Source organism: Pinus tabuliformis, chromosome X (genome assembly GCF_031772625.1).
Source record: "Pinus tabuliformis cultivar Carrire ecotype Pingquan chromosome X, CPIR1, whole genome shotgun sequence".
NCBI lineage: Eukaryota > Viridiplantae > Streptophyta > Pinopsida > Pinales > Pinaceae > Pinus > Pinus tabuliformis.
In genome coordinates, this window is record NC_142308.1 from 72,449,586 (window position 1) to 72,521,674 (window position 72,089).

General features: G+C 36.5%; 1 pseudogene; it reads right to left on the reverse strand.

Moving 5' to 3' along the window:
- Positions 1-17,561: 17,561 nt before the first annotated feature.
- LOC149138398 (UDP-glucuronic acid decarboxylase 2-like) lies at positions 17,562-35,199 on the reverse strand (annotated as a pseudogene).
- Positions 35,200-72,089: the final 36,890 nt, after the last annotated feature.

Below are 72,089 nucleotides of genomic sequence, written 5' to 3' on the forward strand. Positions count from 1 at the left end.
CTTTATCGTTGGGAATGCTCCTCACTGTTTCCTCAACTTCTTCCAGAGAGATTACTCTCCGGAGGGCCCAGTTTTGATCATCTGTGATAGATTTAGGAATGGCATTAGTAATTTCCTTTATAGCTTCCTCTCTATTGGTTTCTGGTTCTTGTGCTATGGAGCAGAAGTGGTCCGATAACAGAGCTAATATTTCAGTGTGATTCTTAAGGACCTCCCCTTCATTGTTTTTTAGTTCTAAGATCTTGTTTGCGCTTCTATAATCCATGGCCGACCTATGAAAGAACTTAGTGTTCTGCTCCCCTTCTTTCAGCCATTGGATTCTCGATTTCTGTTTCCACAAAGTCTCTTCTTGCTTGCATCTGCTGTGCCACTGTTGAGTGAGCATTTTTTCTTGCTCAGAAGTTTCCTCGCTTCTGTTTCCTACTGTACCTTCCCTTTGAATTTGTTCCAGCTTGTTTTCTATGATACTTTTCTCCTGAAAGATGTTTCCAAACACTGTTTTGTTCCACTCTTTTATTCTATTTTTAATGGTTTTTAGATTTTTTTGGAGGTTGAACATTTTGGAACCTGTTTCTTCCGCCGGTTTCGACCACCACTGCTCAACCATCGATAGAAAATTGGGGTGGTCTAACCAAAATTTTTCGAATCTAAAGGGCTTATTCCTGGGGGTGCCCTGAAGTTCGACAATGAGTGAAATAGGCCAGTGATCCGAACCTCCACTTGGGAGGATGTCCGATTCGACTATTATTCCATCCAATAATATGCTTTCTGAAATTAAAAAGCGATCAAGTCTGGAGGCTATTAATCTTTCGCCCCCCCTTCTGTTGTTCCAAGTGAATTTACCACTCTTAGGGTGAACATCCACCATCTTGGCACTATCAATAAAACTTATGAAGGCATCTGCATCCCTGTTAAGTTTCCTTAGGCCTCCTTTCTTTTCCAGAAGGGTGGTAATCATGTTGAAATCCCCCCCCAGAATACATTTGGAGTTGGGGTGTCTTTCAATGAGTCCAGAGATCGAAGATAGGAAACTTATTTTGTCTTCTAATAACTGAGGGCTGTAAATGTTAATACATAAGAAAGATCTAGAATTACCTGTGGGTTGAACCTCCACCGCAATGAAATGTTTACTTGCCTGCGCTGATAAAATCTGGATTACCCTTGTGTCCCAAAATGTTGCCAGGCCTCCTTCACGACCTTGACTCTCGATCTCCAGAACTTCAAAATTTCTCCCCAGCTTGATGCGAATGCGTTCAATGCTGTCTCTGTTACATTTAGTCTCTTGTAGGAACAGTATTTCCGGTTTGTATTCCTGCATTTTCCTCTTTAGAACTCTCTGCTTAGCCTGGCTGTTAAGCCCCCTTGCATTCCATGATACAATCTTCATGATAAAAAAATTTATTGGAAGGACGGGAAGGCGCTTAGCACCTTTATCTTTCCTGCGTTACATAGCATCTCATCCAGCTCCTGCAATACTTCTCCACTTGTTTTGCGGCCCCTGCGTCGTTTCTGCTTCGAACCTGAGGTTCTTCCCAGAAGGCTCTTGGTGTAGAGGCTACTGCCTTTTACTATTCCTAACTTCCTATTTTGTTTTTCTAGTTCAGCTTTTTGCCGTGCTATGAATAAATCATTAACCTTCTTGATTTCCTCATCCGGCGCTGTTTCAATTCCTTGAGTCCTCCAGCTTTCAGCAATAGCAGGGAGGTTTAGTCCTTCATAAGTTAGGGCCTCTTCCAGCTCTAGATCCTCACTCCCTCCTTCACTGGTTAGCATATCTGTTTCTTCTTCCGTTTCTTCAGTTCTCTCTTACATTTGGATTTCATTGTTGAGATCTCCTTCCTCAGATTCTTTCCTGGTTGGTTCTTCCTTTCCTTCATGCCCTGCGTCCTCAGTCGATGTGTTGTGCTTAACCTCTGAATCCGTTTCAAGGTCTAGGACACCGAAAGAGTTGTTGAAGTTGTTTCTGTTTGTGTTGCCTTTGTAAGCTCTTCTTCTATTGGCTCTTTGTCTGTTCTTTGGTTTAATGAATGAGTCTTTGTTTTTGTTGTCTTGCACTGTTTCAGTTTCTGCCTCCTTCTTGTTCATCGGGCAGTCTCTCATTAGATGCCCATGCTCGTGGCATTTGCGACAACGAAAGGGTATCTGCTCATAGTCTATGGCCTAAAAGTATTCCTCATCCCTGTATTCTAGCCATAATCCTTCGTGCAACGCGCCAGAGACATCCATTTCAACACAGATTCTGGCATAGGAGGTATATCTTTTCTGTAGTGTTGCCTCTGATGCCTTAATGAAGGTTCCCAGTTTGTCAACAATTTGTTTTAACGCATTCAAGCCCTAGTAGTCAATCGGGAGGGAGAACAGTCTGATCCAGACTGGAACTCGAGTGAAAGATTCCTTTTCTGGGACGAAGTTTGGCTTCCATGATCTCATGTACAGACCCACTGAAGCCAGAAAGTATGGACCACCATCGAATACTCGGTCTTTATCTTCTAGATTAGAAAACACTACCGTGAAAAAACCTTTTGCACCCAAATGAAGCTAAACATCCCCTCTCGGCTTCCATTGCTGTCTTATCCATTGGCACAGAGTTCTTTCTGAAGGCCAAACTCCCATAAATTTACAGATAATGGCATGTTCCACCATATGTTCCCTATAAGCCTGGATCTCTGGTTCATTGATTATTACCCTCAGATTATCATTCTTTTTGGGCTTGCAAGCTTTGTTAGTTGTGGGATTCTTGTTGGGGTTTGCGCTGGTTTCCCCCTCCTTCTCCGGTTGTCCCTCATCATTGTATTTTTGCTATTTGTCTTCTTCTAATTGTTCTCCCTTGTTCTTTGAAGAGTTGGGTGTTGTGGCGGTTTTGTCTTTAGTATTTGTCCGGTCCTGCACCTCTTTGTTTCTGATTCCTGAGGTGTTATCTGCTTTGTCAGATTCTACTGGTTTTTTCTCCTTGTTCCTGTTGCCAGTCTGCTTATTGTTGTCCCTTCTTGATATTCTGACTCCTTCTTTCAGGTTTTGTCTCTGATTCTGCATGATGATCTCCTTGAAAGTTGGGGTCCCACTGGACCTCTTTGCTTCCATCCAAACCGACAGCGCTTGCCCCTTTCGAAACAGTGCAGCCAATCTGGATCTGTGCAGTTCCAGCTCTGAGTCAAGATCTGTCCAGCCTGAACCCTAGTTCCACAAGATCAACTTCGCTGCCTCCATGTTTTTCATTAGCATGTCGCGGAAGTCCCTAAACCCTACTCTTCGACCATACCCAAACAGTTGCTACCAACTCCATCTCCATTATTTCAGTAAAACTCAACCAAAATAAGTAGAGATGTAATATTTCATGAGCATGTAGATAAACAAATAAAAGAAGATGAACATAATATGTGGCAGTCTCCTTATGAAAGCTTTAAGGAAGAAGAAGAAGTTGTGGAATAAACTCAAGTTTAAGAAATCATGGATATTCCAAAATACACATCAAGGAATCAAAGTCCACAAAGAAGTGATGAAGGCACTCCACAGAGAAGAAAAGGAGAAGGTACTCTACAAAGTAATGAACCTCTAAGAAGGTCAACATGACCAATTCAAGCCCCCATCAGGTATAGATATTATGCTTTAATGTCTCAAGTAATGACTTTTTTTGAGCCCTTAAATTATGAACAAGCCAAAAATCATAAAGAATGGATGGAAGCTATGCATGAAGAATATGACTCTATAGTGAAAAATGAAACTTGGGAATTAACAGAATTACCTGAAAATAAAGTCCTTAGAGGATCAAAATGGTTGTACAAGACAAAATTTAATGCAGATGGTAGCATAGACAAGTATAAAGAAAGATTGGTTGCAAAAGGCTATTCACAAAAAGAAGGTATAGATTATGAAGATACCTTTGCTCCGGTTGCAAAAATGAATACAATCAAAATAATGATAGCATTGGAAACTAAATATGATTGGAAGATACATCAATTAGATGTAAAGTCAGCTTTTCTAAATGTTTACTTAAAATAATATATTTATCTTGTTCAACCAGAAGGATTTGTAAAGAAGGGTCAAGAACATCTTGTATGCAATTTAAAAAATGCGTTATATGGACTAAAACAGGCCCCCAGATATTGGTATGAGAAAATCAACAAATTCTTCTTTCAACAAAGATTTAAAAAAAGTAAAAATGATCCTAATTTGTATGTCAAGACAGATAGAAATGGGGATATAGTATTACTTTCTATATATGTTGATGATCTAATAATAACAGGTAGCGCTGATAAATTGATTACAGATATAAAAATAAAGTTATCATAGGAATTTGAGATGAAGGATCTTGGTGAGATGCACTATTGTCTAGGTCCGGAACTATGGAGAGAGGATGGAAGAACCTTAATCACACAAAGAAAATATACAAATGAAGTACTAAAGAGATTTCATATGAATGGATGTAAAGCAGGCAGTACTCCATTGGAACAAAATATCAAATTAAGAAGTGATGATGGAATAAAAGAGGTGAATGGAACATTGTATCGACAATTAGTGGGAAGTCTGAATTATCTCACTACCACTAGACCAAACATTTCTTATGCAGTAAGCATACTTAGTCAATTCATGGCTAAGCCTCACGAAAGCCATTGGATAGCTACAAAAAGGGTCCTTCGATATTTAAAAGGAACTATCAATTTCGGTATTGAATATACTAATGATTGTAATGTTGAATTGACAGGTCATTCTGATTCTGATTGGGCTAGAAATCTAGATGATAGGAAATCCACCACTGGATATGTCTCCAATATAGGATTGGGAGCTATATCATGGAGCAGTAAGAAACAGGAAACAGTTTCATTGTCATCAACTGTAGCAGAATATAAATTATTATGTAGTGGCACCTGTGAAGCCATATGGGTCAGAAGAATACTTGAAGATGTTCGTGAAGGTCAAAAAAACCTACAGTGATTAGATGTGATAATCAAAGCACCATCAAACTGGGGAACAATCCTGTATGTCATGCAAGGTCAAAACATATAGACACACAATATCATTTTGTAAGAGAAAAGGTCCAATCAAAGGAAATTTCTCTAATATACTGTAATACAAATGAGAATGTAGCTGACATATTCACTAAACCTCTTTGGAAGGCAAAATTTGAGTTTTGTAGAAGTATGTTATGTGTTGTAGAAAATCAAGATTATATTGTAAGCCTAGCTGAGACTTAGACCAGCAGGCATGACAATTAAGAGTATGTTTACAATGTCTTATATATTGTGCTATAGTTGTCATATGGTTGGAATTAAGGGGGAGTGTTGGAAAACATTAATAATTCCAACCACCTACATTAAATGCAGAGACTAGCTTCTTCTGGAGAATTCAGCGGAAGTTTTGAGAGCTAGATAGCTTCTTGAAGAAGCCACCAACTCTAGAAACTTCTCCACTGTATATAAAAGCCCTCTTTGGCAATCGAATGAGCAAGTGTTCTGTGTGATTGTGCTTGTGCTATGTTCAATCAGCTGTGTCAGCTATGTCTTGTGTTCTCTGATTTTAGAAACCAACTCACTATGGTCAGATTGTAGCCATAGCGTTGCAACCTCATCGAAAAGTAATTCATTAACCTATATTACTATTCTCTACATGTTGTTGGGTTCATAACAAAGAACTCAATTGATAATTCTCTATAAATACTTCTTTCAGTTCATGACATATATTTATTCCAAAATGTATTCTAAATGTGCTATTAATTAGGTGTGAATAATGTTTTTAAATGTTGATTATTTTACCATTTTTCAAGTTGTTTTATTCGCCTTCTTGTTTTTCGTCCTAAGATTTTTATTTTTTAAGGGTTTCAAACATGTGTGTTTTTGTTTTTCTTTGCAATGTTTTTTTATAAAGAAAGTTCTAATTTGTTTCGAAAAGTTAAAAAAAAATAATAACATTAATATTTTGAAGTTAATATTTTTTATATATTTATATATCGTTAGTTAATACTTCAATACACATAAAATAATTGTCACTAAAAAATAACAATTTTAAACACAAGACAAAAAATACACATTTTGAATATAGATATAATTAGAAAAAATATGCACTTATATGCCTTTTAGCTAAAAAATGACATGTTAAATAAAATATTATTATGAAAAATTTGAATAAAAATTTCAAAAAAAAAACAAATTTTATGAAATTTTTATGAATTTTATATTCAAAGATGATGACATTTTAATTTTTTTTTCCAAAAAAATAATTCAAATGAGATATTAAAAAAAATGAAACATAAAAAGAAATACAGCTAAATTAAAAAAAATGAAAATGAAAATAACAAAAACTAAAAGAAAAGATAAAAAAAAAAGAATATTAAAAAAAAAACTATAATTTAAAATATAATAATTAAACACTATTGGAAACCAACAAAAAAAATAATAATAATTATAATTATAAAAAAAGAAAGAAGAAACATGCACATGCAACATCAAGCGAACATCAAGAAGCAATGCGCAGAGCGTTCAATCTGCACTGCACTCAAAAATTGCATAGAGGTGTCCTCCTAGGACCCCTGTCCCAAAGCGGTGCCCTAAGCCCCAAAATTGCACAGTGTTTTCCAAGTTGTCTTATTTGTCTTGCATACAGAAACTGTGTAGAAGGGTCTCCCAAGGCTTCATTCTAGCAGCAGTCACTGTCCGCTGAAATTGCGCAAATCTACCTCTCAGTGACTATAGGAAAAAGTGATATGTTGAAATCGCTTCCAAGGAGTTAAGGAGAAGGAACAAGGAACCAGGTAATGGAAAAGATCAAGACCACATTCGAACTCCGCCAGATGCATGATAATCTTTAGGGTAAGTATGCTAAGTAAAGAATATCTTCCAAAGTGCGCCTCTTAGTTGAGTTTGCAGGACTACTTGTCATTTTCATATCATCATGTCCTCAGTAACATGCACGTGTGCAAATGTGAAAGGTCATCTCATGTTTTTCTTCTACATGTCTTTCTTCTTCTTCAATTGTTCGACCAATTGTTGTCTTCCGCATGTTGATTTCTATTTCATGCTTGTGACCTCGTTCTGGTGATGTTGAAGGTTGTGCTTGAGTTGTGTTCGCTATGTAAACATCTATCGCACTCACACATGATGTTGTATGCACTGTTGTGCAAGCGTCGTCGTGGTCATTCAACGATCTATCATAAGTGTCACGCTTGTCGCTCACACCGCCAGTTAGTCACACTGAGTATATGTTGTCTTGATGGTTTCAGGTTTCTTGTCGTCGAGTCATGTTGAGTGTGTCTGCATGGTTGTGTATGCAAAAGTTTAGTCACGCAAAAACTTAGTCATTTTTCTGAAATTCTGACGACCGGATCAACATCCAACAGCCAGACCTTTGCTAAGCTGCATTGTGGAGTTTCAGCCCTCAGTGAACATGTACTATTTCCCATAATTACGCAGAGTTTGAGGTTGTCTCTGAGGCAAAAGCAACATAAAAAAATTAAAATAAAATAAATAAAAACAATAATTAAGATTAAAAAATTAAAATTAAAAAACATTTAAAAAAAATAAAAAAACATTAAAAAATTTAAATCTATACAAAAAAAAAATCAAAATAGGGCGGGCTTGGGCGGTTGGGGAGTCGCGGGGAGCTCCTCGACAGTGCAAGCCCCAACCCAGCGGTCCCATGGGTGGCAGGCCAATTTCCACTATGGTGGGGCCTGGGCAGGTGAGGAAGGTTGCATGAAACACTCCACTACCCACCCAGGCCCCAACCCAACATCCCTTGGGGGGTAGGCTGATTCTGGGAATTAGCCTGTGACCTGGGCGGGCGAGAGAGGGTTTCGTGTAGCCTCCCGTGCCCACCCAGGCCCTATGCCAACAACCCTGGAATAGGCATGCGACCCAAGGGCCGCTGACCTAGGGCTTGGGCGGTCTATAGATACCAATTTACGAGAGTACGTAAATATAAAATACACAAGAAATATTGTACTAGACAGAGAGGCTATTTTTTTTTATAGAAACTCTCAGAAAATTATAAGTGATTTGTGAAGAGGCCCTTCTCTCCTTATATAGAGAAGTTAACGAAAACTTTGGATTTCATCTATCATTATCAGATCTTAAAATCCAGATCCGATATCTATACTTTTGTACTTGGAATATTTTGCACAAAAGCATGCATGATTATACTTAAAGTTTTGTACAAAGAGAATTCTCATTCACGGAGAACCCTCGAAAGTCAGAAAGGGTTTTGAATTATTGTCCTGAGGATTTAATCAATAAGATACTTTAGGACTCCTATTAGAATCATAATCTGAATCATTAAAACTTTCATCGTGATCTAAAGCATGCGAGTCCAAATCGATGACATGTTTGATTTTATTTAACCAAGGAGGTTCATGACCAAAACGGGCAAAGAAAGGTGAAAATGACATGTGAGGGTCTAGCTTCTCTAGAGGAATTCCAACTTCTCGAAAATACTCAATACTGATTGTCAAGCTATGGTGAAATGGAGAACTATTATCATGATCGGTTTCTATTGTTGTGCCTCTATACAGAAGATTGAATTCAAAAATATCATATTTGAGAGCTCCTTCCTCCATTTCTTTCTGTAAGACAGATAATGTTCTGTATGGAATTTTGCTATCAAAATCTTATTTTCTTGGGACATATGAAACCATTAGTACATCCATCCATTTGCTTCAGTGTCAAAATGAAGACATCATATCCTCATAATGCATAATGACAGATTCTACCAAATGCTTTGGCATACTCGTGAATACCATAATATTCAATCCAGCTAAAATTTCGATCGAATATATAAACCAACCTAAAATATTGAGCTCTTGGCTGAAAAAAGTAAACATGATCATTATGTATAAGATTACAGTTAATATTGTAATTGGGTCTGCCTTCTAATGAATTAAACCATTTTTCCAATATGAGTCTCTGAATTTCAACTCGTAGAGACTTAATTCTTTCTAAAAAAATCCCAACAGAAATTGTAATGGCATGATGAACATAATGCCACTTGGAATTTTCTTTTGGAGTTATCTCCCTTTTCAAATTTCTTAATTGAAATGATCCTTGTTTCTTAAGTCCCCTCTCTAGTTAACATATCAACAAGGTAGTTTTCGTTGCCAACTTTAAAGATGATATCAAATTCAAGCCCTTCTAACCAGAGTGCCCTTCTAAGAATTCTAGATTTTCCTTGTTCTAACAATATTTTGTTCCACAACACGCCTTTCGTATGTTTGAGTTTTGTTTTGACTGTAAAGTGCACAATTTTTAGATACAAAAAAAATCTTTGATCCCAATTTTTACAACTAAAATCTTTGTATGAGATTAAGGATATTTGAGCTTTGTATCTATAAAAGTTCATGATGCATAAACATATATTCCTTCTTTCTTATGATTCTTTTGTAATATAATAAAAGCCTAATAGGAATCAAAAGCATCAATTTCTAATATGAAAGGCAGGTTCTAATCTAGGAGAGTTAAGGATGGAAAACCTTGTATTTTCTGCTTGATTCATTGTACAACTTCTGTCATTTTTTATGTCTATTTTGAAACTTTCTTCAATCTTAGTTGTATAATCCTAGTATCTTTAGCTTGCTCTGAATAGAATTGTCTAACATAGTGTTATCGGGAAATCTAGTGTCTATTCAGAATTGCTAGTCCCACTAAGACGGGTAGCTATATTAGAAACAAACAGATCAAAGTCACTTGTTTTTTCCTTTATGAGAGAGAGATGAGAAAGAAGCAGAGAGTACCAACCTCAGTGTTTCACTTGGCGCCTTGCTTGTTTCCTTTCCCCTTTGATAGAATCCTGCCACTGCTTCTTACTTGTCCCACTTCAAAGAACACCTGTAGAGTCACAGCAACATAATACCATCAAAGCATAGAGATCTATCACTATAAACAATATAGGATTAGATATATATTGACCATACAAATGCATTTATCAACACAATATTCAGAGATACACAAGAATATGGAGGAAAACTCAAATAGCTTTATTGATAAAAGTAGTAGAAGAGAGGATTACAACCACTTGGTCTGACCCAACGCCATCCTCCCAGCTTGAAAGCCCTCTTCACCTCATACAAAGCAAGATCACCTAACAATGTCTTCAAAGAGAAACCAGCAGTACCTCTTCGCAGATTACCAAATTCCAACCCTTGGATCTCTGGGATGAGGGATCCATATATAGATATTTGTAGGGGGTGGGTCAGCTTCTGGGATTTTGATTAGTGTCATCTCTCTCGTAGTTCTGGGTTCCACTTGGAGATTTCATGATCTCTTACTCATCCTTGGGTGAACTCAAGGAGGCAAGTGTCAAATGAGAAGCTTCTAGAAGATTCTCAGGGTCTCTACCTGGCAAACTACTTGTGCCATTTGTCTGCTCTCGCTCATCGCACCCTACACAAGGGCTTTCCAATATGCGTCGCACTTTTTGAATGTGGTAGGTGAGATGCATCGCACCCTTTGCACTAGGTAGTCTGTATGGTCCTGCTTTGACTAGTTCTGAGTGGTTTTTCATGGAAAACTTCTGGGAGATGATGTAATCAGATGACCTTGCTCCTTTAGGGTATGAAACAACACTTTTAGGGACTTAGAAGCCCTTGGTTTATGGACATATGTGATTGGGGTTTCAGTTCCCAAATATGTATATAACACATAGTTTATACATCCCAAAAATATTTGGACAGATTTCATATCAGGAAGCTAATCAGGAGATTTCAATAGTGACTATAAACCATGAGGTTGCAATTCTATCTTTCCTTGAGATATGATCAATCCAAGATACTCGATCTTGGTTTGGGAAATAATGAATTTGTCTAGTGAAGAAGATAATTCCAAACCATGCCTGAAAACAACTTGATAAAATAATTCTAAATGTTTTTTGTGTTCCTCTACATCTCTAGTGAAAACCAACAAATCATCAATATATACAATAACAAAATCAAGGCTATGAAAAATGTCTTCCGTATGATTCTGAAACTCAGAGGGTGCATTGATACTAACCAAAGGGCATAGTAGTCCATTGATACTAGCGACCTGGAACAACAAAGGCTCATTTGTATCTGTCTTCTAGGTTTATACCTATCTATCAGAATCCACTCTTTAAATCAAATTGACTAAAAACATTAGCACTAGAAATATTTTCCAAGAACACCAAAAGGGTAAGTTCCTCAGAAAGAACACCAAAAGGACACCGCTCACAACCAGATCATAGATCAATACACCAGTATTTTTGACGTGGTTAAAACCCTCAAAGAGGGAAACAGTCCACGGATCAAGTGTCGGTAATACCGAGGAGAGAGTGAACCGTCGGATCACTACATATCGTGACCGTCGGATTGTAAGTTACAAAATGTACAAAGGTAAAGAAACACACTTTACCTAACTCTATACCTAACTCTACACTAGACCAAGTTGAACTTAACTATATCCTATGTGTCGGAATATCCTAACATCCCCCCTTAAGAACAACTTGGGATAGGATTGAAGGATTTACAAATATGACACAATAGGAGAAGGAAGGAGGCACTAGAGCCTAATGTACGAATTTACAGGGTAAGTTCCTCAGAAAGAACACCAAAAGGACACCGCTCACAACTAGATCACAGATCAATACACCAGTATTTTTGACGTGGTTAAAACCCTCAAAGATGGAAACAGTCCACGGCCTGTGCCAACGTGGCTACTACAGGCAATTTATTAATCAAAGAATGAAAATTTACATAAGCTTCTCTCATGCACGGATTACCCGAACAATGACCCTCCATACGCTTTAAATAGAACTCATGGACCAATCGGGTGTCAAGCCATGGATCAAGTGTCGGTAATACCGAGGAGAGAGTGAACCGTCGGATCACTACATATCGTGACCGTCGGATTGTAAGTTACAAAATGTACAACGGTAAAGAAACACACTTTACCTAACTCTATACCTAACTCTACACTAGACCAAGTTGAACTTAACTATATCCTATGTGTCGGAATATCCTAACATCCCCCCTTAAGAACAACTTGGGATAGGATTGAAGGATTTACAAATATGACACAATAGGAGAAGGAAGGAGGGACTAGAGCCTATCCCCCCTTAGTGACAACTTCCTGAACTCCAAGCATATATCGAATTTTAGTGAACTTTGCCTCTGTGAGAGCCTTTGTGAAGATGTCTGCAACCTGATCATCTATTGAACAATATTGCACTTCAAGAACATGGTCATGAATGAGCTTTCTGATGAGGTGCATGTGTAGTTCAATGTGTTTGCTGCGCTGATGCTGGACTGGATCTTTGCATAGCTGAATGGCACTTTGATTATGACACCAAAGTGTGGTTGGATGCTGCTGCTCAAAGCCAAACTCTGATAGGATCTGACGAAGCCACAAGGCTTGCTTACTGGCTTCCACGGCACCACGATACTCTGCTTCTGCTGACGAAAGAGAAATGGCAGCCTGTTTCTTACAAGCCCATGTAATAGGTCTTGAACCAAGAGTGAAGACATAACCGACAGTAGACTTCCGATCATCAGGGTCACCAGCCCAATCAGAATCAGTGAAACCAACTAATAGAGGAGCTGCTTTGGCACTGTAATGAATCCCAAACTGTACTGTACCTCGAACATAATGAAGTATTCTTTTGGCTGCTTTCCAATGACTTTCACAGGGGTTTTTCATAAAACGAGCAACAAGGCCAACAGCAAAGGAAAGGTCAGGACGAGTATGGGTTAAATACAAGAGTTTTCCTACAAGTTGACGGTATAAGGTAGCATCAACTTCAGGAGAAGTACAAGAGACTGAAAGTAAGTGTTCCAATGGATAGATCTCGAAAAATTAGGCTGTTTTAAAAAAAACGGCTCTGAAAAAGGCTTCTGGATGAAGAAGTTATGGCTTTTTGAAAAAATTTGTTGAAGTTGCCGGCAAAGTGCGCGAATGTGCGGAAATGAAAAAATCCGCCCCCACAAAATGGAGACTTGAACCCAAGACCTCTACTCTCTTAAAATAGCTTTGAACCAATTGATCTATACAAAAAATTTGAGAGAGAGAGAGAGAGAGAGAGAGAGAGGGGGGGGGGGCCTTGGTTTGCGTGCTTGCCTTGAGAAAGCTCTTTTCCCCTACAAAACACAAAACAGAAAACCTAACACGGACATGCAAAGAAAACGAACCTTATGGCTCGAAGTTAGCTTTAGCCAAAAAACTAGATATTTTAAAAAAGGACCTTGCGGCTCAAAGTTAGCTTTAGCCGAAAAACTAAATATTTTTCTCAATGTTTCTGATTTTCCGAGATCACACTAAGGTGCAGGGAAAAGATCATACGCATGAGAAAAATCCTTCCTTTATGTTTCTGATTTGCCCAGATCGCACACAGTCGCAGGGCAAAGAGCATACGCAGAAATGAAAGGTATAGATCCGGTTAAAGAAAAGCTAAATAAACCGAAACCGAAATAAGCAGAGAGAAAATAACAATAAACTGCAAATAAACACTGTATACCTCCAGATCTTAAAAAATACGCAGCTAGGGCTACCGGAAACCTTTTCGCGTGAAACGAAAGGGGCTCCTCACTGGAATAGATGCTCCGAACACAACAGAGCAGTCCTCTCGGCCCGAAAGCAGTCAGAAACAACAGATCTAGGAAACAACAGTCGGATGCAGTTCTACCGGCTTCAGATTTGGATCACCAACGGACGCGGCCCTCAAATAGCTTTGATACCATGTAGGAATTTACAGGGTAAGTTCCTCAAAAAGAACACAAAAAGGACACCGCTCACAACCAGATCACAGATCAATACACCAGTATTTTTGACGTGGTTAAAACCCTCAAAGAGGGAAACAGTCCACGGCCTGTGCCAACGTGGCTACTACATGCAATTTATTAATCAAAGAATGAAAATTTACATAAGCTTCTCTCATGCACGGATTACCCGAACAATGACCCTCCATGCGCTTTAAATAGAACTCATGGACCAATCGGGTGTCAAGCCACGGATCAAGTGTCGGTAATACCGAGGAGAGAGTGAACCGTCGGATCACTACATATCGTGACCGTCGGATTGTAAGTTACAAAATGTACAACGGTAAAGAAACACACTTTACCTAACTCTATACCTAACACTACACTAGACCAAGTTGAACTTAACTATATCCTATGTGTCGGAATATCCTAACAAAGATCATATCTTTGTCAGGCATTGGATACTTGATAGGTTCCAAAGCTTCATTCAATGCTTTGTAATTTATCACCAACCTCTTTTTTCCTTGTTTCTTCTCTGAATGTTTGTTGACATAGAAGGTTGGGCAAGCCCATGAACTTTTACAAGGTTCTATCAATTTTCTGTCCAGGAGCTACTTAATCTCTTCTTTACATAACTTCTACTCTGTTGGGCTCATATGATTGGCATAAGATTTTTGAGCTCTGTGGTTATACCCTTCCTTAAAAGGAAGTGAGACAAAGTATTTTTCTCTGAACCAAAAGGCATCAGGGTGCTCGACTGTACAATTTGTCTTGAGTTTATTTACAATATCTTTCAAAACTTCTTGTCCATGAAGATTTGCATGCTTGATGATCTTCTTGATCTTAGATAGGTCTTCAATTGATTCATTAAAAATTTCCACTTTATTAGGTTGAATCCTAATAGTATATGTAGTTTTAGTAGGAATGACTACCTTTTCATTTTGAACGTTGAATGTTATCAGATGCTTATCAACGACCATAGGCATATCCTTCTTAACAAAATCTTGTCCAAGAAGTATGTCAGATCCAGTATCATAGTTATACAAAGTAACATAAACCAAAGTTGAATCTAGCAATAATGGGAAATCAGGTGCAACATAAGAAATTTGGATAAGTTGCTTATTAATAGCTTTAAAACATATCTTTGTTGGTTTTGAGTAATAAGACAGAATAGATTTATACTTACAGCAAGTCCTCATGGCTCTTGTATCTGTTTTGGCATTTAAATGATACCTTTTATATCCTGAAACTTTAATGGCAATTGGAATTACCATTCTGTCTCCAATACCACCTGCCCAGGCCCGAACCCAGCGGCCCACTGGGTGGCAGGCCAATTCACGAAATCGGCCTACTACCCAAGGCACTGCTAGTTTGGGGCTTGGGCGGGAAGGAAGCTTCCCGCAACTCCCCAACTGCCCAGGCCTAGGCCAACCCTGGTTTTTTTTTTTTATAATTATTTTTTAAATGTTTCATTTTAAATTTTTTTAAATTATTTTACTTTGTGTGTGTGTGTGTGTGTGTATTACTTTGAATAGTTTTTAATTTAATTTTTTTAACGTTTTACATTTTATTTTATTTTTTGTAATTTTTCATTTCTTTATTTTTAAATTTAATTGTATTTTTAATTTATTTTTAACTTTTAATGTTTCTATTTTTTTGTTTGGTTGTTAAAATTGTATATCATTAGAACAATTGGGAGGATATACTGACAATAATTAGAAATTGGAAAATAAACTGCTATAAGAACTTGATTGCCAACAAAGCTCAATGTTTGGTTCTTGGTTTTATTTTCTGGAATATATGGAAAGAAAGGAAACGTGCTATATTCCAAGACCATCCCCCTTTCAGTGTCTCCATTTGGAGTACAGTTAAATAGAATATGCAGGAGACTATATTGTCAAAGAAATGGAATCCTGATGTCTCGTACATTGATCCTATGGTAACAACAATCCTTCTATCACTTAATTTATCTCAGGATATGATCCTGCTTCAGTCAACATCATGTTTGGAAATTACAATATCCTCCCCCATTGTTTTACAATTACCTCCAATGGCCTTTTTTCAAATTAATTTTGATGGATCCTCCAAAGGCAACCCCAAGCCCACAGGCTATGGTGGTTTGCTTCGAAATTCACTAGGCACTCCAGTTTGTATTTATGCAGGTTATTGTGGTATAAAAAATAATAATGTTACCGAACTCACCACTGTGAAGAAAGGTCTCACTCTAGATATTAACCAGGGTTGCTCGAATATTCACATTGTGGGGGATTCTAAACTGGTAGTTTAGATGACCCAGAAGATCATTGATGGTTGTCCCTTTTCCGAAATAGATAGAAGTTGGCATTTAGAGTCCCAGGTGGAAAGAATAAAAATACTCCTGGAAATATTTGCTTATTATACCACTGGCCACGTCTTGCGAGCTAGTAATAAAGTGACAAACTAGTTGGCCAATCGGTGCTCAATGGATCAGCATAAGGATTTCGCCACTCCATTGCATGACATCTTGAGTGTAGCTGACTTGGACCCTAGGGAAGTTCAGGCCCTTCATAACCTCCTTGAAGACGACTCCCCTCCCCCTGATGGGGGTGACCACATGTTACAACGACGGTTCTCGAGGCTCTCCCCCTCCACCATGTGGCAGTCATGCTCATATTAATGAGTTGTTTAATAATTCTGTATGCCCACTGGAAGAACTCTATAAACAATGCAAGTGTTATGTTAAGACGAAATGGAGCAGTTAGGTCAAGGTTGGAAGTTCGGGTGATGAATTTGGATGGAAAGAGCACTATAGAGTGTGTGACAGGGACCATGGAAGCTCACTGTGGTTTTGGCTCTAGATGAGATGTGCAGTGGTAGACCGGTCTACATTACCTTGGTATGAATTCAACTCTCAAACAAGTATTTGGGATCCTAGAAAACCCTAGTGCCAAGAATTGGGTTTTGGCTTAGCCTTAGGCTACAAGTTTCGATACCCATGCTCAATTCCGCTTTGTTGGATCCAAGTGGTCTTCTCTGCTGTTGTTGAGTAGGTAACTTTATTTTATTATTTCTTTCTAGCTAGGTGGTCTATTTTCTACCACTGGAGTCATCACTAGGGTTCTTGGGAAGGGGATTATTATGAATTCTTTTTATTGCGTCTGCAAGTCTCCAAAGTGTCACATTGTGTCTTTGTTGTTAGTTATAGTCATTGATCTAGGGATATTTTTCTTATAAATGTATGAAAAGAATCACATGTAAAAATTGCAGCTTAACACAGGAATTTAATGTGCACACAAGAAAGAAGAAAGAAACACATAAAGGCATGAAAATAAGACAACAAGACTTGAAAACGGAGTTCGTCCAACTCAGACTACATCTCCGTGCCCTGCACGATCAATGGGGAGGCCTTCATTCATTAAATGGCATGAAAAGAAGAGAGTACAATCATCAGGTACATAAAAAGGAGTATTATACCTCCACTGTGGAAAATGGCTGAGAAATGGAGAATTCAGATGGAGAAATGGATAGCACCACTGTGTCTGTGGCATCGAGAAGGGCAAAAACCATATAAAATTCTCCCAATTCAGACAAACTGACCAATTGCCCCTCCTACAAGCTGCTGCCTCGAACTACATGAAAAATTCCTCCCTCCTGCACTTTTCCCAATCATTGGGCTTTTATAACGTCTCATTTGTGACAAAGGTCGCTGAAATTGGGAGTTGTTTTTTTGATAATAAAGGTCGTTTAGATGGAAGGGTCGATGGGCACAACAAAAACCCAAAGATATATTTTTATTGTTTAAAGCGATAATACACAAAACATTGGAAAAACACTAAAAATTCCGCCCAACACCTTAAAATCTGAACCTCAAATATATCAAATTCGCCCTATTTGCCTATCGAGTCCGCACTGATCGCAAATCCCTATCGTTGATTTTAATGGCCCTATATATCGGGGGATCGCCGATCCATCGATCACTGATATCGCTGATATCGGCATATCGCATCGGCACGGCCCAAGGGTCCTGCCTTTGGCATCCGCCGACGCTGATCGCCGACACCAATCGCCAATATTGCTATATCACACACAGCATGCCCCCGACTCCGATTGATCAGAGATTGCTGATTGGGGGTTCTCATCCGCCTGCCTTAAGTCTGCCCCTTTGGACCCTCTGATTGCGATTTTCCTTATCAGGCTTAAAAAGCCATTTTTTAAGGAAAAAGCCTCATTTTTCAAAGGAACAAGGTGTCCTTCCTTCTGCCATAACTTCATCATCCAGACTTGGATTGGAGCGTCGTTCACACCGTTGGAATCAGGGTGATGAGAATTTCAATCTGATGTTAGGATACTTGTTTTTCTGCCACTTTGAATTTTGAGCTTTTCCATGCCATTGTATCTCAAGATCCACCTGGATCAATCCTCCCCATTGAGGAGCTTTTGGACCGCCAAAAGATTTCATTAGTCAATTTGCAAGTGAGAGAATTGGTCCCTCACCCTTTCCTTCTCCAGCCATTTTGCCTTGCTGGGGTGCATTTCCTTGAAACCAACTCGAAGGTATTCCACATCTCCTTGCCATGAAGTCCTGATTCTTCTGTCAAGGATGATGTCTTCAGGTAACTCATCGAGATATTCTGGTGCAAAATCATCAAGTGTAAGAACTGTGCCCACATCATCCGTGTCCATGATCAATGGTGGTTCATATAGCTTTAAGTTCTCCACATTTACTACTGAGTACATCTGCATATATATCGGCAAATCAAGACGAAAGGCATTGTTTCCAATATTCTCCATAATGGTGAATGGACCATACTAGATTGGTCGCAACTTCTTCCTTCATCCTGTCCTTGCTGATGTGGAACCACACTTTGTCGCCCAATTGGAATTGATGGTCAACTCTATGTTTTCCATGTCGAGCCTTGTAACGGGCTTGACTTTTCTCCAACTTCTCTTATACTACTTGGTAAATCAATTAGATTCGCTAAATGAACTGCTGAGCTTTGTCCCTATCATTACGTCCATTGGAGCCATCTTCCCTTCTAAAGACCATATCAAAAGGGTCCCCTTGCAGGTAACCAAAACATGTCTCAAATGGTGAACACTGCATAGATGAGTGCACTGCTCGGTTGTAGGAATGTTGTACATATGGGAGATGCTCATCCCACAACTTGGGATGTTTCCGACAATAGCCTTGTAACAAGTGTACCACGGGGCGGTTGACAACCTTTGTATGTTTGTCAGTCTGTGGGTGAAATGTCATGCTTCTTTTCAGCTTGGTGTCCATCATCTTCCACAAGCTAGTCCAAAACTCTCCAAGAAAGCGAGAGTCCTAATCTGACACAATTGATGTGGGTAATCCAAAATGGACCCAAACATGCTAAAAGAAAAGAGAAGTAGTCTACTCTACAGTGATCTACTTTTTACAAGGCATTATAATACACATCTTGCTAAAACGATCAACGACAACATACAAATAGTCGTGACTCTTCCTAGACAAAGGCAAACCTCCTACAAAGTCCATTGACTCACTTTCCCATGGACGAATTGGAATAGGGAGTGGTGTGTAGAGCCCGAGTTTTCTATTAGAGTGCTTTGAAACAAAACACATCACACAACCCTTTACATAGTGAGTCACAATGTTTTTCATATGAGGCCAAAAACAAAATTATTGCACATGACATAAAGTATTTTCGACACCAAAGTGTCAAAACACAAGAGAGGTGTGGGCCTATCGAATTACATGTACTCTTTCCCCTGTGGGAATACACAATTTACCAAGGTGATACAACAATTTCCCCTGCAAGTGATAGTTGTCCACATGTGAATCATGGGTTAGTTTTTCATAAATCTCCTTAAAGTCATCATCATTAGCATATTGTTCAGCATTACTCTCAAAAGACAATGAAGAATTATGCAAAATAACAGAAGCAGAACTAGGAGGGCGAGATAGCATATCGACCACTTTATTGCTAGTGACCTTCTTATACTTTATTGCCAGATGAAACTGTTGAAGAAAACCCATCCACTTGAAATGACGAGATTTCTGCAACTTGGTTTGTGACTGAAGGTACTGCAAGGGCTGATGATCTGTATGGATGATGGTCTCCTTGCCGATCAGGTAGTGTTTCAAGTTTTTTACACTCTGCACCAAGGCATAAAGCTCCTTGTCATAAGTGGGATAGTTTATCACAGCTTGAGAAAACTTCTCCAAATGGTAACAAATTGACTTCATTTGCTGCATTAGTACAGCTTCCATGGCATAACTTTTGGCATCGGTTTCGATCTTGAATGGTTGTTGGAGATTTGGTAAGGCTAAGATTGGCGCGGTGCTGATATTTTCCTTCAATGTTTCAAAGGAATTCTGTTGTCTTCCTCCCCATTGGAAGACCTGTTTCACACTTGTCAATGTGTGCAAAGGTGCTGCAATAATAGATAAATTGGCAGTAAATCTCCTACAATACTGGACTGCACTTAAAAAGTTTCAGAGCTCGGTTACACTAGTAGGCTTAGGTCAATTTATAATTGCTTCAACTTTAGAGGGATCAATCTTTAACTGACCATGACCAACAATATGACCTAGGTAACCCAAAGAGGTTTTCCCGAACTCACACCTTAACAACTTTACATAGAGTTTTTCTTTCTTCAATACATCAAGCACTTTCTTTACATGACACACATGTTCAACCCAGCTTTTACTAAATACAAGTATATCATCTAAATATACAAGTACAAATTCATCAATGAAGGGCCGCAAGAGATCATTCATGAACCTCATAAAAGTGGATGGAGCATTGCAAAGTCCAAATGGCATCACCATCCATTCAAACAACCCCTATTTGGTCTTGAAGGTGGTTTTCCACACGTCCTGCTCTGTAATTCGGACCTGATGATAGCCATTGTGCAAATCCAATTTGGTGAAATAAACAACATCCTTTAATTGATCTAATAAGTCGTCAATGCGTGGAAGGGGGTAGCAATTTTGCACCGTGATTTTGTTTAGCGCGCGCTAATCCACGCACATCCTCCATGTGCTATCTTTATTTGGGACTAAGACAATCGGTGAACCACACAGAGAAGTGCTCGGCCTGATGACCCCTTGATCTAGCAATTCCTACACCCGTTTCTTAATTTCCTCCATCTCAATGGTCAACATCCTGTACATGCCATTATTTGGTAAAGAAGCGTCATGCTGCAAATGGATTTCATGTTGGATTTCCCTCTTCGAATGTAATCCATTTGGTCCCTAAAACAACTCATCATAATTAGAAATTAATTCAGATAAATCCTATTTATGTTCCTGATCACAGCCTTGGAAAGCATCAGCTAATTCTGCCTCTTTTTCCCTTACAACCATAAGCATGAAACCCTTACTGGAATTCAAAATCCTTTTCATTTGTCTAGCACTTACAAGGCTGGCATTGATTTTATTTTGATGAGCCCTTACTATATATTCTGCCCCATCTTTTGTGATCTGGTATTTGTTTTGATGACGGAAAAAGACTACCTTTCTATCATATAGATACGAACTCCCCAACACCATGCCACAAATATCCAATGGTATCACATCAAGTTCTACTTCATCCACTATCTTAGAAGTGATCACAAATTTTTCTTTAAACTGCTTGGTTACATTCAGTTTTGCTTTATCATGTATCCATCCAAGCGGGTAAGGTTTCAGATGTGGTTTTGTCTCTAAGCCGAGATTGTTTATCGAGGATTCTGCGATTAATTTTGATTGGGATCCAGTATCAAACAAAGTTTCTACTTTAGTATGATTTACAACAACTCTTATATGAAACAGTTCAATTATCTTTCGATCATTAGGAAGGGACTCATTTACTGAACTAGTGCTTTCATGCGATTCAGAATGATCATGAGGTGTAAGAGTGCCTTTTGTTCTCACGGATGTGATTAATGCTTCATCTCCAATCCGATCCAAGGTCTTTCTATGTAGTTGCCACTGTCTTCTACTTCCCTTTTCCTCCATACGTCTTTGGATGCTTTTCTGGGTGTTGTTTCCAACAATGATCGTCGTCGTGGCCTTCCTTTTTGCAGTGATTGAAATACGGCCTTTCTCCTTCCTTAGCTATTGTTGTTTTCTTCTCCTTTCCTTTCCATTTCACTTTGGATTTGCCATTGGGAGGTTTGAACGGTGGTTTGCTGGAATGATCATCTCTTTCATTTTTTCCCTTGTTATCAATATGAATTGCCTTTACGTTGAGTCAATAGTGGTTGGTTCAAACAACAATAATGAATGTCTAATCTAACTATGTAGCGATCCAAGGTACTTAGTTACTACTTCAGGTGTATCAAGTGAAATACCCAAATTCAGTGCTTGCTTTCTAAACTCCTCTGTAAAAATTTAAACATCGTGCCTTTGCCTTGCCTTAAATACTACCAATTCATTAAAGCTTTTTGCTTGTATCCCGAGGGATAAAATTGTTCCTTTAATGCAGAAATAAAATCAGGTCATGAAGAAAAGAGGTTACCCACATTCTTACTGATCTGCAATTTGCTCTCCCACCAAATGAGAGCGATGCTACTCAGCCATCAAGAGGCCAGCTGAATCTTTGCCTCATCCTCCACGATCTGCTAAATCCGGCAGTATACCTCAATCTGCCTAATCCAATTATTAAGCTTCTCTCTGTTACTTTCACCATTAAACATGGGAAGATCAAATTTAACATTTGATTTAAAGAAAGGTTTCTTAGATGCGTCCCTAGGATTTTTGTGATTATGGTGGTGAGAGGAGGAAGAACTTTCACTCATGGAAGGAGAAGGAGGGCGTTCTTCTCCACCATTTCCATGCGTTGAACCTTGTTCTTCTGGGTTTCTCTCTTCTGTTTTCTGCAGCCTTAAAACAAACTGATTGATATTCTCTACCATTGAATAGAAGGTCTTGCGGAAATTGTGCTCGTCTTCAAGATGAGCTTCATCTTCCATGTTTCTCCTTCGATGTGCACGCCCCGCTTCGGGATCGAAAGGCTCTAGTTCCCCTTCGCCTCTTTGGAGCCTATTTATTGTTAGCATACAAACATGCAATTCACATCTAAATAACCTTGCTTTGATACCACTTGATCTAGGGATCTTTTGCTTATAGATGTATGAAAAGAATCACATGTAAAAATTGCAGCTTAACATAGGAATTTAATGTGCACACAAGAAAGAAGAAAGAAACACATAAAGGCATGAAAAGAAGACAACAAGACTTGACAACGGAGTTTGTCCAACTTGGACTATGTCTCTAGGCCCTGCTCGATCAATGGGGAGACCTTCATTCATTAAATGGCATGAAAAGAAGAGAGTACAATCATCAGTTACATAAAAAGGAGTATTATACCTCCACTCTAGAAAATGGTTGAGAAATGGAGAACTTAGATGGAGAAATGGATAGCACCACTACATTCGTGGCATCGAGAAGGGTAGAAACCATATAAAATTTTCCCAATTCAGACAAAATGACCAATCACCCCTCCTACAAGCTGTTGCCTTGAACTACGTGCCAAAATCCTCTCCCCTGCACTTTTCCCAATCATCGGGCTTTTATAATGTCTCCTTTGTGACAAAGGCCGCTTAAATCAGGAGTTGTTTTGTTGATAATAGAGGTCGTTTAGATGGAAGGGTCAGCAGGCACAACAAAACCCAAAAAATAGCTTTTTATTGTTTAAACGATAATACACAAAACATTGGAAAAACACTAAAAATTCTGACCAACACCTTAAAATCCGAACTTCAAATATATCACATCGGCCCTATTTTCCTGTCGGGTCCGCGGTGATCATAAATCGTTATCGCTGATGTTAATGGCCTTGTATATCAGGGGATCACCGATCCGTCAATCACCAATATCGGCATATCGCATCGGCATGGCCCAGGGGTCCTTCCTTTGGCATCCGCCGACGCCGATCACCAATATCGCTATATCGCACATAGCATGCCCCCAACTCTGATTGATCAGAGATCGCTGATCGGGGGTTCCCGTCCACCTGCCTTAAGTCTGCCCCTTTGGACCCTCCGATTGCGATTTTCCTTATAAGGCTTAAAAACCCATTTTTTAAGGAAAAAGCCTCATTTTCCAAAGGAGCAAGATGACATTCTTTCTTCCATAACTTCATCATTCGAACTTGGATTGGAGTGTCGTTCGTACCGTTTGAATCAGGGTGACGAGCACTTCGATATGATGTCAGGATACTTGCTTCTTTGCCACTTTTAATTTTGAGCTTTTCCATGCCATTGTATTTGAAGATCCACCTAGATCAATCATGGGTTTCATCAGTCTGCCTTTTGTGGGTGGCCAGTTGCTAGTTCGACTTCAGAAGACTTTTATGTTCGTTGCTTGACCACGGGTCCATTTGTTTCTCCCTTAAATGCGCTTAGCTATATGAATTGGTATTACCCCAGGGCAGGAGTTTCATGGGTTTACTCTCAACTCGTTGGGGTGGTAGTTGTCTCCATCAAAGGGTTAGTGGGTTGGTGGGCAAAGTCTTTTCTGGCAAGCTGTTGGGATCCCGGGGAGTCCCTCTGAGCCTATCCCCGAACCTTCTCTGGTGGGGTTTTTATCATCTTTAGGACCGAAAATTCGTTTTTTGTTTCTGGTGTTTGTTGTCACCTTTGCTCTAGCAAGGGATTTTAAGGGTACTCTAAGACCCTGTTGGCCAACCCTTTTTAAGTGAAAACAATGTCGCGCCAAAGAGGGAGGCCTCACTATGAGGAGGGTCATCACATCAATGCAGGTAGTCTAACTTCTAATCATAGCTCATCTTCAGGGAACTCGACCAACCTGGAACGTGAGGGTGAGGTGGTACACTCTCAAACCCACTCTCCAAGTTGTATCGTGGCTCCAACAACCATGGATTCCATAGCATAGAAACTTCGAGATATCCAGGTTAATATGGATATTCTTCATGACCACAAGTATGAAGACCTAACAAATTAGTTGCGTATATGAGTGATATACAATTCAGTTAAAATGGGATATTGGAGTAGCTGGATAGCCTTTGTTGAAGCCATCGCAAAACAAATGACCACCTCCACAACCTGGAAGCTCGGGTGGAACATATTGATTTTCATATGCATGAACGTGCTGGATATTTTGTAGCTCCCCCTGTACTCCCTCTCCATCCCCCTCCTTGATATGTTGCTATCATTTTTTATAATATTTTTGTCTACCTTAAGCATTGTGTGGTTTCTAATTCTGGCGGAATTCAAGTATGTAAAGATATATCAGTGGCATCCTCTGGCACCTAATTCCAACAAGTCTAGTAGGAATGAGGAAAAAGGGGTCGTTCAAACATCTTATTTAATCACTATTTTTCTGGAAATCTAATGAAAGAATTTTGAATGACAAAAAAAAGGGAGGTTGGAAATTATGAAAAAGGGGCTACACTACCGTGTATAATTGAAAGAAATTCTAGTCACTAATGTTTGTGATGAAGAATTTTTGGCATTGTATATATTATTATGGATGAAAGAAAATTCTTCTTCTAATGTAACTAGAGTATTCTGTTATTTGCAAGGTCCTATTTTCTTTTTTATGCTATTAATTTTTGAAATGCAACCTCTGTATTACTAACATGTTTTCAATTGAGAATTGGAAATTTACAATCTTTTAGGATGAAATATTTGTATTCAAACATTATACTATTATCATTTTTTTTATTATATATTAAAAGTATAATTTTCTCTCGAGCAACATTTTTTTTCCTAATGGGAAAGAAAACCCGTAATTTTGAGTCAAGGAACAAAATTACATTGTGTAGACGTTGAAACACATTTAGTAATACAAGCCTCTTGGCTAACGAGAAAAGAAGAAAAAAAATTACATAAGAACTAAGTTAAGCGTGATAATAATCAGTTAAATTTATTTTTGTTCCTTACTTTTTCTGCACCTTCTTCCATCCCCATGAATTGGGATCTACTAGTACCATTGCTAATTCATTTCTTGTTGTCCTCTATGGGATTTATTTGTCTGAATCCAAGCTCTCATAAACATAATCTCTCTTTGAACCCACCGTCCCATGTTTGATGTTCTCATCTTGTTCATTTTGCATCAGATGAGGTGTGCCTTCAATATTTTGGGTATTCTTCTTAGCTTGAGTAGGTGTGGTCATGTTGTGGCCTCCTCTTCTTTATCCTCCAAACATGTAGGATCAGAATGCTACAAAACTTTTGTGTGGTGGGAATTCCCTTTTTCCCTCCTTGGGGATTTTTTTGCCTATGGAAAAAAATCCTACATTTGTATTATTTGAAAGCATGTGCGACATCTGAACGCTATGTTTTCGTAGTATAAATTTTGGATCCATTTAAATGTTCTATTTGTAAACCTTATGTGATCAAGAAGACCTTTTGTTAAGTCTATTTCAACACAAATTTGAGAAAAAGTAAATAGTCCTTGTTGAATTCACTCATTATTTGTTTTTTTTAAATGCCCAAAGTATTCCCAATGTCTTCTAGGATATTGTTGCCAAAAAGGGAGACGAAATTTGGAAGCCACACCCATATTGACATATTTTTGTTGAGCATTGTTTTGGAGTAAAATTATGGAAACAATGGAGTTATGAAAATCCCTACTCTTCCCTAGAACCAAGGTCCTTCATCCAAAACTTTTTAAAGATCATCCTAGGTATCATGTTGGACAGTGAAAAATCCATTGGTGCAGAGGTAGATGTCACAATTTTTTGTCCAAGCTTTGAAAATCCATTGATGCAAGGAATCTGTTTTGTCTGAAACCCATTGAATCTATAGATTATAGCCCTTGAATGAAGTAAATAAAAGAGATGGTTTACTTATAGGCTTTTAATGTCCAAGGATGTCATCTCATCCACCTTCTCCACAACGTATGACCATGGAATGGAGGATGGTTGTTCCATTTGAATTGGCCTCTTTCCTTGCAGTGTATCCTTATATGATGATGGAACAGCAAGCCTATTGTAGAGCTTATAACGTCCCCACATAGTCTCAACACTAAAAATATTGTAGAGTTTCTTGAAAATAGTGTATTCCTGTAGCTAAAAAATATCTTGTAATTACTTGCCCACATATACGATACATTTCATATCTATATGAAATCCCATCCACGACTCTATTTGTTGTATGATATCCACCACATAATCTAGAACAGAGGCCCAGAAAAGGGAGGACTTCCCATTTAAATTCTTTATGAAGATATGGAATGCATCCCCCTATTTCAACTCTTCGAACCCTTCACCAATCCTAGATCAACTAGGATAAAAGTTTTTTTCTGTTAGATCTACGCCATACGAAGGCAAACCCAAATTGTGTATAATGGGATCTGGCATTGTTTCCCAAGAAAACTAGAGAAGTGGGACAAATATGGACTAATCTGAAACAACAATACACCATGGCTCTAAAAATAAATAAAAACCTTCAGACTACTTAAAGAGAGTACAGAAAAAATGCCAGATAAACCCCCTTCATTCTACATCTCAAATCTTGTTGCCCTTCCTTCGAAGATCATTGGGGATTCATTGTGGCCCGAGGAGATCCAAACCGCTCTCATCCTCACCCATATCATCCATTGTCTGTCATCTTGTAAGACGTTGATCTCAATACCATAAACATTTCCTTCGTAAGAAACCCTAATCCTATGAAATTCCACCATTATATCTATATTTGTTATAGGATCCATGCGATGAGAATGTCGCATATCCATTTTTCTAGAATCACAGTTATCCGAAATTATAAGTGCATCCTTTATTTCAAATTGAGTATTTGCAACAAGATTGAGGCCACACCCCATTTCACAAGTCCACTAATTGCTTGTAACATATCAATTCTTTAGAATTATTTTTGGGGATGTTTTGTAGGGAAAATCCTACACCCCCCCTTTTTAACTCAATTACCTCAAATAATGGGGACCCTTTCCATTAATTTTTGGAAAAACCCTTTTTATAATTTTCATTTAAGTTAATTGTCTTATAATTTCGACATTTTTTTTTCATCGAAATTATATTTTGATTGTTTCATTGAATTCGAAATTTCACTAACTTTCCATTCATGTTGGTTTCGCCTCATTTGGTTATCCAGATTACAAATGGCACTCCTTTGAAGTCTGCTCATTTTTTCAGGTGGGTTAAATTTATGTACAAACTATATACTATTTTATATTTTGAAATTAAAATAGCCATTCATGGTAAATATTAACTCTTAGTTAATTTTTACTATTTTTTTTTCAGTGACTGTCCTACAAAACGACTAGATGAAAGTGTAAAACAATTTAAAATGCGTTTTCAAGATCTCGATAATTTATGCCAATATCTTATTTTAAAACAAATTGTCCAACCCGAAATCTCAAAATTGCAAAATAATTATACTTCATTTTGTAAAATTTTTAATTCTCCCACTCCACCTTCCGAATCACTCTCTGGTAAAAAAATCCCAATTTAAATCATTGTGAAATAAAAAATGATAAAACGATCAGCGCGCTTAAAACAGAAGATAGGGGCGAAATCGAGTGATAGAAACGAGGATGTGTGCTGAGTGTTGGAGGCTACTGAGCTTCTTATAGACGATGCAATCCAAGTTGAAGTTGAAGAGGATTCCACTTCTCGTTTAAAGGCAGCAGCCTTAGTCCGCGTGACAGCAAATGAGCAGAATGTGTAACGTAGTGTGTTGACTCGTTCAACTTTTGCGTGCGAGAAGCAGAGAGGGAAGATTGCGTAGAAGGGGTGCAATCTGCACAAAATGTGAACCCTATGCGATGCACCGACAAATATATATTATCCACTTTAGTGAAAGACAGCATTATCTACTATCTTGGAATTTCACGTGTTTGCTCTTAACACCGTGTCTAACAATCACACCACTTTTAATTCGGGTCGTTCGTTTTTAAAGAATTTTTTGAAGTTTTTCTTGGTTAATTTTTTAAAAATTAATAAAAATTTATTGAAATCACAAATCAAATGTCCTAAAAATTTATTATAATATTAAATTTATATAGACAATAAAAAACAAATTAAAATTTTCCACCAAATTCTAATCCCAAAAAAATTAAACTAAAACAACTCCCTTTTAATTTTCAAGTATATTGTAAGTTACGTTTTAATTTTCTAGTATATTCTAAGTTTCTTCGAGTATATTGTAGTAAACTTGGGTGCGTGTAATGTATAGTTAATATGGTACAGAATCCCTCAAACAAATGCTCAACTAAAATTCGGGTTGACTCTTCGACTGTCAATCTTTTCGTGGCATCATATTGTTAAATAATGGAGGAGGAGAGAGACATCTATTTTGACTCAACTTCTCCTTTACTGATTTTGTTTTATTCGCTGACTTCTGCAAAAAATATCTAAAATAAACAAAAACGTAAATGACGAGGCTGATTTGTCTGATTCCTGTCATGTGCCGTCTTTATAGACGCGAAAATTGACTTATTGGAGTTGACAGCTCTAGGTCTCGGCATGTAATTATTATGTCTTTCATATTTTTATTGTACGTAACATGTAGCTCTCCATTCCATCCAGGATTGTCCTTCGCCTGCTCGTATTGATTTTGTCTTTTGATTGGTAATTTCCTCAATCGTTTCGATGAGCTGGGGCCCAAACGCCGATGTTTACGCTCTGCCTTATCCTTTGAGTCAATGGACATTGTTTATATATAGCGTAGCTTATATCTTATCATTACCATCGTTTTCAAAGAACGTAAAATTACGAAAAATAAATATAATAATAGATTATAGGTATTATGTATTAAAGTTTTTATATATAGAGAGAGGAGAGTATCGGAAAAAGTATTTAGTAAAATACAAAGTTTCCTTTGGGATTGATGTATATGTATTGGTTTTAATTAATGAAATTAAAAGTATTTTTTACTATAACATGTTATAAAATTTATTAAATTATTATAAACTAAAAAAATATATATTTATAGATAAAAATTAGATTTGAATTGAAAAAGGAGTTACAGCTCACAGGTGAGTATTGTACCTGGAGACTACACTCAAACAAAGAGAACTCTCTCTGTACACTCTACTTACATCAAATGAGCAATTACATCATTAAGTACATTACTAGAGATGAGGAAGTTGCAACCAAACTCCTACGCTCTAGGAACAAATCCTAAACTAAGGAGATACGTTACAACTTGTGTAACCATTTCTCCATTAATACAAAATAATATTAATTATTTTCAACTCCCTCCCTTAATGGAGAAAGGATTATCCTGAATTCCTAGCATCCCTCTAAACAATTCAAGCTTTACACGCCCAAGAGGCTTAGTAAACATATCAACCATGTTATCACAAGTTTTACAATATTCAACACATATCTCTTTTGACTGTTGTTTCTCTCGATGAAACAGAGCTACAGTGCTCTGCTTTTTGCTGCTCCATGCTATGACCCCGGATCCAATGCTGAATGTGTAACCTGTGATAAATCTTCTATCATCCAAGTTACATGCCCAATCGGAATCTGAAAAACCTGCTAGAATAACATCAGAAGTGTGAGTGTACAAAATGCCATAATTCCTAGTACCACTAAGATACCTCAACACACTTTTTGCTGCGACCTAGTGACTTTTGACTCGTTTTAACATGAACTGGCTCAACACACTAACAGAATATGCCAAATTTGGTCTAGTTGTAGTCAGATATATCACACTGCCAACTAGTTGTCTGTACATGGTAGCATCCACCTCTTTAGTACCGTCGTCACTGCTCAACTTTAAGTTCTGTTGTAATGGTGTTGCTGCTGATCTGCATTGCTCCATTCTGAACCTTTCTAGCAAGCTTCTGGCATACTTCCCTTGAGTAAGAAAAGTTTATCCAGAGTCTTTCCATCTCATACACTTGCGACATCTGATTTCTTTGATCAGATTGTTAGCATTACCTGTTATGATCATATCATCTACATACAAAGAAATCAAAATAATTTGCCTCTCTTTATTAAACTTGGTATACACATTTGGATCATTCAAGCTCCTATCAAAGCCATGCTATACAAAAAATGAGTCAATTTTCTCATACCACAACCTAGGTGTCTGTTTTAAAACATAAAGTACCTTTTTCAATTTACACACAAGATGTTCCTGCCCCTTTTTCACAAAACCTTCAGGCTGTACTAAATAAATTTCTTCCTTCAAGTCACCATTCAGAAATGCAGACTTGATATCTAGCTGGTGTAGCTGCCATTTGTGTTATGTTGCTAAGGAAATTATCATTCTAATGGTGTTTAATTTGGTTACAGGAGCAAAGGTGTCATCGAAATCTATTCCCTCTTTCTGTGAGTAACCCTTTGCTACCAATCTAGCTTTAAGTTTCTCTATACTCCCATCTGCATTTATTTTTGGTTTATACAGCCATTTGCATCCTATGGGGGTTTTACCTTCAGGCAATTCAACCAAATCCCAAGTATGGTTTTTGTTTATTGATTCTATTTCTTCATACATTGCAGCCCTCCATGCATCAGAATTACTTGCTTCCTCATAATTTGCAGGTTCTACAATGTTTAAAAACTTTGACATTAATGCACAGTATTTCAATTTAGAAGGTAATCAAGTATTCCTACTTGATCTCCTTGGTAGGGGACTTACCTCAAATATGTCTATTTCAGCCTTTTCTGGGCTTGCATTATTGATTACATTTCCTGTTACTTCTTCTTCTTGTTTCTGCTCCTGCTCTTCATCTTCCTCACTGTTTTCTTCCATTAGCAATGGAATGTCCCAATCACTGTTAGAGTCATCCTTTCCTTCTTCAACCTGTTCTAGTTCTAACATTGTAAATTCCCCAGGATTCCCAAGATTGAAAGGACCAACATGTTCGCCCTCCATAAGTCGCATAAGGCCTTCAACCAGATCAGAAACGAACTGGAAGCTCTGTGTCTGTTCCCCATTTCCATAGACTGTCAAAGGCTCCTTGCGCAAAGCCTGAGCAACAAAATTACTTACAACCCGACCATCATCACGGCACATTCGCGGACCGTATGTATTGAAAATTCGAGCAATCCGAACCTCAACATTTGCTCCCATAGTCAGAGTTTCGGTTGTTCTCTTACCCTCATCATAGCAACTACGGACTCCGATGGGATTAACATTGCCCCAGTAAGCTTCAGTTTGAGGATGTTCAAGAGGATCTCCATAAACCTCACTAGTACTTGTAAGCAGAAAACATGCCCCAACACGCTTGGCAAGTCTGAGTATGTTCAAGATTCCCACATCATTAGTTTTTATAGTCTTCACAGGATTGTGTTTTTAATGCACAGGGGAAGTGGGGCAAGCCAAATAGTAGATTTGATCAACCTCCAACAATAAGGGTTCCACAACATCATGCCTTATCCGTTCAAACCTCGGATTGCCAAAATGATGCAAAACATTCTCCTTCCTTCCTGTGAAGAAATTATCGACAACAATAACACTGTCGCCTCTTACCATGAGCCTGTGAAGTAGATGACTACCAACAAAGCCAACTCCACCCGTCATGACAACTCGCAGGGACTTTCTCTTCAAACCTAGGGGCACTTTAGCCCCCGAATTCACCATCTAACATGAATGATACTAAGCAAACCGAGGAACAGGCGTCTCATAAACAACCCGATGAGGTTTGTCAGGCACAAACCTTCCATTTTCATTAACATGAGAAACCAAAAAAAACCAGGCTGAAGGATAAAGAAAGTCGATGCGATGGTGATTCCTATCAAAATAAACAGCAGCCGCTGCTCCCTGAGAAAATAATCTACTGGCCTAATAATAGACCACGTCTTTTCTGGCTTAAGAGAGTACTCATCACTGTTATTCATATTGAACTGATAAAATTTCTGATCCTCTGATGAATAAGTCTTCAATGAGCACCACCGGGCAAGTCCGATCTGCTGCCACCAAACATATTAGGAACTCCAATGTGCCACCGCCGGGAAAATCCGATCTGTTGCCACATAACAGATCAGGAACTCCAATGTTCCACCACCAGGAAAATCCGATCTGCTACCACCGAACAGATCAGGAACTCCAATGCGCCACCACTGGGCAAATCCGATCTGCTGCCACCGAACAGATCAAGAACTCCAATCCGTCACCACCGGGCAAATTTGATCTGTTGCCACCGAACAGATCAAGAACTCCAATGCACCACCACCGGGCAAATCCGATTTGCTGCCACCGAACAGATCCAGAACTCCAATGCGCCACCACCGAGAAAATCCTATCTGCTGCCACCGAACAGATCAGGGATTCCAATGCGCCACCACCGGGCAAATCCGATCTGCTGCCACCGAACAGATCCAGAACTCCAATGCGCCACCACTGGGCAATTCCGATCTGCTGCCATCGAACAGATCCGGAACTCCAATGCGCCACCACCGGGAAAATACAATCTACTGCCACCGAGTAGATCAGAAATTTCAAAGTGCCACCACTGGGCAAGGCCGATCTGCAAAAAATTGCAGATTTTCCAAAGAGAAAGAGGCTGGCGCTTCTCGAAGGAGCGATTAAGGCTTGATTTTCCGCGCCAATAGCACTTTCTGGCGCGCTGGCGCGATTATCACTCTCAAAACCGCGCCAAATGGCGCGACTGTTCCTTAATAAACAACGCCAACCCTTTCTTCCGCTCAAAAATGGCGCGACTGTTCGCGACGAAACCGCACCAACCCTATTTTCCGCTCAGAGATGATCAGTCATCTGAGACCTGTCTTTAGGTGTTACTGCAGTCCACCTGATTCTACGAATGCTTCTGTACACTCCACCGCCACTACAGTTCTATAATCAATGATGCATCCTAAAAAAAAATTAAGGCTATCCCTACTATGTGCTCTGATACGAAGATAAAAATCAGACTTGAATTGAAAAAGGAGTTATAGCTCACAGGTGAGTATTGCATCTGGAGACTGCAATTAAACAAAGCGAACTCTCTCCGTACACTCCACTTACATCAAATGAGCAATTACATCATTAAGTGCATTACTAGGGATCAGGAAGTTGCAACCAAACTCCTACACTCTAGGAACAAATCCTAAACTAAGGAGATACGTTACAACTTGTGTAACCATTTCTCCATTAATACAAAATAATATTAATTATTTTCAACTTTTACAAATATATAGTATTTGATATTATCATATATGTGAATATTCTCTTTTTTAATTTAATTGTAAAAAAAAATATTTATTTTAAAGTAAAATTTAACTTTTTATTTTTAATTATTATTAAAAATATTTTTATCATTTACCAAATAATTGTTGAAAATTAAATTAAATCTATAAAATTTTTATTTTGAAATCAATAATTCTATTTATCTAATACGTTTTGTAATAAATAAGTTTATCCATCTAATGAAAAAGTTTATATAATAATATATAGATGTAGGTGTTGTTTAACTCTTCTAAATTTTAGTTTTTTTTTTTTAAAGCGGGTTTTAGAAAGCAGCACTCAACAATAGACCACCTCGTTATGCTTAGTATTATTGTGGAGGAATGCCACAATGATAGATGCAATCTCTTTTGTTGCTTTGTGGACTTTAGAAAGGCTTTCCATACGGTTCATAGAAACAACCTTTGGAACATATTAGAAGAGCTAAAGGTTCCTTTTGAGTTGAAAGTTGCCGCTATAAGGTTATACGAGAATGTAATTGCCAAGTTAAAGAGCAATGAGGGGTGGTCGAAAGATATTAAGTGTAATATCGAAGTTAAACAAGGTTTCCCCCTCTCCTCTACCCTATTTGGCATTTACATTGGCAAGCTAGAAGGTTGTTTAAATGAAGCAGGATGTGTTGCCATGATCTTAGCTAGGATAGTCATCATCCTTCTTCTCTATGCTGACGATATTGTTCTTCTCGCAAGGTGCCCATCTGATCTTGATAAGCAACTTATACTTCTTAAGGATTTCTGCTCTACCATGGATATGATTGTTAACACTGACAAAACAAGAGTTATGATTATCAAATCCAAGAAGGACACTTAACCTAATTTTATGTATAACAATACTAACTTGGAGGAATTGTCTTCCTACAAGTACCTAGGAATTGATATTCATCACAAGGTCAACTAGAACTATAGCATTGAGAAAAGGATTAATGGGGGATGGAAAGCTTATTTTGGTTTTGAAAATAATTGTAAAACGGCAAACCTAGTAATGGGATAGAAAAAAGATCCTCTTTGAAACTTTAGTCACTTCGGTTATCTTATATGGATGTGAGGTTTGGGGTTGTAGCATCTCTAGATAATCCTGGAGAAAGATTGAGCAAATCCAGAAGTGTTTTATAACGTATAACCTCAAAATTAAAAGCAACACACCCTATCTTTTTTTTTTTTTTTCTCGGTAAATCTATTCTATTCTATTATATACAGGAAAACATTACAAACATAGAGTCAGATTGCCCAAGGCCGACTGTGGCTCTTTGGACCAGGATTTCTCAGCACAAGACCAGCCCTCGCAGGGGCAGCGCGACCAGACAGAACTACCTTCACAGTACATCGTAACACGACAGTGTATCCAGACCATACAAAATCATCCCGCGCAGGGGCACCGGAGCAAAAAAATGCATCCCTCGCAGGGGCATCAAAAGACTTATAGCCACATCCCTTACGGTCCATACAAACATAGCCAGAGCAGACATAGACATAAACATAAACCAGAGAGACATAAACATAGACATAAAACCGAAACAGGACCTGAACAATTATGGAGGACGATAGATTGAACCAGTGGAGGTTATTCCTCCGGCTTCTCCTCGACAATTCTGCACCATCCATAATTCTCTCGTTCTTCTGCAGTGGGGAAGGAGTTCCAGTCTTCAACATTATTCTCCTTGGAAGTCGACGCCTCCTGAGCCTGAGGGCGATTAGGAGTTTGCTCGGGAGCCCCCGCTGGTCTCTCCTCGTCGTCTTCCAAGCTTTCACCTGGGAGCTTCTCCTTACTGCGCGAACCACCTTCACCATCCTGAGTTTCCTCAATGAATAAAACCGAAATGTGTGCATTAATGCGGGGTTTGTCCCTCGAGCTGCCGAAAGTGAAGATGGCGGAGCCGAACGCAGGAAGAGGGTCCGGTTCAGAGCTTGGACTGCTAGCGTCCATGAATTGGCTCGCCTGGAGGGGATTGGCCTCTGCCCTTCTGTGGCAGTGACAGCGACAACATTGGAGATGGGGCTCTGTGACTGGAGGACGAGAAGACCCTCCCCGAGCAGAACCTCGTCGACTGAGCAATCTTTGCCGGGGTCTAACCATCTTTGCAGGAGTACCTGTGGCTTGAAGCAGTGTAGCAATAGAAGACCTTCCCAGCTTGAGACGGCCCCCAACAGAATTGAAGCCGCTCCCAGCAGACCTGGGACAACACTCAACAGAACAGAGACAGCAACCAACAGATTTTCCGGGCTTGAGACAGCCCTCAACGCCTTGGAGGCAGGCCTTAACAGCAAGAGCTGTAGCCTGGATAACAAGACTGCAAGCAGGAACCTGAACTTCGTGATCCCAGCGCTGAGTATGAACCTGCTCCATTCCATCACCCTTCTTAATATCCTCAACATTCCCTCGAGACCTGTTCTCCATAACTGCAATTTGCAGTCGCACCAATTAACCGGACGCTGCATTGAATGACCTTCGCTCTCACCTGAGCTCTTATTCCTCGGCGGCGAGAGACGCATTGAATTCTAAGTTTATGCTCGAGGCAGCACATGGCTGGCATGTGGCTCCTCACTGCCACCCGTCCTGTCACCCGCATCCGGGTAACACACCCTATATTATTCTCCTTATAGAAGTGAATTTTTCCGCTATGGAGAGCCTATCTATGACTAGGCTTCTATTGTACAAGCACAAACTCAATAACGTAGGAGACCATAAACTTCCTAAGCTAGCTTTAAATTCCAGCCAAAACCACTTAAGCCTCAAATGAGGTTGGCATAAAGACACCAGGGTTTGGATAAACCATTGGGAGATCGACAAGAATGTTGGATTGCAAAACATTAATAACATTAAAAATATTGTTACTTCTAAGTTCAAAGTAAAAATGTGGTGTGAGAAAGATTTAGCAGCTAAAAGAAAATTAAGATATTATAAGGAGGTCATCAACCCCACCCTAGAAGATCAAAACTATCTCTCTGTTTTAACTAGCTCAAAGAATAAAATTAATATATCCAAGATTAGAATGAACTCTCATGAGCTCCATAGTGAAACAGGTGATTGGGAAATTCCTAAAACACCATGGATGGAAAGGTTCTGCCATCTCTGTGAGAATACGAACATCGAGGATGAAAATCACTTCCTCTTAGAGTGCTCCTCGTACAACCACATTAGATCCCATTTTCAAAATCTTTGTTGCAATACTGACCTTCCTAGCCTTTTACGTTGTCAAAATTACAGTGAGTTTGGGAGGCTTCTCTCCAAGCTTTTTGAGCATAGGAATAAAATCTTAAATCAAACTAAATAATCTATTTCTTTAGATCCAATAGACCAATGTTTGGTCTCAATGAACGTTAATCACCACCATCATCATCAAAAACATAAATAGATTGAGATCTTAAAACTCATCTATATATAAAATATGCTTCAATATATATATATTCAACATTTACATGCAAACATGAATAAACTAACTTGAATATATAAAATCAATATATTTTATAAAACTTAAAGAATTGGTAAGTGAATATATTATCAAACATTTTTTTTATCTAATATAGTTACCCATTCAAAACCCTTTTCATTATTGTTTTTCACTAAAATAATTTATATAACCATAATCAAAATTATATAAAAAATTAATGTTATATTTTAATTTATATATATATATATATATATATATATATATATATATATATATATCCCAATAATTTAACAAGGCCCTGGTGTCTTTATACATTATTATTATTTTTATAAATAAGGTTTGTGATTATTTTTATTATTAAAAAAAAATTAGTCATATAATTACTTCTAATCCTAAGATTTAAATTCCTATCAATCTGGTTACCTTCCATACTTTTATTTCTATCCTAATTCTACCCATCTAACTTAAATTATATATAATTTAAGTTAGATGGATAGAATTAGGATAGAAATAAAAGTATGGAAGATAACCAGATTGATAGGAATTTAAATCTTAGGATTCAAAGTAATTATATGACTAATTTTTTTTTAATAATAAAAATAATCATAAACCTTATTTATAAAAATAATAATAATGTATAAAGACACCAGGGCCTTGTTAAATTATTGGGATATCTACGAGAATGTTCCATAGTGAAACATTAATAACATTAAAAATATTGTTAGTTTTAAGTTCAAAGAAAAATTGTGGTGTGAGAAAGATTTAGGAGTTAAAAGAAAATTAAGATATTATAAGGAGGTCATCAACCCAACCCTAGAATATCAAAAGTATCTCTCTGTTAGCTCAAAGAAGAAAATTAATATAGCCAAGATTAGGATGAACTCTCATGAGCTTCATAGTGAAACAGTTCATTGGGCGGTTCCCAAAACACCATGGATGGAAAGGTTCTGCCATCTCTGTGAAAATATGAACATAGAGGATGAAAATAACTTCCTCTTAGAGTGCCCCGGGTATAAACACATTAGATTCCGATTTCAAAATCTTTGTTGCAACACTGACCTTCCTAGCCTTTTACGTTATCAAAATTACAGTGAGGTCGGGAGGCTTCTCTCCAAGCTTTTTGAGTATAAGAATAAAATCTTAAATCAAACTAAATAATTCATTTCTTTAGGTTCGATAAACCAAAATTTGGTCTCAGTAAACGTTAACCATCATCATTATCAATAAATTCAATTACAACTCTTCATTAAAACAATAATAATAAAAAACTATTTTTTTATTAAACTTTAAAAAAACACAAACACAAAACAAAACAAACCAATTCTAAAATATCACATCTCGAATGTCAATATGAAACTAAAATACTATTTTGATTTTCATTTAGATCACTTAGCAATGTTTTGCTAACTAGTTTTGGTGCCTATAATGCCTGGCTGCCCACAGTTTTAATTTACCACACAAACTAAATCCATTAAGCTATTATATGAGGTATAATATTCCTTTTTAAAATAAATTTGTTTATATAATATTAAATATAATATATATATTTTTTTTAAATAAATTTGTTTTTCTTTATAAATTTAAATATTTAAAATGAAAATGTGTTAATGGGTCATTTTACATTTAAGAACCATTTTCAAGTAAATTTTCACATTTTAAAAGATATTCTTGATGATTCTCCACGGTCATTTTAAAAAGATAGTATTTACTTCTATTTAAACAAATATCTTCAATCAATCCAATTCCATTAAAGTTAGAAAGCCGGAGCTTTATTATAAGTTATCTATATTATTTATGAATGTTTAATTGTTATAGCAGTCCATTTCCCTCTGCCCATCTTCTGGACCGTGGAACGTAACAAAAGTAAAGTCAAGCGTTGACTTAGCAACCTAGATATCGCTAACGTAAAATCGAGTTTTAACTTTTAAGAATACTAGGGATAGGAATACCCATTTTAATCATAAGGAACGAGACAGTCATTTACTTGGTTGCAACGCGTCACTTATTGCTTTGCTTTGATTGATACGCTGACTTCTTCAAACAATTCTAAATATACAAAACCTAAATGCCTTATTTTTATCTCGCTGATTCCTGTGGCCTCACCTCTTCGTTGAGCCGCACGTTGACGTTGGAAGTATTGAAAGATATATCTTAATTTATCATTCCTCACTTCTACTTTCAGTCCGCCGTTGAAATTTTATGCCATTGTCTAATGCATCTCTCGTTGTACAAATCGAATGGAGCTAATAAAAACAAACCGACAAATGATGTACAATCTGTCGTTTGCACATATTGATTTTCGTCTTAGCATTCTGATTACCTCACCTCACATAGTTTAGATATGCTAGGAATATAATTAAGATAGATCTATTTTAAATAAAGATTTAATATGAGTCTACCAGGATTTAATTTTTTCTATTAGTAATTTTTTTATGACAAGATATTATTTAACTGTTTTGTTTATTTATATATATATATAAAGTTTATTTTGGCAGAAAAATTTCAACGTTAATTGTATAGTTATTTAATTTTTATTTTTAAAATATTTTATTTTGGCATATATAAGTGAAATTTCAACTTTGACCAGATGGACAGACTTACACATGATATTGGACTGTAGAATGAGCATCTAGGCTCAATGAATAATAACAGTCCAAACGCTAATGTTTACACTATGTTTTATCTCTTGACTGTGCACGATTATAAGAGAATAATTAGATTTGCAGCATTACCTACTTCCTTGAGAATGAGAGAGGAGATTTATTCATCGTAAGCAAGTGAAGAGATGTAATTATGACGAGCATAGATCCATTTTAAGTACGCATCTAACATAAGAAGAGGGATCACATTTCTTCGTGTGCAAAATAAGGGATCACATTTCTTCGTGTGCAAACTATTTTAGGGTGCAAAATACAGTGTTTTTTTTTCATTGTTTAAATTGTATTTTTGAATGATAAAAGAGTATATATAAGACTAAATAGAAGTTTTAAGTATAAACACTTATCCCTTTTCTATATATAGATATATATGAAGTTGATATTGATATAAATTAATTAATATAGATCTTGAAATAGTCCACATTATTTTTGTATTTAGAACACAATTTTTAGTTTTTAATTTTATTTTAAAGTGGCAATGAGGTACTAACAAACTTACACACTGGCTCAACTAGCACAACCACATTTTTACATTAGTAAATGTGGTTAATATACTGCTCAACTAGCACAACCACCTTTTTACATTATTTTATTTTTTATCTATTAGACTAACCTAAGTACCCACGGGGGATTTGAACCAGTGACCTATCGCAAAGAGTGCCTTAACAGCACACCCATTCACCGTCAATCCAAACCCCCGTGGGCATTAATATACTACTACTAATAATTAATATTATTTTTATTAAATTTACTAAACAAAAATTTAATATAAATACCAATATTCTTAATATAAATATAATTAACTACTTATTACTATTATTATTATTTATTAATAATGTTTTATAAACATAATTAACTAATTATTATTATTATTTTATATTAACTAATTAACTAATAATTTATATTAAAAAAATAATATAAATATTGTTTTTTAAACAATTTATAGTAATTATTATTAATTAATTAAATTCAAGGATTTATATTTAACCCAAATTAAAAAATAAATGGAAAATTGTAATCATTGACAGATTGTTACAGTATTTTTAAGTAGATTTTGAGGTTGTTAGCGTAGGTAGAAGCCTGTTAAATAAGTAGCGTTAAGAATACTTAGTTAATCAGTTATTTGATATCTATTTTTTTTGTATTTGCATGGTTTTTAACTCTTCAATACATGAAATATAGAACCCTTTTTTTTCATATAACTTCATTTTCTATAGGTGTTTAATTTTTGTTTTCGTATCATTGCTTTGCATGAAAGGCCACGAGTAGGAGGAAGTTTCTGCTAAGATTGCACAACAATTGATAGAATGATAAATATAACGAGTAGAGGCAGTTTCTCATAAGATTGCATATCAATTGTGAGAGTGATAAATGTAACCATGGAGTGGTAGAATTTGATAAATATGAATAATAAATGTATCTAATAAGATTGCATACCAATTGTGAAAGTGATAAATGTAATGATGGAGTGGTAGAATGGTTGGTTAATGTGAGTTGAGTGTTTTATATTTAGAAAGAACCATTGAAAAAAGGACAAATCTCTGAAAAATTGAGTTACTATTTCACAAATAGTAAGCCACCATTCTTGTAGTTTGACGCAACAAATTCTATTGGTGGCTAGTCTTACACGGAGGTTCCCACTATTTGTTTTGAAACTTTGGTCCCATGTTGACTTCGCTTTACAAACAGTGCTTCGATCCACACCGTAGATCTCCTATTGTCAGATCCGACGGTCAATGTTCACTCCGAAAAATCAAAACAGTTTGTTGATCCTCCAGTGTCGATTAACTCGCGCTAGATCCAACAGTTCACAAGGATATCAAGTGCACAACTTGAACAGAGAGTACCCACCGAAAAAGCAGTTTCCTCTCTCCTCCTCGCTACTACTTGTCCTCCGCTGAATGGAATCAGGTGACTACCCCTTTTTACCACTTGTGGTTTTGAGGTTGCCCGAAATACCACTTTCACTGTTTAAAAACCACTCTTGGATATAATCATGTGCGTTAATTTAATAATTAAGAAAAGCCCTTAATCACTGATTTCAGTTCTTAATGACAAAATTAACCTTTAATGCTAGTTGACCTCGATTTACTATTAATACACAGAAAACCCACAACTACTGAAATTTCTGTGAAATGTGAAATTATAGAAAATACCCGATTAACTGTTTGGACGCGGACACACCGAAAGAAACAAGAGTTTGCACCGGGATTACAATACAAATACACATTGAATCAATTTCATTAATATAATATCTGTTATAGAGTCTTGGCCTTGGCTCGATTGCAACATATGAAAAGACCTCTGTTTCAATGGAAATCCACATGCTAATTCTTGGCTCTCGCTCACTCAAAAATCCCCTCCTTTCTCGATCCCTCTGTCTCTCTCTATATTACATTTTTTCTTCCTTTGTTCAATCGAAGATTACTCTAACTGTGCTTAACAACTCAATCTCTATTTTTAATCAATGTAACACTAAATCTCTAATTCCTAGTTCTACCACACACCTATGCCAACAACTTATCTTTGAACCTAAAATAAGACAATTTCTAACTATTACAATAGTGAAATACAACTTATTTCTTGAGAGATCCAACCCTCTCAGTAAAACTGACTTTTGACCAATCAGGTCATGCAATTTAACTCTTTTAACCACAACATGTGAACAAACAATCACATTGCTGGCTAAATCGATATGCTCCTGCATCAGACTCCCGAGGAAGAATAGAATTATCCCTCAGACTTTTAGGGTTTACTCCATACTTCTGCAACTCTACTATTGTCAACCAACTGACATCCTCCACTGGTTGTCCTTTCCATTTGACTAGATATTGAAAATAAACCCATCCTCTGGTTCTTTTGGTAACTCTTTTTTCCAAAACAGCATCCACCTCTTTCGTAACTGTCCTTGGCATTTGTTCTTCCCAGTTCAAAGTTTGAACTTCATCTTCTGTAGTCTCCTCCTGTAGCTCTATCTCTGTCTCCTTATATGGATACAAATCTGCAATATTGAATATAGGTGATATTCCAATCCCTTTTGGTAATTCAATTTTATAAGCATTACTTGAAAACTTTCTTATTATTCTACATGGTCCTATCTTTTTAATTTTTAGTTTATTGTAAGTCTTAACAGGAAATCTTTCTTTTCTCAAATACACCGTCACTAAATCTCCCACTTGGAATTCCTTCTCTCTTTTTTTTCATATATGTTCTCTGTTTGTATTTTCCACTGCTTTCTTGCAATCTGCCTTTGACATCTTCTTGTAGTCTCTGCATCTTCTCTGCAAACTCTTCAGCTTTTGCACTTCTGATCTCCTATTTACCCAAATCTCTGAGCTCATACACACCTCTTGGATTCATCCCAAAAATAATCTGAAATGGACTCATCCCAGTACTCCATTTTGGAGTGGCATTATAAGCAAACTCAGCCTGAGCTAGTGCTAAATCCCATTGTTTAGGACTTTGATACACTAAACTTCTCAATATGTTCCCCAACCTTCTGTTTACTACCTCTGTTTGTCCATCTGTTTGAGGATGGTATGCTGAACTGAAACTAATGTTAGCTCCCAATTTCTTCCAAAGAGTTCTCCAAAAATGCCCTACAAACTTTGTATCTCTATCAGACACAATACTTATTTGCAATCCATGTAATTTTGCAATTTCTGAAAAAAATAGATTAACAAGATGTGCTGCATCACTAGTCTTCTTATAGGCAATGAAATGTGCCATCTTAGAAAATCTATCTACCACAACATAAATAGAATCATTCCCCCTTTGAGTTTTAGGTAACCCTAAAACAAAATCCATGCTAACTGCATCCCATGGTCGGTTTGGAATGGCTGGTACAATCCTGTATTCTGGCTTCTCCCTTTAGCATGCTGACATATCCTGCACTTCTCAACAAATCTCTTAATATCAGTCCGCATCTTTGGCCAATAGTAAAAATCATTTACCTGTGCAAAGGTTTTGTCTTGTCCAAATTGACCAGATAATCCTCCACTATGTTTCTCCTTCATTATGTTTTCCCTCATAGGACATTTGGGAATGCACAACTTGTTACCTTTAAACAATAACCCTCCTTAGATAAGATAATCTAGCCATTGACTTCTATTATGAACTATTGGATTTTGAAATTCTATACAGATATCTTTGAAATATGCATCATCTTTATACATTTCAACCATTTCTTCAAATCCTACAACACCAACTTTGAATTCTTGCACAATAAAACTTACCCTGCTTAAAGTATCAACAACTTTATTTGACTTACCACTCTTGTGTTTTATCACAAAAGTAAAGCTTTGCAAAAATTCTACCCACCTGGCAAGTTTTTGGTTTAGTTTTGGTTGGTTTTTGATGAACTGTAAGATATGATTGTCCGAATACAATATGAATTCCTTTGGCAATAAATAATGTCTCCATTTTTCAAGGCTTGTATAATAGAATAGAATTATTTATCATAAGAAGAATAATTTTTCTTGGCTTCATTTAGTTTCTCACTAAAGTATGCTATTGGTCTCTGTTCCTGACTCAAAACTGCTCCAATTGCAACTCCACTAGCATCTCTTTCAACTTGAAATACCTTTTTAAAATCAGGTAAAGCCAAAACTGGTTTATCTATGATTTTCTCCTTCAGCAACTTAAAATCCGTGTCTGTTGCTTTTGTCCACTTGAATGGTTGATTAGTCTCCTTGATAGTTTCAAGAATTGGTGCACAAATCTGTTTAAAGCCTTTGATAAACTTTTTGTAAAAACTTGCAGGACCATGGAAGCTTCTTACGTCGAGTATATTCCTTGGAATAGGCCAGTTCTAAATTACTTGGACTTTCTTTGGATCCATTTTCAATCCTTCTTTAGAAACTACAAATTCCAGGTAACTTAATTCTTCCTTCATGAAACTACATTTCTTCAGATTTATCAGTAGTTTCTCTTTCTGCAGAGTTCTTAGAACCAATTTAAGATGCTCTAGATGTTCTTTTTTACTTTTACTAAAGAATAAAATATCATCAAGATAAACAATAACAAACTTGCCTACATATTCCTTCAAAACTTCATTCATCAATCTCATGACTGTCCTAGGTGCATTAGTGAGTCCAGAAGGCATCACAAACCACTCATACAACCCACTATTTGTTTTAAATGCAGCCTTCCATTCATCTCCTTCTCTAATTCTTATTTGATGATATCCACTCTTCAGATCTATTTTAGTAAAATAATTTGATCCACTCAAAGAATCCATCAAATCATCCATGCATGGTAAAGGAAATCTATACCTGGTAGTGATTTTGTTTATGGCTCTGGAATTCGTACACTTTCGCCATTCACCTCCTTTCTTTGGGTTGAGTATTGTTGGTACAACACATGGACTAAGACTCTCTCTAATTAGTCCCTTATCCACCAATTCTTGCACTTGTCTTCCAACTTCTGCATTCTCTTGAGGAGTTAGTCTATATGCTGCTTTGTTTGGCAAACTTGCTCTTGATATTAGATCAATATGATGACTAATTCTCCTGATTGGTGGCAATGCATTTGGAAACTCATCCACAACAATATCAGCAAAATCATTCAACAAAGTTTTGATTTCTTCAGGTAAATCGTCTAAGTTTGTGGAAGTCAAAATTACCTTAGGTCTCCCTATGATATCAAAATGAATTTCTTCACCTTTTTCAACTTCTTGTAACAGCTCCTTCCCACTCATCAGCATAACATTGTTTCCAAGTGCTCCCTTGTCAGCTTCATCCTTCAATGGCAGCAGTGTGTGTTTAGTTCCATCCTTCTCCAAAGTATAAGTGTTTCTCCTCCCATCATGAATAGCTTTTCGATCAAATTTCCATGGTCTTCCCAACAATACATGGCATACATCCATTGGCATTACATCACACAATATCACATCTTTATAAGTACCAATCTGTATCTCTACCTTGCATTGTTTTGTCACAATAATCTGATGTCCTTTTGTAACCATGACACTTTGTAAGGAGTAGGGTGTATTGTCTTTACCAATCCTAGCTTGCCCACCATCTCTGTAGAAACAAGGTTATCAGTGCTTCCACTGTCAATTATCACTTTACAACATTTACCTTTAGATTTGCATGTAGTTCTGAACAAACTCTTCCTCTGAACTGGTTCCTCAATCTCCTTCTCTGTCTTAAGCAAGGTCCTTTTCAACAACAGGGATTCTCCTACTTCAGGTGATTCTTCCTTTTCCATAAGTCGAGGTGGTTCTGGATTTGCCTCAGTCACATTCGCATTCCTCTGACTTGTTGGTTTATTATGAGGATAGTCCCACGAAACATGTCCCCATTCTCCACATGTATAACACCGAATATCTCTTCCTCGGTCTCTTCCTCTAGGCACAAATCTTCCTCTGTTAAATTCTCCTTTATATGGTGGTCTACTACTTGAACTTCCTGCTCCATGCTGATGTTATTGTCCCCTTGGTCTGGTAGTTCCTCTACCTCTTACTAAGATTCTTCCTCTATTCCTCTGATTCTGTTTTCTCAATATCTTCTCTTCTGCCTTCAAACTTGCTTGATAGGCATCCTCAATAGTCTTCAAACTTAACAAGCTAATATCATCTTGTATGTCATACCTTAAGCCATTGATATATATGGCTACCTTCTCCATGTGATCCTCTGCATGTCCTGCTCTAATACTCAATCTATAAAACTCTTTTGTATATTCTTTAATAGACATTCCTTTTGCCTTAAATTCTGCAATTATTTGAAAAGATTTAACTGATAATCTTTAGGCATAAATTTAGCTTTCATTTACTCACCATTTTATCCCATTGCTTGATCTTGGACTTTCCTTTTCTCATTGTGGATGTTTGTAATTCATCCTTCCAAATAGCTGCATGACCCTTCAATCTAGTAACTACAAATTTCACCTTCTTTTTGTCGTCATCTTTCTCTTCATAGTCAAAATATTTGTCCAATGAACTGATCCAATCCATTAGCTCTTCTGCATCGAGATTCCCTTCATACGTAGGAATTTCCATCTTTAGTTTTCCCCCTACTTTCGCCAACATCTTGATAACTCTGGTAGTTTCATTTTCCTCTTCTTCTTCTTCCTCAGAAGATTCTTCTTTAGTACTGTCAGCTCCTTCATCAAGTCTTCTTCTCTGATAAGTCTCAATAGCTTCCATTCTTGTACGTAAACTCTGGATCTCTTCCAGTAGAACTGCATTTGCTTTAGGTCTTCCTCGACCAATGCTAGCTCCTCTCCTTGGCGGCATTTTTGTACAATCAACCTTAACTTCTGCTTTGATACCAAAATGATGCAGCAGATTCTATTGGTGGCTAGTGTTACATGGAGGTTCCCATTATTTGTTTTAAAACTCTGGTACCACGTTGACTTCGCTTTACAAACAGCATTTCGATCCACACCATAGATCTCCTACTGTCAAATTCGAGGGTTAATGTTCACTCCGAAAAATCAAAACAGTCCGTTGATCCTCCACCGTCGATCAACTCGCGTTAGATCCAATGGTTCACAAGGATATCAGGTGCACAACTTGCATTGAGAGTACCCGCCGAAAAAGCGGTTTCCTCTCTCCTCCTCGCTGCTATGTGTCCTCCACTAAATGGAATCGGGTGACTACTCCTTTTTACCACTTGTGGTTTTGAGGCTGCCCAAAATACCACTTTCATTGTTTAAAAACCGCTCTTGGATATAACCACGTGTTAATTTAATAATTATGCAAAGCCCTTAATGACTGATTTTAGTGCTTAATCACGAAATTAACCTTTAATGCTAGTTGACCCCGATTTACTATTAATACATAGAAAACCCACAACCACTGAGATTTGCGTTAAATGTGAAATTATAGCAAATACCCGGTTAACTGTCTGGACGTGGACACACCGAAAGAAACAAGAGTTTACACCAGGATTACAATACAAATACACACTGAATCAATTTCATTAATATAATATCTATTACAGAGTCTCATCCTTGGCTCGATTACAACATATGATAAGACCTCTATTTCAACGGAAATCCACACGCTAATTCTTGGCTCTCGCTCATTCAAAAATCCCCTCCTTTCTCGATCCCTCTATCTCTCTCTATATTACATTTTTTCTTCCTTTGTCCTATCAAAGATTACTCTAATTGTGCTTAACAACTCAATCTCTATTTTTAATCAATCTAACAGTAAATCTCTAATTCCTATATCTACCACACACCTATGCTAACAACTTATCTTTGAACCTAAAATAAGACAATTTCTAACTATTACAATAATGAAATACAACTCATTTCTTGAGAGATCCAACCCTCTCGGTAAAACTAACTTTTGACCAATCAGGTCATGAAATTCAACTCTTTTAACCACAACATGTGAACAAACAATCACATTGCTGGCTAAGTCCAGATGCTCCTGCATCATAGTTGAGCATCTTTATCTCGATTGTTGATTGAATCACCTAAATATTTGGAAATTAGATATACATGGGCATGGTCAATTATTTGACCAGTGCTATGTTGAGTATTCAACAAATCAACAATTGAGATAAACTCAGGGCTGGTAGATGTAGACATATGAGATAAAAGTACTTTGTATTTTAGTCTTGAATATTGTGTTTATAACAACACTCTAAAATATAAAAAAAACATTTGTTATCCCTTTTTTTAATATATTCACATACATTGTGAATGGGCAAGGGACAAGTGATAATATAATATATAAATGAATATTGTCTATTAAAAAGCAATAACACAAATATATTATAAATTAACAAAAAAATTAAATAAAAATTAATTTAAATAAGCTAGTTCAAAGTGTATAATGATTGAATGGGGGTAATTTAAAGTTGTAAGGAATTAAAAAAAAAGATAATTAAGAGTTAAGGATGGATGATTAAATTTTAATATAATCTGTAATATCGTTTAATCACATGATAAATTTAATATTTTATAAATATTATGGAAATAAAAGGTTTTGTTCTAATTTTAAGCAATTAGGTTTCAATTAGTCAATAACATCAAGAATAAGTTATAGCTCTGTTGCAAAAACCATTTATCTCGACTATAGACTAAGGTGGTGAATAGTACGGGTAACACCATATCATGGTATTTTTAAAAGAGTGAAGGAAACCATTCCTTGGGAGAAGGGTATATAGTTCAAACTGTGAGGAATATACTCGTAACATGCGAAATTGCATTCCATCTCAATTTCTCACCATCAAGTTTATCATAAAACTGTTGTGCTGTGTATCAATGTTATTCAATCATTGGGATTTGTTGCTGTGTTGGGGATTCTTTGAAGAGGTTGCGTGCATCCCATCTATGAAAAATACCAGTAAATATGTTATTCATATCCCTCATATGAAAGTCAGATGGGCTCGTCGCCAATAATGACATAAGCAATCTTGCATATCTTAAAAAATAATATTGTAGTGTAAGAAAAGATAGGATCCATGTTATTCTTTTTGAAAGGATTTTGTATGAATCATCTGTGAGAAATGATAAGAAATCATTGTTATTTTATTCAAAATAAAGATAAGTTAAATAAGGTAATTCTTGAAATATTTTCACAGAGGGTGAATAAAGAAAAGTTAATTAGATTAATTTTCTTGAAAAGGTTTTCATAAATCTCTATGCATAGAAACATAGGTTACCCATGTTGTTTCTTGAAAGACCGCAAGGATTTGAGTGTGAAAAGATTGATTATTTTTTAATTTTCCATAGTTATTATTTGCATGGTTCCTATTACATTAATTTTCTTAAAGGAGAATATGTGTTGCATACACAAAATAATGGTTATTATGATAGATTTGTTGCATGCAGAAAATAGTAGCTAATTGTAATAAAATCTTTTGAAAAGAAATATGCATTTAAATGTACGAAAAGAATCACTGATGTGTTAGAATTCTTGAAAAGAATATGTATGCACAAAAGAATAGCTATTGTGTGCATTTCTTGGAAATAAACTTTGTGTTTATATGCGTGAAAATAATAGCTATTGTGTTTGATTTTTTGAAAAGGATATGTGATTATTTTTATAGTTTCTTGGAAAAGAACATGTTCTTATACATATATAGATAAAATTTATTTTGCCAAGTTCTTGGGAAAGAATATGTATTGAGATGCACAAACCAATAGCTATAATTTTAGTTTTCCTTGAAGAGAATATGTGTTTATGTACATAAAAATATTTGCTAATGTGTTAGTTTTCTTGGAAAAGAACATGTGCTTATGCACAAAAGTAATGGTTGTTGTGTTAAATTTCTTGGGAAATAAATGTGTAATGCATGCACAAGAGAATCACTATTGAGAGATGAGTATTTATATGCACAAGGATAATGGTTGTGAGGCTAATCTCTTTTGAAGAAGAATATGAATTTACATGCACAAAGAACATAGTTAATGTGTTAGTTTCTTTTAAAATACATAAGTTGCAAAGGTTGTTCTTTTGAAAAGAATGTGTCTTGTGCAAGAAATTAGTTAGTGTGGTGTTTAATTTTCAAAATACTTCCTTATTCTTGTGCGAAGAGATAGGGATAACCATGGAATTTATTTTAAATATTACCATGTTCTTGTGGGTAGAAGTAGAATGTAACTATTACCCTTTCTCATGATACATGTGAGGTAGGGATAAAAGAGCATGCCTCGGTAATCCTTATGTATTTTACTTTATTCATCTGAGTTATGAATGAATAGACATGTGTCATAACCATATAGGTGTAAAGATAAACATGCATGTCTTGGTAGTTATGCAATTTTAAATAATGTCGGTACACTGTTAATATAAGGAATGTCTCAATACTTTGTATGTGTTTTAATTATGCACAAGAATGCATGAAACATAACTAGTAAAGATTTATTATTTGGATGTCAGAGTTTGTTGAGAGTAGTAATCGCAGAAAATGATTGTAATTTATGTGAAGGATGAATTATCTTTAACATTATGGAAAACAAATGATTAGTGGTCAATGTGGATTGAAGGAATGTCAATTGTATGATAATCCACTAATGGGAAGAACCAGGCCATAAATACTTAATGTTCAAAGATTTGTGGGTAAATGATACCATGGTTAATGTAATAGATTTTAGCTACTTATGATATATTTAAGATGGCATTTCTTTGTAATATTTTATGACAATGGTCAAGGGATAAAATTCCTTATAGCCATTGAGTGAGGGGTGAACACCCTCACGAGATGTTTAATAAAATTTAACTTTAATGGTTTTTCCCTAAGGGGTTTCCAGGGTATATTGGTGTCCAATAATGTGTTTGCCTATTGTGTCATTATAATGATGTTTTTTCCTTGTATGACGCTAAGACTTAAATCATCAAACATGTGATTAACTAGTTTAATAATATGGATAATGATAATGATGTAAGATTACAATAGGGGCTTATGACAATATGCTATAATAGTGGATTTTATGTTATGTAACTTAATATTCATTTACTAAAGTTACTCTATGTAATGATTAATATTTTATCTAATGGACAATGAAGGGATATGGAATAGTAATTCAAAAAGTTACATGTTGGTAAATTCTGTAAAAACAATTAATCCTATGTCTTTTTACACGAGGCTTACTGGGGGATGTTACAAGTGGTATTAGAGAAAACGTGTTCAACAATGATATGTTTTGGGAATCGACAAGCAAATAAGAAGAAGATGTATGATTAGAATGGATACAAGATTAGGTATGATTCTAATGAGATTACATTACGATATATGCATCAGACTACATTTGACATAAGACTCATTATGCATGTTAATAACCACATTAAATAATAGTAAGTGATATTTTATGCTTTAAAGTTGTGCTCATGACATTTGAATCTTTATGAAGATACATGACAATAAAACCTTTGTTACATTTATGAACAATCCTGAGCACTCATTGGTGATATTGTGGATTTGCTACCAATCGCTGTATGCACACTATTACAAAAATGATTATGGTGCATTTAAAAAAAATGACTAAAGTTTCAATGAACTATTGATAAATAATGAATACATGTAATGTTCTGTGTGATATCGAAAGAATGTAGAAGGTGGGGGATGTCCTTGAAGAGGATAATATATATATTTTTAAGAGAAATTAAAAGAACCCCTTTAGATGATAAAGATAAACAATGAGGTAAGTGGTAAGACTTGACTGTAATGGCTAAGTGACAATTGAGCCTTGTCATGGATTTTGATTGAATTAAGATGGTTGGTAGCATCGATTAGTTAGTATTACATAAGTAACTATTAAAATTATGTGCATGAATCAATTTGACTAAAGATTATTGCAAGTTGTAAACAAAGTGATAGTTCACTTCATGATGTTGGTGACAATACACTATTGAATTGGGGTTGTATGGATTATTACCATAATTGTTATCAACGCTTACTTACTAATGATAAATCAATGTTTTTGTATGATTAAATCTTTGCATAGGATTTTACGCATAACAATATTATATAACATAAACTTTAATGGTTGTGAAAGTGGATATTTATTTAGAAATGCATACATATGACTACAAGTTCTTGAAGGTTACAAAGAACTTAAATAATGATAGAGTGGTGTCATCAAAGTGGCCAATTTTATAGAAATGTATTGTCATGTCATTAATAAAAAAAGAAACAGAAAATGGTTGTGGTTTTGCACATGAACATGCACAAATATTAATTGGCAGGATGAGAGCAACCAAAATTATTTAATAATATCACAACACTAAAATGCATGACATAGATTATGTGTGTTCCACCAAATTAATGATAGAACTAGTAGTGATTAGATGTTCCTGATTATATTGTTTCTATAACTTTCACAGCTCTACAATTTGATGATTCAATGATGATGCTAGCTGGTATGCATCCTACATCTAACAAATATGTTAATTTCATCCTTTAAAAATTCACACAGTGTGTGTGAATACTATGGTGACATTACATTAAATCTAATTAGTTTAGTTTATTGTGTTGTGGACATGTGGTGTCTTCGTTGTCGTCACTAAACAAAAACATGGATGACATTTTGAACCTATTAACATCAATGATTTGTTAACCAAGAAAAGTCTGTGTGATTGACTTTAATTTGTTAATGTTACATAATGATTGTTGATTAGATACATGAAGTGTTATTTTGCATGAATTAGTGACTATGGTATTTTTTAAGGTCTTATTACTTTAACTAAGGTTGGAAAATAACTTCATGGAAACTTTGTTTTAAAGTTCCTTGGATGTATCATTTGAAGGTTGTATCCTTATTTGTTATACTTTTAATGTATAGAAATGGTTTATGAAATGTGGATAGGACCAATATCTTTCTACATTGTTGAAATATTGAATTGATAAGAGATATTGTAAATGACAGTATTTTATAGAAAGTATGTTTTTATAAAAAGCATTTGTGACTAATGTTTCTAGTGTGATTAAGCAGGGGTAGCTTAATGGTAGCATAGTGATGTTCCAGTAACATGGAACATAAGAACCTATGAAAGGTAAAACATTGCAATGTGATTTGAAACTACAAATGAGAAGGTATAATGTTATGATATACAAGATATGGTAATGTTTTTCTAAATTGCATGATGGTTATTATGTAGGAAATTTGAAATGAAAGCCACCTGTATGCCATGTGATGCCAACTATCGTTTCTCATCAACTTACTTTTGCATATTATGAGACTCATGTTGAGGGTCGAGTATGAATGCATGATGTACATAAATGTTTCTCTATTTTAATTTTAATGTGCATATGATCAATTATCTAAATTACAATGGTAAAAGGTTCTAAAATAATAATTCACATGCCAAACAATTACGGGATAGTTGTGAAAGGCCTAAGGAGGGATATGGGATGATGGCGATTGCCTTCACGGATTTCCTCTCCTAGAGATAGATGATCTCAGTAAGGGAAAAGAGTTGGAAAATATGGTGACGGTAGAAAGCGTGAGGTAACTCTGTTGGTTTTGGAGCCTGTTGGAAGAGGCCCAAAGAGTGAGATATTGAGCTCTAAATTCCTCATACACGGGATGATGTTGGAGGAATAAGAAGGATGTTGCCAAGAGGAATCATGTTTTGGACCCATTTTGGTTAGTGAAATTTCTGAGACGAACCTATAAGTGGAATTCCACACTAAACCCTACATGGTCAATGAAATCCTAGGCCCATACATGGTTTGGTTAAAGAATCACTAAGTGTACATTGTATGGTATTTGTCAGAGAATAGTTTTCGATGTAAAATTGGCTCAATATGGTTCTGGAAACCAATTCCCATTTGTTGGGAGGAGAATTCTTTTTCCCATTATGGTTCTTATAGTCAAACAAGTTAACTAATTAGATAACTGATGTGTTAAAATTAAATTTTCTATGTGACTGTGTAAGACTTTTATGTACATCTTGATAGGAAAGGAGCCTAGTTCTCGGAAAGGAATTACTAAAAGTGTAGTTCCTCTATTGTATTAGTAGTCTTGTGGATGTGTTTAGCATGGGCTAATAGAGTATGCACTTGGTGAAGTTATTGATAATTTGATGATTAGAGAGCTAGGTGATCTCTTAGTACATGTAAAAGTATTGTAATTAAAATATCATCTAACATTGCATAACTAATTAATGATTGAAAATGTTGTGATTACTATGATTATATTGAATTTATTGATAAACAATTATAGGGTGTTTTCCAAGGAGGTTGTGAAACCACCCTAGGTATTTGTTGTTGGGTTTTCAAACCCCTCTTAGAGTGATTTTCATAGTTGACAAACCACATGTAATTAAAATTATTGTGTAAAGTGACCATGATTTCCAAGAGTAATTGGTAAGTAACAATAAGTTGGTATAGAGACTTTTTTTTTTGTTTCTATGAAAATGAATAATGGCTAAATGATTGAAAGTAAATAATTGAATACGTTGTATTTGTAAATTCTTATGATTATTGATAAAAATTATTGGTTTTACTTAAAAAAGAAATCCTCCATTTTGAAAGGGAAGGATCCCTGTTGGTGGTTCTGGATAGATGTCATGTGTAAAGTTAATGATGAACACCGAGGAAACTATATCTTTAAGGGGGGACTATGTGATATCCGTGAAGCACGTGATAAATTTAGTATTCTATAAATATTATGGAATTAAAGGGTTTTTACATAATCTAAAATAATTAGGTCTCAATGAGTCAACAACATCAAGAATAAGTTATAACTCTATTGCAACTACCATTTATCTCGACTATAGACTAAGGCTGTGAATACTAGGGGAATAATTGTGTATAATGGTATTTTTAAAAGAATGACGGAAACCATTCTGTGGGAGAAGGGTACATAGTGCGAACTGTGAGGAACATACTCACAACCTACGAACTTGCATTCCATTCTAATTTACCACCATCAAATTTAGATTAAGTTTGTTGTGTTGGGTATCATTGTTATTCAATCATTGGAATTCGTTGTTGTCTTGGGGATTCCTTGCAGTGAACGTGCATGTCCCATCTATGGAAAATACCGACAAATCTACTATTCATATCCCTCCTATGAAAGTCGATGTTGGATGGGCTCATCGGCTATAATGACTGCAAATATAAGTAAACTTGCCTGTCTTAAAAAATAATATTTCATATGATTTTGGTTTAAGAAAATATAGTATCCATGTTATTCATTTTGAAAGGATTTTGTATGAAACTTGTGCGAGAAATGATAAGAAATCTAGGTTATTTTCTTAAAAAATGAAGATAAGTTAAAGAGGGTAATTCTTCGAATATTTTCATGGGTGGCAAAAAAAAGTTAATTAGATTAATTTTCTTGAATACTTTTTCATGAATTGATGCATAGAAACATATGTTACCCATGTTGTTTCTTGAAAGACTGCAGGGATTCGAGTGCAGATAGATTTATTGTTTTATTAATTTTCCCTGGATATTATTTGCATGGTTCTTATTACATTAGTTTTCTTGAAGGAGAATATGTGTTGCATAAACAAAAGAATGGCTATTATGATAGATTTCTTTCATGCACGAAAGAGTAACTAATTGTAATATACTCTCTTGGAAAGAAATATGCATTTAAGTGCACAAAAATAATGACTCGTGTTGTTGGAAATGTATTCACTACTAAGGGGGGGAGAGGGCAGGTGAATATGTAGTGATGGCCTTTATATCAATTTTTAAAACTTGTTACCACTATATCAAATTGACATACACATCCACCATATTAGTTTATCAAAATATGAAAGAGGTATAAACTCATAAAATAATAAACATCAGAAACATCAACACAAGAATGCACACATAAGAACACAAGTAGTTCTGGTGGAAACCCTTTTGGGAGAAAACTACCCTACTCTTGTTGTGCTACTTAATTTTATTAATTTGCTAAATAAATTTTACATGGATTAGCTTACACCCATAAGCCATAAGACTTGACTTCCTTCACAATATGTTGGCACCTATCAGACAATAAATCTATTTCTCTATCGGATCTGCAGACTACCATCTATTGGAAGATCCCACGACCACCAATCCTCTCCAACCTACCATTGGACTATCCAACTCCTATTGAATGGAGAAATATCTTCCTTCTACTAAATCCACCAAATAATTATCTACTATGAAGCCTCATTGCCTTCACTTCCTCCATGTTAACTGTTGTAACATGCATTTTTGTTGCTTGTAGTATTCATTTTTCATTAAAGAACTTGAAAATATTTCAAAAAAGATAAAAGTGAGAGGAAGAAGTGATAATGACATAGCGGAATCGCTAAAGGAAAAAGTATAAAAGAATCGGTCCTTGTATGCCCATGCAATCAAGTTAAATCATAAAATAAATGGTTATACAGAGCCATAACAGAAATATATATATACTATGTTGTAAAGCCCAAGAATAACAGCGAAGTGAGGATTCATAGAAGTTAAGCTTTGAGAGAGTTGAGCAGCGGGAAAATGAAAGGCCAAAACCCTGAAGAAAACCCCGGAACCACAAAACACTGAAGAAATGGCGCAAAGTCAAAGTGAGTGGATAGATGAAGAATGAACACACAGGAACTGTTGGATCTTGGAGATCAACGGATGAGGTCAAAGGAAATGAATGATCCAGACTAAATCATGTAGATTGGAATCAAGGAATGAATGGCAGAGATTAACCAGAAGCGCTGGTGGAGGAGAAATCCGAAGGAGCATCGCCGCCGTCGATGGTCGAAGATCTATGGTCATCAGGCGAGAACAAGTCCGGGCATTAACCAAGACAAAGGGCGGATTTAAAGCTATAAGCAGGATTTTAGGCGGATGAAAAATGGTAAATGGTATTTAGAGGAAAGCACCCGATTCCATTCAGTGGTTGACACATAGCAACTAGGGGAGAGACAAAAACCGCTCATTTTGGGCGAGTAACTCTCGTGCAAGTAGTCCACCCGAAATTGATATCAGCCGTCGGATCCTGGGGTTGAAATCATTGGTGGAGAATGGACCCGATATATATATATATATATATATATATATATATATATATGTTAGTGATGTGATTAATCGCGCCAATTTCCGTGCACTTCATAAATTTTTCTTTTCTACAATTGGCGCGGATCTGTGGCTGTTCAGAGCGCCAAAGAGCCAACCTCTTTCTCTCTGAAAATTTGCAATTTTTCATTGCAGATCGGAGTTTCCCGGTGGTGGCACGTGGAGATTTCTGCTCGGTGGCAGCAGATTTGATTTGCCCGGTGGTGGCGAATTGAGGTTCCTTGATCCACTCGGAGGTAGCAGGTCGGACTTGCTCGGTGGTGGCAAATCAAAGCTCTGTGATCTGCTCGGTGGAAGCAGTTCAGTTTTTTGCCCGGTGGTGGCACAGTGCCGCTCCTCGATCTGTTCAGTGGAAGTAGATCGCCTTTGCCTGGTGGTGGCGTGTTGGAGCTTGTTTGTTGATCTGTTCAGTCGTAGCAGATCGGTTTTGCCCGGTGGTGGCATAGTGAAGTCCCTGATATGTTCAGTGGCAGCAGAGCGGACTTGCCCGATGGTGGCACAGTGAAGTTCCTGATCTGTTCGGTGGTAGCAGATCGGACTTTCCTGGTGGTGGCCGATTGGAGTGTTCAGTTGGGCGAAAATGAACAACAGTATAGAATCATACCTCCACGAGTCTGGCAAACTCGATGGAATGAATTTCTCCAACTGCAAATTTAAAATGTAAAATTTGTTGGAGAGCATAAATGCATGGTCGATTGTTGAGGGAAATGAGTAGAGATCTCGAACAGCGACCCAAGAACAAGATTGGGATAAAAGAGAAATGAAAGCAAAAGTTATACTGAAGATGTCCGTTAAGGACAATATTATCCCACATATCAGAGATTCTAAGTCGGCCACTGATATATGGACAACAATCAAGAACTTGTACGAGACACAGAATACAAATCGTGTTCTGGCACTCAAAGGCAAGCTGTTTGCATTGAAGATGGACGAGAATGAGTCCGTTGCTGGATTCATGGCCAGAGTCAAGGATCTAAGTGACAAACTGGGAGCTATTGGAGAAAAGGTGTCTGACTCAGATCTAGTCACACTCACATTCAACAGAACGACTGATGAATACCAGACGTTCATCACAGGACTGTTAGCAAGGGAGAAAGCCCCTTCATTTGATGAGCTGATAGCGATTCTGCTCCAGGAGGAGGAGCGACAACAGAATATGAAAACTCATAGCAATGACCTTGCTCTGATGGCGAAGAGGCGACAGTACAGAGAAAAGTAGCACTAACATCAGCACCAACACCAGCAACCGCAGCAGCAGCAGTAGAAAGGAGCCAACTTTTTTCAAAAGAGATCATTCAGAGGTATGACTGATAATTATGTTAAGAGATGTTTTTATTGTGGGAAACCTGGTCATCAGATTAAAGAATGTTATAAGCGGCAGGCGGATGAAAGAAGAAGCAAACAGAGGAAACATCAGGGGTGTTTTGCTGAAGAAGAGGAGGACCACAGCCATGATCTTCGACTATTCACAGTCGATTGTGCTCTTTCAGCATCAAAGGGAGATGAGGACGACATATGGTATGTTGACTCTGGCGCATCCTCACATATGACCGGTAAGGAGGACTGTTTTGAATTTCTTGAAGAATCTACATGTGGATCAAAAATTTATCTAGGAGATGACAGTGGGTATGAGATCAAAGGATATGGAGATATTTCTGTGAAGCTACCTAGTGGCGAAATTAAACATCTTAAAATGTATTATATGTTCCAAGAATTAAGAAAAACTTGATCTTCGTCTCAATGATTACAGACCAGGACATGCAGGTGCAATTCTTTAAGAATGGTTGTGTCATTAAGGATAGCCAGATGGAAACAGTTGCAACAGGAGTGCGCGTGGGGAATTTGTATAGATTGGATGCAAAGAGTATTCCACGACAAGCAATGGTTGCAGCTGGATCAACAGTCGAAAATCTCTGGCATCAGAGATTTGGACATCTCAATTTGCAAGACCTCACCTTACTTCAGAAGAAAGGTATGGTCAATGGACTCCCTGTTTTTCATAATGCCAAGCTGGAATGTGATGGATGTGCATTAGGGAAAATGCATAGAGAAGAGTTCCCTTTGCATGTCAACAGAAAGGAAAGAGACATCCTAGAACTAGTGCATACAGATATTTGTGGACCTATGCAAACTAGGTCCTTAGGAGGTGCATATTATTTTCTGTTGTTTACATATGATTGCACTAGGTTTTCATGGGTGTATTTTTAAGTAAAAAGAGTCAAGCCTTTCGGTACTTTAAAGAGTTCAAATCTATGATAGAGAACCAAACAGGAAAGAGTATAAAGATTCTGCGCTCGGACCAAGGGGGAGAATACAGGTTAGGAGAGTTCATGAACTTCTGCAAGCAGCATGGGATTATGCAGCAATTCACAGTGCCACACACTCCACAGCAGAATGGAGTAGCAGAACGCAAGAACAGAACCCTTGTGGAGTGCGCCAGAAGTATCCTTCAAGGTAAAGGTCTATCGAATGGTCTTTGGGCAGAAGCCATTAATACTGTTGTTTATTTAAAGAATAGGAGTCCTACTAAATGTCCAGGCTTCAAAACCCCCTTTGAAGCATTGTTTGGACTCAAACCAGCAGTTAGTCATTTAAGAATATTTGGATCGAAAGCTTATGCTCATATACCGAAAGCAGATAGAAAGAAGCTAGACCCCAAAGCCTTGAAATGTATATTTGTTGGATATGGCACAGAGTATAAGGCATACAAGCTATATAATCCTATGACTCATAAAGTTTTTGCAAGCAGAGATGTTATTTTCATGAACAGGCTGAAGATGGAAAGGAAGACTCTAACAGTGATAGCCACATTCCATTGCTGATAGAAATGAACAGTGACGAAGATGAAGAGCAGGAGCAGAAACAGGAAGAAGTAGCAGGAGATAGTGTAATAAGTGATGATGCAGGCCTGGAAAGTACTGAAACAGATAGACTTGAGGTAAGTCCTCTACCTAGAAGATCAGGTAGGAAGACTAGACTACCTGCAAGATTGAAAGGCTATGCTTTAATGTCCAAAATTTTAAACATTGTAGAACCTTTCAACTATGAAGAAGCAAGTAAATCAGATGAATGGAGCGCTGCAATGCATGAGGAAATTGAATCAATATATAGAAACCATACTTGGGATTTAGTTGAGTTGCCTAAAGGAAAAACCCCCATAGGATGTAAGTGGTTGTATAAAGCTAAGATAAATGCAGATGGGAGTGTAGAAAAATTCAAAGCTAGACTGGTAGCAAAGGGTTACTCACAGCAAGAAGGAATAGATTTCGATGACACCTTTGCCCCTGTAGCTAAACTAAATACAATTAGAATGCTAATTTCGTTAGCAACAAAACATAAATGGAAGCTACACCAGCTAGATGTTAAGTCTGCATTTCTGAATGGAGAATTAAAGGAAGAAATTTATTTAGTACAGCCTTCTGGGTTTGTGAAAAAGGGGCAGGAGCATTTAGTGTGTAAATTGCATAAGGCACTTTATGGCCTGAAACAAGCACCTAGGTCATGGTATGAGAAAATTGATTCATTTTTTATGCAGCATGGTTTTCATAGGAGCCTCAATGATCCAAACCTGTATAACAAGATAAATAAACAGAGGCAAATCATTTTGATTTCTTTGTATGTGGATGACATGATCATAACAGGAAATGCAAATAATTTGATCAAAGAAATCAAGCAGCAAATGTCACAGGTATTTGAAATGAAAGACCTTGGAGATCTTCATTATTGCCTAGGATTGGAGGTATGGAAAGATTCTAGTCAAACTTTTCTAACTCAAGGAAAGTATGCCAAAACCCTGTTGGAAAGATTCAGAATGGAACAGTGCAAAAGAGTAGCAACACTATTGCAGCAGAATCTCAAGTTAAGCAGTGACGATGGCACAAAACAGGTGGATGCCACTTTGTATAGACAGCTAGTGGGAAGTTTGATATATCTCACGACAACTAGACCTGATCTGGCATATTCTATTAGTGTGCTGAGCCAGTTTATGTCCAAACCACTTGAAAGTCACTGGATTGCAATAAAATGTGTGTTGAGGTACCTTAGTGGTACTTGTAATTATGGTATTTTATACACTGACATTTATGATGTTACTTTAGCAGGTTATTCAGATTCTAATTGGGCAGGTAACCTGGATGATCGTAGATCCATCACAGGTTACGCATTTAGTATTGGATCCGGGGTTATTTCGTGGAGTAGCAAAAAGCAAAGTACTGTAGCATTATCATCATGTGAAGCTGAGTACTAGGCGTTGTGTGCAACTACATGTGAAGCCATCTGGTTGAGGAGATTGCTTAGCGATGCAGGCGAAGGACAGAAAGAAGCAACCAACATCAAAACTGACAACCAGAGCACAATAAAGCTTGCATACAATCCAGTTTTTCATAAAAATACTAAACATATTGACACTCAGTTTCATTTTGTTCGAGAAAAGATACAGTCAAAAGAAATATGTGTGGAGTATTGTAACACTTGTGATAATTTAGCTGATATTTTTACTAAGCCTCTACGGCGAGTAAAGTTTGAGTTATTTAGAGGGATGTTAGGAGTGCAGAATAACCCTTTCTCCATTAAGCGGGGGAGTTAAAAATAATGGAGTAATGGTTATATGGTTGTAACGCATCTCCTTAGTTTAGGATTTGTTCCTAGAGTTTAGGAGGTTGTTCACGACTATCTAATTTTCAGTCATGTATTTAATATTGTAATATTCATTTGATGCAATGCAGAGTGAATGAGCGAGAGAGTCTCCTCTTTGTTTGAGTGCAGTCTCCAGGTGCTGTACACACATGTGAGCTGCAACTCCTTCATTTAATTCAAAGTCTGATTTTTATCTAATAAATGGTTATATAGAGCCATAACAGAAATATATATATATACTATGTTGTAAAGCCCAAGAATAACATCGAAGTGAGGATTCAAAGAAGTTAAGCTTTGAGAGAGTTGAGCAGTGGGAAAATGAAAGACCAAAACCTTGAAGAAAACCCCGAAACCACAAAACACTGAAGAAATGGCGCAAAGTCAAAGTGAGTGGATAGATGAAGAATGAACACACAGGAACTGTTGGATCTTGGAGATCAACGGATGAGGTCAAAGGAAATGAATGATCCAGACTAAATCATGTAGATTGGAATCAAGGAATGAATATCGGAGATTAACCAGAAGCGCTGGTGGAGGAGAAATCCGAAGGAGCATCACCGCCGTCGATGGTTGAAGATCTACGGTCATCAGGCGAGAACAAGTCCAGGCATTAACCAAGACGAAGGGCAGATTTAAAGCTATAAGCAGGATTTTAGGCAGATGCAAAATGGTAAATGGTATTTAGAGGAAAGCGCCCGATTCCATTCAGTGGTTGACACATAGCAACTAGAGGAGAGAGAAAAACCGCTCATTTTGGGCGAGTAACTCTTGTGCAAGTAGTCCACTCGAAATTGATATCAGTCGTCGGATCCTGGGGTTGAAATCTATGGTGGAGAATGGACCCGATATATATATGTGTTAGTGATGTGATTAAATTGCAATCACAAAATGCAGTGGTACTTATATGAAATCACCCCTGGCCAGACCCAAAAATATATGCAGTACGTTTTAAACTCTCAGCTCATCTGTTATATCACATATCATTTGAAAGGGTTGATTGCGATTTGTGATACGAAGTCAATAGATCTTGAACGGGTAGATCCGATGGATTTATGCAGCTGATTTAATTCTTTTTGAGTTCCACGGTAAACCAAATATTAGCATTAGTTTCGTTGTATAAAGGGGAAATCAGTGTTAAAACCAAATCTGAAGAAAAGGCAGTTGGGCATGTTTTCTTTGTATTTTGGCCAATCAAAATGCCCGATATATACATAAGCTCAGTTTTCGCACAAGTCAAAGTCTAACGTTGTTAATTATGGTTAAAGTGGATTAAGAATTATTAAAGCATCCACAAAGGAACTCAAGAGCCGATTAACAACGCTGAAAAGCCAATAGTTATCCTCATCTTCTAGTTCAATTATTTCTTGTTATTATATGTTCTTTGAGGTGTCTTTTACCCTCTATAAAATTCTGTAATAATTTTTACTTCAGATAGTTAGAGAAGCAGTTAAGTAGTTTGATAGTTTCAGAGATCAGTAACTATTCACAATGTATAAAAGAGGAAAAACTACAAAGAAAAATGTTATTGTTGGAATTTTGGAGAACCTGGAGACTAAGCCACGGTATTCGTGATATAGTTGTTGATTAATGAAAGAATCAAAAGTTTCCATGAATTGTTGGGTATAATTTTGTAACTTCTCCGTCATGTGTCATCTTATGTTTTCTTCTTTGAAGTATGGTAATGAAGTTGCAGGTCTTTATTTGCTTACATAGATAAAGTTAAAATCCCTTAAAAGAGCTCTCCTATACTTGAAGTTTTCATCTTCCTTTCTAAGCTATATATAATAGTTTTTGTGTAAGGCAGCATATTATATTTAACTTCTCCAAGGGTCGCAGATAATAGTTTATGTGTCAAGCAGCATATTGTCTATGATTCAGTTCTCATTTTCATAATTCTTCTAAGTGACGGATAGTAGGTTCTGTGTTAAGCAACATATTATCTTTAACTTCTCCTTCAATATTTCTTAATTCATCATTTATATCTAGGAACAAATGGCATTCTGAGATTTTCCAGTCACACATGTATTGAGGGTTAAAGACCAAGTTTTCCAGCTCCTTCATTTGAGAACACAACAAAAAATACAGTGACAAATAAGTGACAACAAACAATAATCATTAATGTCTTAAGCACAATTCCTCCACAGCCAGGAAATTGGTTTCTTAAGGTACAACTTTAATTGTCGCTGTTGCTGGGGAGAGAAGACAATAACACTTTTCCCTGGGTTTTTCAATATTTTCCTCTGGTCGATCAGCGAGGAGGAAATATTTGGCTGTTTTCAATCAAATCAATAACTGTGGCTTCAAGGAGACCCCATACAAGATCAGACACTTCACAATAGAAGGTTCAAGCTCTTTCAGATCCTAAAAAGCTAGTTTCTAGGAGGGTTGGAAAGTCTAAGATCCCAATTACACCCATCCCTACATTATTTGCATTAGGTAGTAACTTATCTAAACATTCATCTGATAAAGAGTCATCTTTTTCATCATCTTCATTTCAAGAACCTAATTGTCAAGAGAAATCTTTAGAGTCAATTGCTTTTCATTTACCTGCTATAATTATTCAACCTGAACCAATATCCACATTACCACCTCTGCACACTCCATTTACTTCTAAGTCAGGTTCTGCATTTTTTGGTAATCAAGGTTCAATAAACATGGCAGTAACTGCATTCTTGATGAATAGGTATACACCTTTTCAATTGCCACATCTGTTAAATCAAATCCCACAGGAATACCTCAAGATTCTTCCTCGTTTTATAGGGGAAGATGAACAAACTGCAAAGAATCATGTGTCATTATTTTGCAATTTTGCAGAAAACAAAAATGTTGAACATGTAGACGTTGTTTTAAGACTTTTTGTTCAGTCCTTGGATGGAGAAGCAAGGAAATGGTTTAAAATACTCCCCAATAATTCTATTTCTTCATGGGAAGAGATGGAACATATATTCATTCAGAAATGGGGAGAGAAAGAAGACCATGGGTATTCATTAACAGAGTTTAATGCCATAAAGAAGAAGTCTGATGAAACTATGGTCGAATTTGTCAGAAAATTTAACAAATTGTACAATAGTCTTCTTGCGGAGATTAAGCCTCCTCTTGCTGGTGCAAAAATAACTCTTGCAGGGGCTTTTGAATCAAATTTTGGATTCACATTAAGGGAAAGAAGATCTCCAACCCTTGATCAAATCCAAACAGATGCATTGGAGATAGAAGCAAATTTGGTGGCTGCAGGAAAAGCACCAGAGACACAACTTATCCAAGACAAGGGAAAGGCAAAGATGGAATCTTCTCAAAGTCAAGCATTGGAGGATATGTGTAATGTAATTAAAACTTTGTCAGATAAGTTAAATAAATTAGAGTTAAAAAATAAGAATTTTCAGAAGCAAACATAGTATAATAAGAACTTTAATCCCCAATACAGAAGACAAACTTTGCAAATCTTGCAAAAAGAAAGAAAAGATCAAAGTCATATTCAAGCACCACTATATATAGAAGCAAATGCTGGTGAAGAATAGGAGCAACTTGAAGATCAAATTTCTACATTATATGCGGTAGATTAAGATGAACTTGTTATCGAAGAAGAAGAGTATGAATATGATGAAACATATGCCATTCATGATGAAAATAAAATTGATGAATATTGGAAGAAATTTTGTGATTTTATGCAGGCTTAACTACATAATAAATATAACTTGAGATCGAGGAAAAGATCAAGAAATCAAGAAAATGAAAGTGCGCAACAAGTTTCAACTTCCTCACCAAAGGCGACTCCACCAGAATCTCGGCCTGCAAAACAAGCGAATGAAGGAAAGCGGCAACAGAATGCAAATGGCAAGACACAGATACTTCAAGATGAGTCTTCTCAAGATCAAGTTGAAAAAATTCCTTTGGAGAAACTTGTTTAAATTCCTCAAGTAATTCCAGTCATGAAAAAAGGTGAAGAGGAGAATGAAAGGACTGCTAAATAGGGTCACTTGTTTAATCTTACTAAGGAGTTGGAAAAGGTAAGAATTCAAGTTCCTCTTACAAAATTCACAAGAATACCTATTTATCAAAAGGAGATTGTTGTGTTTGTTAATTTGAAAGAAAATGAGATTATAAATGACACTGTAAATTTGCAGGGAGACAAACCAGTAGTGGTTTTTGGTCCACATGTTGAGGAAATAGACTCTTCAATGCCGCCTTTTTATATTTCTTTAATGGTCCATGATTTCCTCTTACATAATTGTATGTTTGATTCGGGAGCTTCACACAATCTTATGCCTTTGTTAGTAATGAAGCAACTAAATCTACAAGTTACAAAACCCTATAGGGACTTGTATTCTTTTAATTCGAACAAAGTCAAGTGTCTTGGGGTCATTAAGGATCTGACAATGTCACTAGCTCAAATTCCAGCTAGAAGCTTGGTCATGGATGTAGTAGTAGCAGATATTCCTACTAGATTTGGAATGCTTCTATCTAGGTCGTGTGGGACTAAATTGGGTGGTGTTTTGAAGCTATATTATATGTATGTTGTTATACCAACTTTTGGTGGGGAAGAGAGGAGATTATATAGAAAAACTAGATTTGTAAAAACAATTACAAAAAATGGAGCAGGTAATTCACCTCTATATAGCCAGGAGAAGGATGACTTTGCTTGTTTCACGCTGCATGATAATGCAGAGCTGGCTAAAGATAATCAAAAGTAGCTTGCTCTAGCCATTGTAATTACATAGCTGCAAACTAAAGAAGTGTGGAAATGTTTCTTTGATGGAGTTGGTTTTCTTCTAATTGCACCTGAAGGTAAAATGTTCCGTTTTTCCTTTAAATTAGAGTTCGAGGCAACAAACAATGTGGCAGAATATGAGTCCTTGATTATTGCTTTACAAACAGCTAAATAGATGGCACTTAAGTCAATTTCTGCTTTTGGAGATTCAGAGTTGATTATTAAGAAAATAAAAGATCACTGCCAAACAAAGCACCCTAGGCTTAGGGCATATAGAAATGAGGTATGGGATTTGATTGAGAAAATTTTTGAAGCTTTTAACATTCAATTCATCCCAAGAGATGAGAATAAATTAGCAGATTCATTGGTTGTGGCTGCTAGTACTTTCAAGCCTCCTATTAATCCAAGACTAACATACGAGATAGAGATGAGACAAAGACACTATGTTCCTGATAATGTCAAGAATTGGCAATTTTTTTAGGATGATCAACAAATTAAGGAGTTTTTGACTATGGTTGAAGAGTTTCAAAGTACAGAAATTGATCAGGATGAAGAAGAAACAACAAAAGTTGCAAAAGTCAGTGGTTTAAAAGATTCAATAGCTAATCAGAAAATCTTTCACTTGAAAGATAATATTATGCCAAAGGGACTTGTTCCCCTTGAAATACTTTTTAATCCCAATGATGTGGATGTTGACTCAAGGAAAATTTCACAAGAGGAACACATTCAGGATCACAACCTTGGAACTTAGGAGAATCCCAGGTTAGTGAAATTATTCAGTGGAGTTCCACCTAATTTTCAAGAAATATATATTAAACTTTTTAGGAATTGTGTTGATGTATTTGCATGGTCTTATGAAGATCTCAAAACCTATGATTTAAATATTATTCAGCACAAGATTCACTTGAAGGAGGGAATTAAACCCTACAAACAGAAGCCTAGAAAAATAAATCCTTTACTTCTACCATCAATTGAAAAGGAGGTCAAGAAGTTGTTTGATGCAAAAATAATAGTTCCACTCAGGTATTTTGATTGGGTGGCTAATTTAGTTCCTGTGAGAAAGAAAAATGGAGAAATAAGGTTATGTGTGGATTTCAGAAATCTCAACAGGGCTATCCATTGCTTAAAATGGATCATGTGCTGCAAAAGGTAACGGGATCTTTTAGAATGTCAATGCTAGATGGATTTTTTGGTTATAACCAGGTGGCTGTGGATAAGGACGATCGAAAGAAAACAACGTTCACAACACCCTGGGGAACTTTATGTATGCTAGAATGCCTTTCGGATTGATGAACGCAGGTGCAACATTTCAAAGGGCTATGGACATTGCTTTTGTTGGAGATAAGTTTGTAGTAATATATTTGGATGAAATTACTATTTTCTCAAAGTCTGATGAAGAACATTTGGACCTTTTAAAAAATACTTTTGATAAATGTAGAAGATTTGGACTTTCCTTAAATCCCAAGAAATCCATTTTTGCTCTGGAAGAAGGAAAACTATTGGGGCACATTGTTTCCAGAGATGGAGTGAAGATAGATCCGGCCAGAGTACAAGTTGTGCAAAAAATACCATTGCCTAGGAGTAAAAAGGATATTCAAAAGTTTCTAGGAAAGATAAACTTCCTGAGAAGATTTGTATCCAACTATGCAGAAATTGTAAAAGAAATTACTAATATGCTAAAGAAGGAGAATGAAGTGAATTGGACCAAAGAAGCTAGAGAATCATTTTCCAGGATTAAAGAGGAATTACAGGATGCTCCAGTCTTAATCAGCCCTGATTACCAAAAGCATTTCCGAGTTTTTTCATTAACATCATCAAGTTCAATAGCTGTTGTCTTACTGTAGAAGAATGATGAAGAGAAAGAGTAGCCAGTTGCATTCTTCAGTAAGATTCTTAGGGATTCTAAGCTGAAATATAATATTCTTGAGAAACAGGTGTATGTTTTGGTAAAAGCCCTGAAAGCTTTTAGAACTTATGTGCTACAGTCACAAATCATTGCTTGTGTGCCAAATGCTGCAGTGAAAGATGTATGACTATAGGGAGATGTAGAAGGCAGAAGAGGAAAATGGATAGCCAAGATCCAAGAATATGATTTGGAAATAAAACCCACAAATTTGGTGAAAGGACAAGGATTGGTAAAAATGTTGACAGAATCAAACTTTCAGGCATTGAGAATCAACTTGTTGGCACATATGGATGAAAAATTAGCTGAAGAAAAAGATCCAGGTGTGAAGATCAGGTATAAATTTTTGTGTTCAGAATGGTATAAGCATATAATTCATTATTTGTGCTTTCTTTCCTGTCCCCAATCCTTAGATAGAATAAAGTATAGTTCACTAAATATCAAGGCACAACCATATGTGATTTTGGAAGGCATATTGTACTGGAAGGATCCTGCTGGAATTTTATTACTATGTTTAACAGAGGATGAATTTACAGAAACAATCAAAGATTATCATGAGGGGTTATGTGGAGGACATTACAGTTGGAAAGTAACTGCACATAAGATCCTTCAGGCAGGATTTTATTGGCCTACTTTATTTGGTGATACATATAAGTTTGTTAGAAGTTGTCAGAAGTGTCAGCTTTTTGCCGAGAAAAAGAGATTAGCCCCTTTACCTTTGATTCCAGTTTTCATAGAGGAGCCATTTAGACAATGGGGATTGGACTTTGTTGGAGAAATCAATCCACCTTCAAGTAGACAACACAAGTGGGTTCTCACAGCAACTGATTATTTCACCAAATGGGTAGAGGCTATACCTACTAAGAAAGAAAATGATCAGATAGTAATGAAGTTCTTGGAGGAGAATATTTTCAGCAGGTTTGGATGCCCCATCAAAATTATAACAGACAATGCTCAAGTCTTCAATTCAAGTAAGTTTATTGCTTTTTGTCACAATTATAATGTTACTTTGTCCCATTCAACGGCTTACCATCCGCAGGGAAATGGATTAGCTGAATCTACTAACAAAACTTTGATGAAGATCCTTAAGAAAACCATTGCAGAAAATCAAAGAGATTGGGATTCTAAGTTAAAGTTTGCTCTGTGGGTTGCTAGAGTAACTACAAGAAGATCTACAGGGAAATCACCTTTTGAATTAGTATATGGAACTTAGGCTCTGTTTCCAAGTCAACTTGTGAAGCTGGTGATTGCAATGATTCAGGAGGCGAAAGAAGAACCAAATGCTTTGATAAGAAGAATGAATAAAGTGATGGAGCTAAGTGAGAATAGGGACAAGGTAAGAGACAACTTGATTATGTATCAATCCAAGATGAAAAATATTTTTGACAGAAAAGCCAAGGAAATTGATTTTAAAGTTGCAGATTTAGTATTGAGATGGGATACCAGAAGAGAAGATAAGGGTAAACATGGGAAGTTTGATCCTCTTTGGTATGGCCCTTTTAGAATTGTTAAAGTAAGATCCAATAATACCTTCATTCTTGAGAATCTTGATGGTGAAACTCTACATCTGCCTGTCAATGGGCAATACTTAAAGCATTACTTCCAATTTTGAAGAATAAGTGTCATTTCATTGTAAATACCGAAGTGAAATCAGTGTACAAATGCCATAGAATTTAAATTTATGCGAAGCAATATATGACTCCATGCCCGAAGTGAAGGCACTAATCTGTGGTTCTTAGTGCTTTTGTGGCAAAAGCACTATCCCCAGGTGGAGCCAGGTGTTGTAACATGCATTTTTGTTGCTTTTAGTATTCATTTTTCATTCAAGAACTTGAAAATATTTCAAGAAATATAAAAGTGAGAGGAAGAAGTGATAATGACATAGCAGAATCGCTAAAGGAACAAGTATAAAAGAATCGGTCCCACTATACCCATGCGATCAAGTTAAATCATAATATAAATGGTTATACGGAGCCATAATCGAAATATATATATATATATATATATATATATATATATATATATATATATATATATATATATATATATATATATATATATATATATATATATATATATATATATATATATATATATATATATATATATATATATATATATATATATATATATATATATATATATATATATATATATATATATACTATGTTGTAAAGCCCAAGAATAACAACGAAGTGAGGATTCGCAGAAGTCAAGCTTTGAGAGAGTTGAGCAGCGGGAAAATGAAAGGCCAAAACCCTGAAGAAAACCCCAGAACCACAAAATACTAAAGAAATGGCGCAAAGTCAAAGTGAGTGGATAGATGAAGAACAAACACACAGGAACCTTTGGATCTTGGAGATCAACGGATGAGGTCAAAGGAAATGAACGATCTAGACTAAATCACGTAGATTGGAATCAAGGAATGAACGGTGGAGATTAACCATAAGCGTTGGTGGAAGAGAAATCCAAAGGAGCATCGCTGTCATCGATGGTCGAAGATCTACAGTCATCAGGCGAGAACAAGTCCAGGCGTTAACCAAGATGAAGGGCGGATTTAAAGCTATAAGTGGGATTTCGGGCGGATGCAAAATGGTAAATGGTATTTAGAGGAAAGCGCCCGATTCCATTTAATGATTGACACGTAGCAACTAGAGGAGAGAGAAAAACCCCTCATTTCTAGCGGGTAACTCTCGTGCAAGTAGTCCACCCGAAATTGATTTCAGTTGTCAGATCCTGGGGTTGAAATCTACGGTGGAGAATGGACCCAATATATATATGTGTTAGTGATGCGATTAAATTGCAATCGCAAAATGTAGCAGTACTTATATGAAATCACCCTTGGCCGGACCTGAAAATATATGCATTATGTTTTAAACTCTCAGCGCGTCCATTATATCACATATCATTTGAAAGGGCTGATTGCGATTTGTGATACAAAGTCAATGGAGCATTGAATGGGCAGATCAAATGGACTTATGCAACCGTTTTAATTCTTTTTGAGTTCCGCGGTAAACCAAAGATTAGCATTAATTTCATTGTATAAAGGAAAAATCAGTGTTAAAACCAAATCCAAAGAAAAGACAGTTGGGCATGTTTTCTTTGTATTTTGGCCAATCAAAATGCCCAATATATACATAAGCCCAGTTTTCACACAAGTCAAAGTCTAACACAGTTAATTATAGTTAAAGCGGATTAATAATTATTAAAGCATCCACAGAGGAACTCAAAAGCCGATTAATAGAGCTGAAAAGCCAACAGTTATCCTCATCTTATAGTTCAGTTATTTCTTGTTATTGTATGTTCTTTGAGGTGTCTTTTACCCTTTGTAAAATTCTGCAATAACTTTTACTTTAGATAGTTAGAGAAGCAGTTAAGTAGTTTGATAGTTTCAGAGATCAGTAACTATTCCCAATGTATAAAAGAGGAAAAACTACAAAGAAAAAGGTTATTGTTGGAATTTTGGAGAACCTGGACTCTAAGCCACTGTATTCCTGATACAGCTGTTGATTAATGAAAGAATCAGAAGTTTCCATGAATTGTTGGGTATAATTTTGTAACTTCTCTATCATGTGTCATCTTATGTTTTCT